Below are 72089 nucleotides of genomic sequence, written 5' to 3'. Positions count from 1 at the left end.
TCCCCCATTGAAATGAATGACGGGCGCCTAGGGGTCGAAATCCCCCATTGAAATGAATGGCGGGCTCACAGGGGTCGAATTCCCCCATTGAAATGAATGACGGGCGCCTAGGGGTCGAAATCCCCCATTGAAATGAATGGCGGGCTACCAGGGGTCGAATTCACCCATTGAAATGAATGTCGGGCGCCTAGGGGTTAAAATCCCCCAATGAAATGAATGGCGGACTACCAGGGGTCGAAATCCCCCATTGAAATGAATGGCGGGAAACCATGGGTCGAAATCCTCCATTGAAATGAATGGTTGGCGCCTAGGGGTCGAAATCCTCCATTGAAATGAATGGCGGGCTCCCAGGTGTCGAATTCCCCCATTGAAATGAATGGCAAGCGCCCAGGGGTCAAAATCCCCCATTGAATTTAATGGTAGGCTACCAGGGGTCGAAGTCCCCCATTAAAATGAATTGCGGGCTCCCAGGGGTCGAATTCCCCCATTGAAATTAATGGCGGGGGCCCAGGGGTCGAAATCCCACATTGAAATTAATGGTAGGCTACCAGGGGTCGAATTCACCCATTGAAATGAATGGCGGGCGCCTAGGGGTTAAAATCCCCCAATGAAATGAATGGCGGACTACCAGGGGTCGAAATCCCCCATTGAAATGAATTGCGGGTGCCCAGGAGTCAAAATCCCCCAATGAAATGAATGGCGGGTTACCAGGGGTCGAAATCCACCATTGAAATGAATGGCTGGCGCCTAGGGGTCGAAATCCTCCATTGAAATGAATGGCGGGCTCCCAGGTGTCGAATTCCCCCATTGAAATGAATGGCGGGCGCCCAGGGGTCGAAATCCCCCATTGAATTTAATGGTAGGCTACCAGGGGTCGAAGTCCCCCATTGAAATGAATTGCGGGCTCCCAGGGGTCGAATTCCCCCAATGAAATGAATGGCGGGCGCCCAGGGGTCGAAATCCCCCATTGAAAATAATGGTAGGCTACCAGGGGTCGAAATCCCCCATTGAAATGAATTGCGGGCTCCCAGGGGTCAAAATCCCCCATTGAAATGAATGACAGGCTGCAAGTGGTCGAAATCCCCCATTTAAATGAATGGCGAGCGCCCAGGGGTCAAAATCCCCCAATGAAATGAATGGCGGGCTACCAGGTGTCGAAATCCCCCATTGAAATGAATGGCGGGCGCCCAGGGGTCGAAATCCCCCAATGAAATGAATGGAGGGCTCACAGGGGTCGAATTCCCCCATTGAAATGAATGGCGGGCGCCCAGGGGTCGAAATCCCCCATTGAATTTAATGGTAGGCTACCAGGGGTCGAAGTCCCCCATTGAATTGAATTGCGGGCTCCCAGGGGTCGAATTCCCCCATTGAAATGAATGGCGGGCGCCCAGGGGTCGAAATCCCCCATTGAAAATAATGGTAGGCTACCAGGGGTCGAATGGCGGGCTCCCAGGGTTCGAATTCCCCCATTGAAATGAATGGCGGGCTCCCAGGGGTCGAATTCCCACATTGAAATGAATGGCCGGGCTACCAGGGATCGAATTCCCCCATTGAAATGAATGGCGGGCTCCCAGGAGTCGAAATTTCCCATTGAAATGAATGGCGGGCGCCCAGGACTCAAAATCCCCCAATGAAATGAATGGCGGGCTCACAGGGGTCGAAATTTCCCATTGAAATTAATGGCAGGCTACCAGGAGTCAAAATCCCCCAATGAAATGAATGGCGGGCTCCCAGGGGTCGAAATTTCCCATTGAAATTAATGGCAGGCTACCAGGGGTCGAAATCCCCCATTGAAATGAATGGTGGGCGCCCAGGGGTCGAAATCCCCCATTGAAATGAATGGCGGGCTCACAGGGGTCGAATTCCCCCATTGAAATGAATGACGGGCGCCTAGGGGTCGAAATCCCCCATTGAAATGAATGGCGGGCTCACAGGGGTCGAATTCCCCCATTGAAATGAATGACGGGCGCCTAGGGGTCGAAATCCCCCATTGAAATGAATGGCGGGCTCACAGGGGTCGAATTCCCCCATTGAAATGAATGACGGGCGCCTAGGGGTCGAAATCCCCCATTGAAATGAATGGCGGGCTACCAGGGGTCGAATTCACCCATTGAAATGAATGTCGGGCGCCTAGGGGTTAAAATCCCCCAATGAAATGAATGGCGGACTACCAGGGGTCGAAATCCCCCATTGAAATGAATGGCGGGAAACCATGGGTCGAAATCCTCCATTGAAATGAATGGTTGGCGCCTAGGGGTCGAAATCCTCCATTGAAATGAATGGCGGGCTCCCAGGTGTCGAATTCCCCCATTGAAATGAATGGCAAGCGCCCAGGGGTCAAAATCCCCCATTGAATTTAATGGTAGGCTACCAGGGGTCGAAGTCCCCCATTAAAATGAATTGCGGGCTCCCAGGGGTCGAATTCCCCCATTGAAATTAATGGCGGGGGCCCAGGGGTCGAAATCCCACATTGAAATTAATGGTAGGCTACCAGGGGTCGAATTCACCCATTGAAATGAATGGCGGGCGCCTAGGGGTTAAAATCCCCCAATGAAATGAATGGCGGACTACCAGGGGTCGAAATCCCCCATTGAAATGAATGGCGGGTGCCCAGGAGTCAAAATCCCCCAATGAAATGAATGGCGGGTTACCAGGGGTCGAAATCCACCATTGAAATGAATGGCTGGCGCCTAGGGGTCGAAATCCTCCATTGAAATGAATGGCGGGCTCCCAGGTGTCGAATTCCCCCATTGAAATGAATGGCGGGCGCCCAGGGGTCGAAATCCCCCATTGAATTTAATGGTAGGCTACCAGGGGTCGAAGTCCCCCATTGAAATGAATTGCGGGCTCCCAGGGGTCGAATTCCCCCAATGAAATGAATGGCGGGCGCCCAGGGGTCGAAATCCCCCATTGAAAATAATGGTAGGCTACCAGGGGTCGAAATCCCCCATTGAAATGAATTGCGGGCTCCCAGGGGTCAAAATCCCCCATTGAAATGAATGACAGGCTGCAAGTGGTCGAAATCCCCCATTTAAATGAATGGCGAGCGCCCAGGGGTCAAAATCCCCCAATGAAATGAATGGCGGGCTACCAGGTGTCGAAATCCCCCATTGAAATGAATGGCGGGCGCCCAGGGGTCGAAATCCCCCAATGAAATGAATGGAGGGCTCACAGGGGTCGAATTCCCCCATTGAAATGAATGGCGGGCGCCCAGGGGTCGAAATCCCCCATTGAATTTAATGGTAGGCTACCAGGGGTCGAAGTCCCCCATTGAATTGAATTGCGGGCTCCCAGGGGTCGAATTCCCCCATTGAAATGAATGGCGGGCGCCCAGGGGTCGAAATCCCCCATTGAAAATAATGGTAGGCTACCAGGGGTCGAAGTCCCCCATTGAAATGAATTGCGGGCTCCTAGGGGTCGAAATTTCCCACTGAATTGAATGGCGGGCGCCCAGGGCTCGAAATCCCCCATTGAAATGAATGGCTGGCTACCAGGGGTCGAATGGCGGGCTCCCAGGGTTCGAATTCCCCCATTGAAAAGAATGGCGGGCTCCCAGGGGTCGAATTCCCACATTGAAATGAATGGCCGGGCTACCAGGGATCGAATTCCCCCATTGAAATGAATGGCGGGCTCCCAGGAGTCGAAATTTCCCATTGAAATGAATGGCGGGCGCCCAGGACTCAAAATCCCCTAATGAAATGAATGGCGGGCTCACAGGGGTCGAAATTTCCCATTGAAATTAATGGCAGGCTACCAGGAGTCAAAATCCCCCAATGAAATGAATGGCGGGCTCCCAGGGGTCGAAATTTCCCATTGAAATTAATGGCAGGCTACCAGGGGTCGAAATCCCCCATTGAAATGAATGGTGGGCGCCCAGGGGTCGAAATCCCCCATTGAAATGAATGGCGGGCTCACAGGAGTCGAATTCCCCCATTGAAATGAATGACGGGCGCCTAGGGGTCGAAATCCCCCATTGAAATGAATGGCGGGCTACCAGGTGTCGAATTCCCCCATTGAAATGAATGGCGGGCGCCCAGGGGTCGAAATCCCCCATTGAAATGAATGGCGGGGGCCCAGGAGTCAAAATCCCCCAATGAAATGAATAACGGGCTACCAGGGGTCGAAATCCCCCATTGAAATTAATGGTAGGCTACCAGGGGTCGAAATCCCCCATTGAAATGAATAACGGGCTCCCAGGGGTCGAAATCCCCCATTGAAATGAATGACAGGCTGCAAAGGGTCGAAATCCCCCATTGAAATGAATGGCGGGCGCCCAGGGGTCAAAATCCCCCAATGAAATCAATGGCGGGCTACCAGGGGTCGAAATCCCCCATTGAAATGAATAACGGGCTCCCAGGGGTCGAAATTTCCCATTGAAATGAATGGCGGGCGCCCAGGAGTCAAAATCCCCCAATGAAATGAATGGCGGGCTCCCAGGGGTCGAAATTTCCCATTGAAATTAATGGCAGGCTACCAGGAGTCAAAATCCCCCAATGAAATGAATGGTGGGCGCCCAGGGGTCGAAATCCCCCATTGAAATGAATGGCGGGCTCACAGGGGTCGAATTCCCCCATTGAAATGAATGACGGGCGCCTAGGGGTCGAAATCCCCCATTGAAATGAATGGCGGGCTCACAGGGGTCGAATTCCCCCATTGAAATGAATGACGGGCGCCTAGGGGTCGAAATCCCCCATTGAAATGAATGGCGGGCTACCAGGGGTCGAATTCACCCATTGAAATGAATGGCGGGCGCCTAGGGGTTAAAATCCCCCAATGAAATGAATGGCGGACTACCAGGGGTCGAAATCCCCCATTGAAATGAATGGCGGGAAACCATGGGTCGAAATCCTCCATTGAAATGAATGGTTGGCGCCTAGGGGTCGAAATCCTCCATTGAAATGAATGGCGGGCTCCCAGATGTCAAATTCCCCCATTGAAATGAATGGCGGGCGCCCAGGGGTCAAAATCCCCCATTGAATTTAATGGTATACTACCAGGGGTCGAAGTCCCCCATTGAAATGAATTGCGGGCTCCCAGGGGTCGAATTCCCCCATTGAAATGAATGGCGGGGGCCCAGGGGTCGAAATCCCACATTGAAATTAATGGTAGGCTACCAGGGGTCGAAATCCCCCATTGAAATGAATGGCGGGCTACCAGGGGTCGAATTCACCCATTGAAATGAATGGCGGGCGCCTAGGGGTTAAAATCCCCCAATGAAATGAATGGCGGACTACCAGGGGTCGAAATCCCCCATTGAAATGAATGGCGGGCGCCCAGGGGTCGAAATCCCCCATTGAATTTAATGGTCGGCTACCAGGGGTCGAAGTCCCCCATTGAAATGAATTGCGGGCTCCCAGGGGTCGAATTCCCCCAATGAAATGAATGGCGGGCGCCCAGGGGTCGAAATCCCCCATTGAAAATAATCGTAGGCTACCAGGGGTCGAAATCCCCCATTGAAATGAATTGCGGGCTCCCAGGGGTCAAAATCCCCCATTGAAATGAATGACAGGCTGCAAGTGGTCGAAATCCCCCATTGAAATGAATGGCGAGCGCCCAGGGGTCAAAATCCCCCAATGAAATGAATGGCGGGAAACCATGGGTCGAAATCCTCCATTGAAATGAATGGCGGGCGCCCAGGGGTTGAAATCCCCCATTGAAATGAATGGCGGGGGCCCAGGAGTCAAAATTCCCCAATGAAATGAATAACTGGCTACCAGGGGTCAAAATCCCCCATTGAAATTAATGGTAGGCTACCAGGGGTCGAAATCCCCCATTGAAATGAATAACGGGCTCCCAGGGGTCGAAATCCCCTATTGAAATGAATGACAGGCTGCAAAGGGTCGAAATCCCCCATTGAAATGAATGGCGGGCTACCAGGGGTCGAAATCCCCCATTGAAATGAATGGCGGGCGCCCAGGAGTCGAAATCCCCCATTGAAATGAATGGAGGGCTCACAGGGGTCGAATTCCCCCATTGAAATGAATGGCGGGCGCCCAGGGGTCAAAATCCCCCAATGAAATCAATGGCGGGCTACCAGGGGTAGAAATCCCCCATTGAAATGAATAACGGGCTCCCAGGGGTCGAAATTTCCCATTGAAATGAATGGCGGGCGCCCAGGAGTCAAAATCCCCCAATGAAATGAATGGTGGGCGCCCAGGGGTCGAAATCCCCCATTGAAATGAATGGCGGGCTCACAGGGGTCGAATTCCCCCATTGAAATGAATGACGGGCGCCTAGGGGTCGAAATCCCCCATTGAAATGAATGGCGGACTCACAGGGGTCGAATTCCACCATTGAAATGAATAACGGGCGCCTAGGGGTCGAAATCCCCCATTGAAATGAATGGCGGGCTACCAGGGGTCGAATTCACCCATTGAAATGAATGGCGGGCGCCTAGGGGTTAAAATCCCCCAATGAAATGAATGGCGGACTACCAGGGGTCGAAATCCCCCATTGAAATGAATGGCGGGTGCCCAGGAGTCAAAATCCCCCAATGAAATGAATGGCGGGTTACCAGGGGTCGAAATCCACCATTGAAATGAATGGCTGGCGCCTAGGGGTCGAAATCCTCCATTGAAATGAATGGCGGGCTCTTAGGTGTCGAATTCCCCCATTGAAATGAATGGCGGGCGCCCAGGGGTCGAAATCCCCCATTGAATTTAATGGTAGGCTACCAGGGGTCGAAGTCCCCCATTGAAATGAATTGCGGGCTCCCAGGGGTCGAATTCCCCCAATGAAATGAATGGCGGGCGCCCAGGGGTCGAAATCCCCCATTGAAAATAATGGTAGGCTACCAGGGGTCGAAATCCCCCATTGAAATGAATTGCGGGCTCCCAGGGGTCAAAATCCCCCATTGAAATGAATGACAGGCTGCAAGTGGTCGAAATCCCCCATTGAAATGAATGGCGAGCGCCCAGGGGTCAAAATCCCCCAATGAAATGAATGGCGGGCTACCAGGTGTCGAAATCCCCCATTGAAATGAATGGCGGGCGCCCAGGGGTCGAAATCCCCCAATGAAATGAATGGAGGGCTCACAGGGGTCGAATTCCCCCATTGAAATGAATGGCGGGCGCCCAGGGGTCGAAATCCCCCATTGAATTTAATGGTAGGCTACCAGGGGTCGAAGTCCCCCATTGAATTGAATTGCGGGCTCCCAGGGGTCGAATTCCCCCATTGAAATGAATGGCGGGCGCCCAGGGGTCGAAATCCCCCATTGAAAATAATGGTAGGCTACCAGGGGTCGAAGTCCCCCATTGAAATGAATTGCGGGCTCCCAGGGGTCGAAATTTCCCACTGAATTGAATTGCGGGCGCCCAGGGCTCAAAATCCCCCATTGAAATGAATGGCTGGCTACCAGGGGTCGAATGGCGGGCTCCCAGGGTTCGAATTCCCCCATTGAAATGAATGGCGGGCTCCCAGGGGTCGAATTCCCACATTGAAATGAATGGCCGGGCTACCAGGGATCGAATTCCCCCATTGAAATGAATGGCGGGCTCGCAGGAGTCGAAATTTCCCATTGAAATGAATGGCGGGCGCCCAGGACTCAAAATCCCCCAATGAAATGAATGGCGGGCTCACAGGGGTCGAAATTTCCCATTGAAATTAATGGCAGGCTACCAGGAGTCAAAATCCCCCAATGAAATGAATGGCGGGCTCCCAGGGGTCGAAATTTCCCATTGAAATTAATGGCAGGCTACCAGGGGTCGAAATCCCCCATTGAAATGAATGGTGGGCGCCCAGGGGTCGAAATCCCCCATTGAAATGAATGGCGGGCTCACAGGAGTCGAATTCCCCCATTGAAATGAATGACGGGCGCCTAGGGGTCGAAATCCCCCATTGAAATGAATGGCGGGCTACCAGGTGTCGAATTCCCCCATTGAAATGAATGGCGGGCGCCCAGGGGTCGAAATCCCCCATTGAAATGAATGGCGGGGGCCCAGGAGTCAAAATCCCCCAATGAAATGAATAACGGGCTACCAGGGGTCGAAATCCCCCATTGAAATTAATGGTAGGCTACCAGGGGTCGAAATCCCCCATTGAAATGAATAACGGGCTCCCAGGGGTCGAAATCCCCCATTGAAATGAATGACAGGCTGCAAAGGGTCGAAATCCCCCATTGAAATGAATGGCGGGCGCCCAGGGGTCAAAATCCCCCAATGAAATCAATGGCGGGCTACCAGGGGTCGAAATCCCCCATTGAAATGAATAACGGGCTCCCAGGGGTCGAAATTTCCCATTGAAATGAATGGCGGGCGCCCAGGAGTCAAAATCCCCCAATGAAATGAATGGCGGGCTCCCAGGGGTCGAAATTTCCCATTGAAATTAATGGCAGGCTACCAGGAGTCAAAATCCCCCAATGAAATGAACGGTGGGCGCCCAGGGGTCGAAATCCCCCATTGAAATGAATGGCGGGCTCACAGGGGTCGAATTCCCCCATTGAAATGAATGACGGGCGCCTAGGGGTCCAAATCCCCCATTGAAATGAATGGCGGGCTCACAGGGGTCGAATTCCCCCATTGAAATGAATGACGGGCGCCTAGGGGTCGAAATCCCCCATTGAAATGAATGGCGGGCTACCAGGGGTCGAATTCACCCATTGAAATGAATGGCGGGCGCCTAGGGGTTAAAATCCCCCAATGAAATGAATGGCGGACTACCAGGGGTCGAAATCCCCCATTGAAATGAATGGCGGGAAACCATGGGTCGAAATCCTCCATTGAAATGAATGGTTGGCGCCTAGGGGTCGAAATCCTCCATTGAAATGAATGGCGGGCTCCCAGGTGTCGAATTCCCCCATTGAAATGAATGGCGGGCGCCCAGGGGTCAAAATCCCCCATTGAAATTAATGGTAGGCTACCAGGGGTCGAAGTCCCCCATTGAAATGAATTGCGGGCTCCCAGGGGTCGAATTCCCCCATTGAAATGAATGGCGGGGGCCCAGGGGTCGAAATCCCACATTGAAATTTATGGTAGGCTACCAGGGGTCGAAATCCCCCATTGAAATGAATGGCGGGCTACCAGGGGTCGAATTCACCCATTGAAATGAATGGCGGGCGCCTAGGGGTTAAAATCCCCCAATGAAATGAATGGCGGACTACCAGGGGTCGAAATCCCCCATTGAAATGAATGGCGGGCGCCCAGGGGTCGAAATCCCCCATTGAATTTAATGGTCGGCTACCAGGGGTCGAAGTCCCCCATTGAAATGAATTGCGGGCTCCCAGGGGTCGAATTCCCCCAATGAAATGAATGGCGGGCGCCCAGGGGTCGAAATCCCCCATTGAAAATAATGGTAGGCTACCAGGGGTCGAAATCCCCCATTGAAATGAATTGCGGGCTCCCAGGGGTCAAAATCCCCCATTGAAATGAATGACAGGCTGCAAGTGGTCGAAATCCCCCATTGAAATGAATGGCGAGCGCCCAGGGGTCAAAATCCCCCAATGAAATGAATGGCGGGAAACCATGGGTCGAAATCCTCCATTGAAATGAATGGCGGGCGCCCAGGGGTCGAAATCCCTCATTGAAATGAATGGCGGGCGCCCAGGTGTCAAAATCCCCCAATGAAATGAATGGCGAGCGCCTAGGGGTCGAAATCCCCCATTGAAATGAATGGCTGGTCCCCAGTGGTCGAATTCCGCCATTGAAATGAATGGCGGGCTCCCAGGGGTCGAATTTCCAATTGAAATGAATGGCCGGGCACCCAGGGGTCGGATTCCCTCATTGCAATGAATCGCCGGGCTACCAGGGGTCAAAATCCCCCAATGAAATGAATGGCGGTTTACCAGGGGTCGAAATCCCCAATTGAAATGAATGGCGGGCGCCCAGGGCTCGAAATCCCCATTGAAATGAATGGCTGGCTACCAGGGGTCGAATGGCGGGCTCCCAGGGTTCGAATTCCCCCATTGAAATGAATGGCGGGCTCCCAGGGGTCGAATTCCCACATTGAAATGAATGGCCGGCCTACCAGGGATCGAATTCCCCCATTGAAATGAATGGCGGGCTCCCAGGAGTCGAAATTTCCCATTGAAATGAATGGCGGGCGCCCAGGACTCAAAATCCCCCAATGAAATGAATGGCGGGCTCACAGGGGTCGAAATTTCCCATTGAAATTAATGGCAGGCTACCAGGAGTCAAAATCCCCCAATGAAATGAATGGCGGGCTCCCAGGGGTCGAAATTTCCCATTGAAATTAATGGCAGGCTACCAGGGGTCGAAATCCCCCATTGAAATGAATGGTGGGCGCCCAGGGGTTGAAATCCCCCATTGAAATGAATGGCGGGCTCACAGGGGTTGAATTCCCCCATTGAAATGAATGACGTGCGCCTAGGGGTCGAAATCCCCCATTGAAATGAATGGCGGGCTACCAGGGCTCGAAATCCCCCATTGAAATGAATGGCGGGCGCCCAGGGGTCGAAATCCCCCATTGAAATGAATGGCGGGGGCCCAGGAGTCAAAATCCCCCAATGAAATGAATAACGGGCTACCAGGGGTCGAAATCCCCCATTGAAATTAATGGTAGGCTACCAGGGGTCGAAATCCCCCATTGAAATGAATGGCGGGCGCCCAGGGGTTGAAATCCCCCATTGAAATGAATGGCGGGGGCCCAGGAGTCAAAATCCCCCAATGAAATGAATAACGGGCTACCAGGGGTCAAAATCCCCCATTGAAATTAATGGTAGGCTACCAGGGGTCGAAATCCCCCATTGAAATGAATAACGGGCTCCCAGGGGTCGAAATCCCCTATTGAAATGAATGACAGGCTGCAAAGGGTCGAAATCCCCCATTGAAATGAATGGCGGGCTACCAGGGGTCGAAATCCCCCATTGAAATGAATGGCGGGCGCCCAGGGGTCGAAATCCCCCATTGAAATGAATGGAGGGCTCACAGGGGTCGAATTCCCCCTTGAAATGAATGGCGGGCGCCCAGGGGTCAAAATCCCCCAATGAAATCAATGGCGGGCTACCAGGGGTAGAAATCCCCCATTGAAATGAATAACGGGCTCCCAGGGGTCGAAATTTCCCATTGAAATGAATGGCGGGCGCCCAGGAGTCAAAATCCCCCAATGAAATGAATGGTGGGCGCCCAGGGGTCGAAATCCCCCATTGAAATGAATGGCGGGCTCACAGGGGTCGAATTCCCCCATTGAAATGAATGACGGGCGCCTAGGGGTCGAAATCCCCCATTGAAATGAATGGCGGACTCACAGGGGTCGAATTCCACCATTGAAATGAATGACGGGCGCCTAGGGGTCGAAATCCCCCATTGAAATGAATGGCGGGCTACCAGGGGTCGAATTCACCCATTGAAATGAATGGCGGGCGCCTAGGGGTTAAAATCCCCCAATGAAATGAATGGCGGACTACCAGGGGTCGAAATCCCCCAATGAAATGAATGGCGGGAAACCATGGGTCGAAATCCTCCATTGAAATGAATGGTTGGCGCCTAGGGGTCGAAATCCTCCATTGAAATGAATGGCGGGCTCCCAGGTGTCGAATTCCCCCATTGAAATGAATGGCGGGCGCCCAGGGGTCGAAATCCCCCATTGAATTTAATGGTAGGCTACCAGGGGTCGAAGTCCCCCATTGAATTGAATTGCGGGCTCCCAGGGGTCGAATTCCCCCATTGAAATGAATGGCGGGCGCCCAGGGGTCGAAATCCCCCATTGAAAATAATGGTAGGCTACCAGGGGTCAAAGTCCCCCATTGAAATGAATTGCGGGCTCCCAGGGGTCGAAATTTCCCACTGAAATGAATGGCGGGCGCCCAGGAGTCAAAATCCCCCAATGAAATGAATGGCGGGCTCCCAGGGGTCGAAATTTCCTATTGAAATTAATGGCGGGCGCCCAGGAGTCAAAATCCCCCAATGAAATGAATGGCGGGCTCCCAGGGGTCGAAATTTCCCATTGAAATTAATGGCAGGCTACCAGGAGTCAAAATCCCCCAATGAAATGAATGGTGGGCGCCCAGGGGTCGAAATCCCCCATTGAAATGAATGGCGGGCTCACAGGGGTCGAATTCCCCCATTGAAATGAATGACGGGCGCCTAGGGGTCGAAATCCCCCATTGAAATGAATGGCGGGCTCCCAGGGGTCGAATTCCCACATTGAAATGAATGGCCGGGCTACCAGGGATCGAATTCCCCCATTGAAATGAATGGCGAGCTCCCAGGAGTCGAAAATTCCCATTGAAATGAATGGCGGGCGCCCAGGACTCAAAATCCCCCAATGAAATGAATGGCGGTCTCACAGGGGTCGAAATTTCCCATTGAAATTAATGGCAGGCAACCAGGAGTCAAAATCCCCCAATGAAATGAATGGCGGGCTCCCAGGGGTCGAAATTTCCCATTGAAATTAATGGCAGGCTACCAGGGGTCGAAATCCCCCATTGAAATGAATGGTGGGCGCCCAGGGGTCGAAATCCCCCATTGAAATGAATGGCGGGCTCACAGGAGTCGAATTCCCCCATTGAAATGAATGACGGGCGCCTAGGGGTCGAAATCCCCCATTGAAATGAATGGCGGGCTACCAGGTGTCGAAATCCCCCATTGAAATGAATGGCGGGCGCCCAGGGGTCGAAATCCCCCATTGAAATGAATGGCGGGGGCCCAGGAGTCAAAATCCCCCAATGAAATGAATAACGGGCTACCAGGGGTCGAAATCCCCCATTGAAATTAATGGTAGGCTACCAGGGGTCGAAATCCCCCATTGAAATGAATAACGGGGTCCCAGGGGTCGAAATCCCCCATTGAAATGAATGACTGGCTGCAAAGGGTCGAAATCCCTCATTGAAATGAATGGCGGGCTACCAGGGGTCGAAATCCCCCATTGAAATGAATGGCGGGCGCCCAGGAGTCGAAATCCCCCAATGAAATGAATGGCGGGCTCCCAGGGGTCGAAATTTCCCATTGAAATTAATGGCAGGCTACCAGGAGTCAAAATCCCCCAATGAAATGAATGGTGGGCGCCCAGGGGACGAAATCCCCCATTGAAATGAATGGCGGGCTCACAGGGGTCGAATTCCCCCATTGAAATGAATGACGGGCGCCTAGGGGTCGAAATCCCCCATTGAAATGAATGGCGGGCTCACAGGGGTCGAATTCCCCCATTGAAATGAATGACGGGCGCCTAGGGGTCGAAATCCCCCATTGAAATGAATGGCGGACTCACAGGGGTCGAATTCCACCATTGAAATGAATGACGGGCGCCTAGGGGTCGAAATCCCCCATTGAAATGAATGGCGGGCTACCAGGGGTCGAAATCCCCAATTGAAATGAATGGCGGGCGCCCAGGGCTCGAAATCCCCATTGAAATGAATGGCTGGCTACCAGGGGTCGAATGGCGGGCTCCCAGGGTTCGAATTCCCCCATTGAAATGAATGGCGGGCTCCCAGGGGTCGAATTCCCACATTGAAATGAATGGCCGGCCTACCAGGGATCGAATTCCCCCATTGAAATGAATGGCGGGCTCCCAGGAGTCGAAATTTCCCATTGAAATGAATGGCGGGCGCCCAGGACTCAAAATCCCCCAATGAAATGAATGGCGGGCTCACAGGGGTCGAAATTTCCCATTGAAATTAATGGCAGGCTACCAGGAGTCAAAATCCCCCAATGAAATGAATGGCGGGCTCCCAGGGGTCGAAATTTCCCATTGAAATTAATGGCAGGCTACCAGGGGTCGAAATCCCCCATTGAAATGAATGGTGGGCGCCCAGGGGTTGAAATCCCCCATTGAAATGAATGGCGGGCTCACAGGGGTTGAATTCCCCCATTGAAATGAATGACGGGCGCCTAGGGGTCGAAATCCCCCATTGAAATGAATGGCGGGCTACCAGGGCTCGAAATCCCCCATTGAAATGAATGGCGGGCGCCCAGGGGTCGAAATCCCCCATTGAAATGAATGGCGGGGGCCCAGGAGTCAAAATCCCCCAATGAAATGAATAACGGGCTACCAGGGGTCGAAATCCCCCATTGAAATTAATGGTAGGCTACCAGGGGTCGAAATCCCCCATTGAAATAAATGGCGGGCGCCCAGGGGTTGAAATCCCCCATTGAAATGAATGGCGGGGGCCCAGGAGTCAAAATCCCCCAATGAAATGAATAACGGGCTACCAGGGGTCAAAATCCCCCATTGAAATTAATGGTAGGCTACCAGGGGTCGAAATCCCCCATTGAAATGAATAACGGGCTCCCAGGGGTCGAAATCCCCTATTGAAATGAATGACAGGCTGCAAAGGGTCGAAATCCCCCATTGAAATGAATGGCGGGCTACCAGGGGTCGAAATCCCCCATTGAAATGAATGGCGGGCGCCCAGGGGTCGAAATCCCCCATTGAAATGAATGGAGGGCTCACAGGGGTCGAATTCCCCCTTGAAATGAATGGCGGGCGCCCAGGGGTCAAAATCCCCCAATGAAATCAATGGCGGGCTACCAGGGGTAGAAATCCCCCATTGAAATGAATAACGGGCTCCCAGGGGTCGAAATTTCCCATTGAAATGAATGGCGGGCGCCCAGGAGTCAAAATCCCCCAATGAAATGAATGGTGGGCGCCCAGGGGTCGAAATCCCCCATTGAAATGAATGGCGGGCTCACAGGGGTCGAATTCCCCCATTGAAATGAATGACGGGCGCCTAGGGGTCGAAATCCCCCATTGAAATGAATGGCGGACTCACAGGGGTCGAATTCCACCATTGAAATGAATGACGGGCGCCTAGGGGTCGAAATCCCCCATTGAAATGAATGGCGGGCTACCAGGGGTCGAATTCACCCATTGAAATGAATGGCGGGCGCCTAGGGGTTAAAATCCCCCAATGAAATGAATGGCGGACTACCAGGGGTCGAAATCCCCCAATGAAATGAATGGCGGGAAACCATGGGTCGAAATCCTCCATTGAAATGAATGGTTGGCGCCTAGGGGTCGAAATCCTCCATTGAAATGAATGGCGGGCTCCCAGGTGTCGAATTCCCCCATTGAAATGAATGGCGGGCGCCCAGGGGTCGAAATCCCCCATTGAATTTAATGGTAGGCTACCAGGGGTCGAAGTCCCCCATTGAATTGAATTGCGGGCTCCCAGGGGTCGAATTCCCCCATTGAAATGAATGGCGGGCGCCCAGGGGTCGAAATCCCCCATTGAAAATAATGGTAGGCTACCAGGGGTCAAAGTCCCCCATTGAAATGAATTGCGGGCTCCCAGGGGTCGAAATTTCCCACTGAAATGAATGGCGGGCGCCCAGGAGTCAAAATCCCCCAATGAAATGAATGGCGGGCTCCCAGGGGTCGAAATTTCCTATTGAAATTAATGGCGGGCGCCCAGGAGTCAAAATCCCCCAATGAAATGAATGGCGGGCTCCCAGGGGTCGAAATTTCCCATTGAAATTAATGGCAGGCTACCAGGAGTCAAAATCCCCCAATGAAATGAATGGTGGGCGCCCAGGGGTCGAAATCCCCCATTGAAATGAATGGCGGGCTCACAGGGGTCGAATTCCCCCATTGAAATGAATGACGGGCGCCTAGGGGTCGAAATCCCCCATTGAAATGAATGGCGGGCTCCCAGGGGTCGAATTCCCACATTGAAATGAATGGCCGGGCTACCAGGGATCGAATTCCCCCATTGAAATGAATGGCGAGCTCCCAGGAGTCGAAAATTCCCATTGAAATGAATGGCGGGCGCCCAGGACTCAAAATCCCCCAATGAAATGAATGGCGGTCTCACAGGGGTCGAAATTTCCCATTGAAATTAATGGCAGGCAACCAGGAGTCAAAATCCCCCAATGAAATGAATGGCGGGCTCCCAGGGGTCGAAATTTCCCATTGAAATTAATGGCAGGCTACCAGGGGTCGAAATCCCCCATTGAAATGAATGGTGGGCGCCCAGGGGTCGAAATCCCCCATTGAAATGAATGGCGGGCTCACAGGAGTCGAATTCCCCCATTGAAATGAATGACGGGCGCCTAGGGGTCGAAATCCCCCATTGAAATGAATGGCGGGCTACCAGGTGTCGAAATCCCCCATTGAAATGAATGGCGGGCGCCCAGGGGTCGAAATCCCCCATTGAAATGAATGGCGGGGGCCCAGGAGTCAAAATCCCACAATGAAATGAATAACGGGCTACCAGGGGTCGAAATCCCCCATTGAAATTAATGGTAGGCTACCAGGGGTCGAAATCCCCCATTGAAATGAATAACGGGGTCCCAGGGGTCGAAATCCCCCATTGAAATGAATGACTGGCTGCAAAGGGTCGAAATCCCTCATTGAAATGAATGGCGGGCTACCAGGGGTCGAAATCCCCCATTGAAATGAATGGCGGGCGCCCAGGAGTCGAAATCCCCCATTGAAATGAATGGAGGGCTCACAGGGGTCGAATTCCCCCATTGAAATGAATGGCGGGCGCCCAGGGGTCAAAATCCCCCAATGAAATCAATGGCGGGCTACCAGGGGTCGAAATCCCCCATTGAAATGAATAACAGGCTCCCAGGGGTCGAAATTTCCCATTGAAATGAATGGCTGGCGCCCAGGAGTCAAAATCCCCCAATGAAATGAATGGCGGGCTCCCAGGGGTCGAAATTTCCCATTGAAATTAATGGCAGGCTACCAGGAGTCAAAATCCCCCAATGAAATGAATGGTGGGCGCCCAGGGGTCGAAATCCCCCATTGAAATGAATGGCGGGCTCACAGGGGTCGAATTCCCCCATTGAAATGAATGACGGGCGCCTAGGGGTCGAAATCCCCCATTGAAATGAATGGCGGGCTCACAGGGGTCGAATTCCCCCATTGAAATGAATGACGGGCGCCTAGGGGTCGAAATCCCCCATTGAAATGAATGGCGGACTCACAGGGGTCGAATTCCACCATTGAAATGAATGACGGGCGCCTAGGGGTCGAAATCCCCCATTGAAATGAATGGCGGGCTACCAGGGGTCGAAATCCCCAATTGAAATGAATGGCGGGCGCCCAGGGCTCGAAATCCCCATTGAAATGAATGGCTGGCTACCAGGGGTCGAATGGCGGGCTCCCAGGGTTCGAATTCCCTCATTGAAATGAATGGCGGGCTCCCAGGGGTCGAATTCCCACATTGAAATGAATGGCCGGCCTACCAGGGATCGAATTCCCCCATTGAAATGAATGGCGGGCTCCCAGGAGTCGAAATTTCCCATTGAAATGAATGGCGGGCGCCCAGGACTCAAAATCCCCCAATGAAATGAATGGCGGGCTCACAGGGGTCGAAATTTCCCATTGAAATTAATGGCAGGCTACCAGGAGTCAAAATCCCCCAATGAAATGAATGGCGGGCTCCCAGGGGTCGAAATTTCCCATTGAAATTAATGGCAGGCTACCAGGGGTCGAAATCCCCCATTGAAATGAATGGTGGGCGCCCAGGGGTCGAAATCCCCCATTGAAATGAATGGCGGGCTCACAGGGGTTGAATTCCCCCATTGAAATGAATGACGGGCGCCTAGGGGTCGAAATCCCCCATTGAAATGAATGGCGGGCTACCAGGGGTCGAAATCCCCCATTGAAATGAATGGCGGGCGCCCAGGGGTCGAAATCCCCCATTGAAATGAATGGCGGGGGCCCAGGAGTCAAAATCCCCCAATGAAATGAATAACGGGCTACCAGGGGTCGAAATCCCCCATTGAAATTAATGGTAGGCTACCAGGGGTCGAAATCCCCCATTGAAATGAATGGCGGGCGCCCAGGGGTTGAAATCCCCCAATGAAATGAATGGCGGGGGCCCAGGAGTCAAAATCCCCCAATGAAATGAATAACGGGCTACCAGGGGTCAAAATCCCCCATTGAAATTAATGGTAGGCTACCAGGGGTCGAAATCCCCCATTGAAATGAATAACGGGCTCCCAGGGGTCGAAATCCCCTATTGAAATGAATGACAGGCTGCAAAGGGTCGAAATCCCCCATTGAAATGAATGGCGGGCTACCAGGGGTCGAAATCCCCCATTGAAATGAATGGCGGGCGCCCAGGGGTCGAAATCCCCCATTGAAATGAATGGAGGGCTCACAGGGGTCGAATTCCCCCATTGAAATGAATGGCGGGCGCCCAGGGGTCAAAATCCCCCAATGAAATCAATGGCGGGCTACCAGGGGTAGAAATCCCCCATTGAAATGAATAACGGGCTCCCATGGGTCGAAATTTCCCATTGAAATGAATGGCGGGCGCCCAGGAGTCAAAATCCCCCAATGAAATGAATGGTGGGCGCCCAGGGGTCGAAATCCCCCATTGAAATGAATGGCGGGCTCACAGGGGTCGAATTCCCCCATTGAAATGAATGACGGGCGCCTAGGGGTCGAAATCCCCCATTGAAATGAATGGCGGACTCACAGGGGTCGAATTCCACCATTGAAATGAATGACGGGCGCCTAGGGGTCGAAATCCCCCATTGAAATGAATGGCGGGCTACCAGGGGTCGAATTCACCCATTGAAATGAATGGCGGGCGCCTAGGGGTTAAAATCCCCCAATGAAATGAATGGCGGACTACCAGGGGTCGAAATCCCCCAATGAAATGAATGGCGGGAAACCATGGGTCGAAATCCTCCATTGAAATGAATGGTTGGCGCCTAGGGGTCGAAATCCTCCATTGAAATGAATGGCGGGCTCCCAGGTGTCGAATTCCCCCATTGAAATGAATGGCGGGCGCCCAGGGGTCGAAATCCCCCATTGAATTTAATGGTAGGCTACTAGGGGTCGAAGTCCCCCATTGAATTGAATTGCGGGCTCCCAGGGGTCGAATTCCCCCATTGAAATGAATGGCGGGCGCCCAGGGGTCGAAATCCCCCATTGAAAATAATGGTAGGCTACCAGGGGTCAAAGTCCCCCATTGAAATGAATGGCGGGCTCCCAGGGGTCGAAATTTCCCACTGAAATGAATGGCGGGCGCCCAGGAGTCAAAATCCCCCAATGAAATGAATGGCGGGCTCCCAGGGGTCGAAATTTCCCATTGAAATTAATGGCAGGCTACCAGGAGTCAAAATCCCCCAATGAAATGAATGGTGGGCGCCCAGGGGTCGAAATCCCCCATTGAAATGAATGGCGGGCTCACAGGGGTCGAATTCCCCCATTGAAATGAATGACGGGCGCCTAGGGGTCGAAATCCCCCATTGAAATGAATGGCGGGCTCCCAGGGGTCGAATTCCCACATTGAAATGAATGGCCGGGCTACCAGGGATCGAATTCCCCCATTGAAATGAATGGCGGGCTCCCAGGAGTCGAAAATTCCCATTGAAATGAATGGCGGGCGCCCAGGACTCAAAATCCCCCAATGAAATGAATGGCGGGCTCACAGGGGTCGAAATTTCCCATTGAAATTAATGGCAGGCAACCAGGAGTCAAAATCCCCCAATGAAATGAATGGCGGGCTCCCAGGGGTCGAAATTTCCCATTGAAATTAATGGCAGGCTACCAGGGGTCGAAATCCCCCATTGAAATGAATGGTGGGCGCCCAGGGGTCGAAATCCCCCATTGAAATGAATGGCGGGCTCACAGGAGTCGAATTCCCCCATTGAAATGAATGACGGGCGCCTAGGGGTCGAAATCCCCCATTGAAATGAATGGCGGGCTACCAGGTGTCGAAATCCCCCATTGAAATGAATGGCGGGCGCCCAGGGGTCGAAATCCCCCATTGAAATGAATGGCGGGGGCCCAGGAGTCAAAATCCCCCAATGAAATGAATAACGGGCTACCAGGGGTCGAAATCCCCCATTGAAATTAATGGTAGGCTACCAGGGGTCGAAATCCCCCATTGAAATGAATAACGGGGTCCCAGGGGTCGAAATCCCCCATTGAAATGAATGACAGGCTGCAAAGGGTCGAAATCCCCCATTGAAATGAATGGCGGGCTACCAGGGGTCGAAATCCCCCATTGAAATGAATGGCGGGCGCCCAGGGGTCGAAATCCCCCATTGAAATGAATGGAGGGCTCACAGGGGTCGAATTCCCCCATTGAAATGAATGGCGGGCGCCCAGGGGTCAAAATCCCCAAATGAAATCAATGGCGGGCTACCAGGGGTCGAAATCCCCCATTGAAATGAATAACGGGCTCCCAGGGGTCGAAATTTCCCATTGAAATGAATGGCGGGCGCCCAGGAGTCAAAATCCCCCAATGAAATGAATGGCGGGCTCCCAGGGGTCGAAATTTCCCATTGAAATTAATGGCAGGCTACCAGGGGTCGAAATCCCCCATTGAAATGAATGACGGGCGCCTAGGGGTCGAAATCCCCCATTGAAATGAATGGCGGGCTCACAGGGGTCGAATTCTCCCATTGAAATGAATGACGGGCGCCTAGGGGTCGAAATCCCCCATTGAAATGAATGGCGGGCTACCAGGGGTCGAATTCACCCATTGAAATTAATGGCGGGCGCCTAGGGGTTAAAATCCCCCAATGAAATGAATGGCGGACTACCAGGGGTCGAAATCCCCCATTGAAATGAATGGCGGGAAACCATGGGTCGAAATCCTCCATTGAAATGAATGGTTGGCGCCTAGGGGTCGAAATCCTCCATTGAAATGAATGGCGGGCTCCCAGGGGTCAAAATCCCTAATTGAATTTAATGGTAGGCTACCAGGGGTCGAAGTCCCCCATTAAAATGAATTGCGGGCTCCCAGGGGTCGAATTCCCCCATTGAAATGAATGGCGGGGGCCCAGGGGTCGAAATCCCACATTGAAATTAATGGTAGGCTACCAGGGGTCGAAATCCCCCATTGAAATGAATGGCGGGCTACCAGGGGTCGAATTCACCCATTGAAATGAATGGCGGGCGCCTAGGGGTTAAAATCCCCCAATGAAATGAATGGCGGACTACCAGGGGTCGAAATCCCCCATTGAAATGAATGGCGGGTGCCCAGGAGTCAAAATCCCCCAATGAAATGAATGGCGGGTTACCAGGGGTCGAAATCCACCATTGAAATGAATGGCTGGCGCCTAGGGGTCGAAATCCTCCATTGAAATGAATGGCGGACTACCAGGGGTCGAAATCCCCCATTGAAATGAATGGCGGGTGCCCAGGAGTCAAAATCCCCCAATGAAATGAATGGCGGGTTACCAGGGGTCGAAATCCACCATTGAAATGAATGGCTGGCGCCTAGGGGTCGAAATCCTCCATTGAAATGAATGGCGGGCTCCCAGGTGTCGAATTCCCCCATTGAAATGAATGGCGGGCGCCCAGGGGTCGAAATCCCCCATTGAATTTAATGGTAGGCTACCAGGGGTCGAAGTCCCCCATTGAAATTAATTGCGGGCTCCCAGGGGTCGAATTCCCCCAATGAAATGAATGGCGGGCGCCCAGGGGTCGAAATCCCCCATTGAAAATAATGGTAGGCTACCAGGGGTCGAAATCCCCCATTGAAATGAATTGCGGTCTCCCAGGGGTCAAAATCCCCCATTGAAATGAATGACAGGCTGCAAGTGGTCGAAATCCCCCATTGAAATGAATGGCGAGCGCCCAGGGGTCAAAATCCCCCAATGAAATGAATGGCGGGCTACCAGGTGTCGAAATCCCCCATTGAAATGAATGGCGGGCGCCCAGGGGTCGAAATCCCCCAATGAAATGAATGGAGGGCTCACAGGGGTCGAATTCCCCCATTGAAATGAATGGCGGGCGCCCAGGGGTCGAAATCCCCCATTGAATTTAATGGTAGGCTACCAGGGGTCGAAGTCCCCCATTGAATTGAATTGCGGGCTCCCAGGGGTCGAATTCCCCTATTGAAATGAATGGCGGGCGCCCAGGGGTCGAAATCCCCCATTGAAAATAATGGTAGGCTACCAGGGGTCGAAGTCCCCCATTGAAATGAATTGCGGGCTCCCAGGGGTCGAAATTTCCCACTGAATTGAATGGCGGGCGCCCAGGGCTCGAAATCCCCCATTGAAATGAATGGCTGGCTACCAGGGGTCGAATGGCGGGCTCCCAGGGTTCGAATTCCCCCATTGAAATGAATGGCGGGCTCCCAGGGGTCGAATTCCCACATTGAAATGAATGGCCGGGCTACCAGGGATCGAATTGCCCCATTGAAATGAATGGCGGGCTCCCAGGAGTCGAAATTTCCCATTGAAATGAATGGCGGGCGCCCAGGACTCAAAATCCCCCAATGAAATGAATGGCGGGCTCACAGGGGTCGAAATTTCCCATTGAAATTAATGGCAGGCTACCAGGAGTCAAAATCCCCCAATGAAATGAATGGCGGGCTCCCAGGGGTCGAAATTTCCCATTGAAATTAATGGCAGGCTACCAGGGGTCGAAATCCCCCATTGAAATGAATGGTGGGCGCCCAGGGGTCGAAATCCCCCATTGAAATGAATGGCGGGCTCACAGGAGTCGAATTCCCCCATTGAAATGAATGACGGGCGCCTAGGGGTCGAAATCCCCCATTGAAATGAATGGCGGGCTACCAGGTGTCGAATTCCCCCATTGAAATGAATGGCGGGCGCCCAGGGGTCGAAATCCCCCATTGAAATGAATGGCGGGGGCCCAGGAGTCAAAATCCCCCAATGAAATGAATAACGGGCTACCAGGGGTCGAAATCCCCCATTGAAATTAATGGTAGGCTACCAGGGGTCGAAATCCCCCATTGAAATGAATAACGGGCTCCCAGGGGTCGAAATCCCCCATTGAAATGAATGACAGGCTGCAAAGGGTCGAAATCCCCCATTGAAATGAATGGCGGGCGCCCAGGGGTCAAAATCCCCCAATGAAATCAATGGCGGGCTACCAGGGGTCGAAATCCCTCATTGAAATGAATAACGGGCTCCCATGGGTCGAAATTTCCCATTGAAATGAATGGCGGGCGCCCAGGAGTCAAAATCCCCCAATGAAATGAATGGCGGGCTCCCAGGGGTCGAAATTTCCCATTGAAATTAATGGCAGGCTACCAGGAGTCAAAATCCCCCAATGAAATGAATGGTGGGCGCCCAGGGGTCGAAATCCCCCATTGAAATGAATGGCGGGCTCACAGGGGTCGAATTCCCCCATTGAAATGAATGACGGGCGCCTAGGGGTCGAAATCCCCCATTGAAATGAATGGCGGGCTCACAGGGGTCGAATTCCCCCATTGAAATGAATGACGGGCGCCTAGGGGTCGAAATCCCCCAATGAAATGAATGGCGGGCTACCAGGGGTCGAATTCACCCATTGAAATGAATGGCGGGGGCCCAGGGGTCGAAATCCCACATTGAAATTAATGGTAGGCTACCAGGGGTCGAAATCCCCCATTGAAATGAATGGCGGGCTACCAGGGGTCGAATTCACCCATTGAAATGAATGGCGGGCGCCTAGGGGTTAAAATCCCCCAATGAAATGAATGGCGGACTACCAGGGGTCGAAATCCCCCATTGAAATGAATGGCGGGCGCCCAGGGGTCGAAATCCCCCATTGAATTTAATGGTCGGCTACCAGGGGTCGAAGTCCCCCATTGAAATGAATTGCGGGCTCCCAGGGGTCGAATTCCCCCAATGAAATGAATGGCGGGCGCCCAGGGGTCGAAATCCCCCATTGAAAATAATGGTAGGCTACCAGGGGTCGAAATCCCCCATTGAAATGAATTGCGGGCTCCCAGGGGTCAAAATCCCCCATTGAAATGAATGACAGGCTGCAAGTGGTCGAAATCCCCCATTGAAATGAATGGCGAGCGCCCAGGGTTCAAAATCCCCCAATGAAATGAATGGCGGGAAACCATGGGTCGAAATCCTCCATTGAAATGAATGGCGGGCGCCCAGGGGTCGAAATCCCTCATGGAAATGAATGGCGGGCGCCCAGGTGTCAAAATCCCCCAATGAAATGAATGGCGAGCGCCTAGGGGTCGAAATCCCCCATTGAAATGAATGGCTGGTCCCCAGTGGTCGAATTCCGCCATTGAAATGAATGGCGGGCTCCCAGGGGTCGAATTTCCAATTGAAATGAATGGCCGGGCACCCAGGGGTCGGATTCCCTCATTGAAATGAATCGCCGGGCTACCAGGGGTCAAAATCCCCCAATGAATTGAATGGCGGGCTACCAGGGGTCGAAATCCCCAATTGAAATGAATGGCGGGCGCCCAGGGCTCGAAATCCCCATTGAAATGAATGGCTGGCTACCAGGGGTCGAATGGCGGGCTCCCAGGGTTCGAATTCCCCCATTGAAATGAATGGCGGGCTCCCAGGGGTCGAATTCCCACATTGAAATGAATGGCCGGCCTACCAGGGATCGAATTCCCCCATTGAAATGAATGGCGGGCTCCCAGGAGTCGAAATTTCCCATTGAAATGAATGGCGGGCGCCCAGGACTCAAAATCCCCCAATGAAATGAATGGCGGGCTCACAGGGGTCGAAATTTCCCATTGAAATTAATGGCAGGCTACCAGGAGTCAAAATCCCCCAATGAAATGAATGGCGGGCTCCCAGGGGTCGAAATTTCCCATTGAAATTAATGGCAGGCTACCAGGGGTCGAAATCCCCCATTGAAATGAATGGTGGGCGCCCAGGGGTCGAAATCCCCCATTGAAATGAATGGCGGGCTCACAGGGGTTGAATTCCCCCATTGAAATGAATGACGGGCGCCTAGGGGTCGAAATCCCCCATTGAAATGAATGGCGGGCTACCAGGGGTCGAAATCCCCCATTGAAATGAATGGCGGGCGCCCAGGGGTCGAAATCCCCCATTGAAATGAATGGCGGGGGCCCAGGAGTCAAAATCCCCCAATGAAATGAATAACGGGCTACCAGGGGTCGAAATCCCCCATTGAAATTAATGGTAGGCTACCAGGGGTCGAAATCCCCCATTGAAATGAATGGCGGGCGCCCAGGGGTTGAAATCCCCCATTGAAATGAATGGCGGGGGCCCAGGAGTCAAAATCCCCCAATGAAATGAATAACGGGCTACCAGGGGTCAAAATCCCCCATTGAAATTTATTGTAAGCTACCAGGGGTCGAAATCCCCCATTGAAATGAATAACGGGCTCCCAGGGGTCGAAATCCCCTATTGAAATGAATGACAGGCTGCAAAGGGTCGAAATCCCCCATTGAAATGAATGGCGGGCTACCAGGGGTCGAAATCCCCCATTGAAATGAATGGCGGGCGCCCAGGGGTCGAAATCCCCCATTGAAATGAATGGAGGGCTCACAGGGGTCGAATTCCCCCATTGAAATGAATGGCGGGCGCCCAGGGGTCAAAATCCCCCAATGAAATCAATGGCGGGCTACCAGGGGTAGAAATCCCCCATTGAAATGAATAACGGGCTCCCAGGGGTCGAAATTTCCCATTGAAATGAATGGCGGGCGCCCAGGAGTCAAAATCCCCCAATGAAATGAATGGTGGGCGCCCAGGGGTCGAAATCCCCCATTGAAATGAATGGCGGGCTCACAGGGGTCGAATTCCCCCATTGAAATGAATGACGGGCGCCTAGGGGTCGAAATCCCCTATTGAAATGAATGGCGGACTCACAGGGGTCGAATTCCACCATTGAAATGAATGACGGGCGCCTAGGGGTCGAAATCCCCCATTGAAATGAATGGCGGGCTACCAGGGGTCGAATTCACCCATTGAAATGAATGGCGGGCGCCTAGGGGTTAAAATCCCCCAATGAAATGAATGGCGGACTACCAGGGGTCGAAATCCCCCAATGAAATGAATGGCGGGAAACCATGGGTCGAAATCCTCCATTGAAATGAATGGTTGGCGCCTAGGGGTCGAAATCCTCCATTGAAATGAATGGCGGGCTCCCAGGTGTCGAATTCCCCCATTGAAATGAATGGCGGGCGCCCAGGGGTCGAAATCCCCCATTGAATTTAATGGTAGGCTACCAGGGGTCGAAGTCCCCCATTGAATTGAATTGCGGGCTCCCAGGGGTCGAATTCCCCCATTGAAATGAATGGCGGGCGCCCAGGGGTCGAAATCCCCCATTGAAAATAATGGTAGGCTACCAGGGGTCAAAGTCCCCCATTGAAATGAATTGCGGGCTCCCAGGGGTCGAAATTTCCCACTGAAATGAATGGCGGGCGCCCAGGAGTCAAAATCCCCCAATGAAATGAATGGCGGGCTCCCAGGGGTCGAAATTTCCCATTGAAATTAATGGCGGGCGCCCAGGAGTCAAAATCCCCCAATGAAATGAATGGCGGGCTCCCAGGGGTCGAAATTTCCCATTGAAATTAATGGCAGGCTACCAGGAGTCAAAATCCCCCAATGAAATGAATGGTGGGCGCCCAGGGGTCGAAATCCCCCATTGAAATGAATGGCGGGCTCACAGGGGTCGAATTCCCCCATTGAAATGAATGACGGGCGCCTAGGGGTCGAAATCCCCCATTGAAATGAATGGCGGGCTCCCAGGGGTCGAATTCCCACATTGAAATGAATGGCCGGGCTACCAGGGATCGAATTCCCCCATTGAAATGAATGGCGGGCTCCCAGGAGTCGAAAATTCCCATTGAAATGAATGGCGGGCGCCCAGGACTCAAAATCCCCCAATGAAATGAATGGCGGGCTCACAGGGGTCAAAATTTCCCATTGAAATTAATGGCAGGCAACCAGGAGTCAAAATCCCCCAATGAAATGAATGGCGGGCTCCCAGGGGTCGAAATTTCCCATTGAAATTAATGGCAGGCTACCAGGGGTCGAAATCCCCCATTGAAATGAATGGTGGGCGCCCAGGGGTCGAAATCCCCCATTGAAATCAATGGCGGGCTCACAGGAGTCGAATTCCCCCATTGAAATGAATGACGGGCGCCTAGGGGTCGAAATCCCCCATTGAAATGAATGGCGGGCTACCAGGTGTCGAAATCCCCCATTGAAATGAATGGCGGGCGCCCAGGGGTCGAAATCCCCCATTGAAATGAATGGCGGGGGCCCAGGAGTCAAAATCCCCCAATGAAATGAATAACGGGCTACCAGGGGTCGAAATCCCCCATTGAAATTAATGGCAGGCTACCAGGGGTCGAAATCCCCCATTGAAATGAATAACGGGGTCCCAGGGTTCGAAATCCCCCATTGAAATGAATGACAGGCTGCAAAGGGTCGAAATCCCCCATTGAAATGAATGGCGGGCTACCAGGGGTCGAAATCCCCCATTGAAATGAATGGCGGGCGCCCAGGGGTCGAAATCCCCCATTGAAATGAATGGAGGGCTCACAGGGGTCGAATTCCCCCATTGAAATGAATGGCGGGCGCCCAGGGGTCAAAATCCCCCAATGAAATCAATGGCGGGCTACCAGGGGTCGAAATCCCCCATTGAAATGAATAACGGGCTCCCAGGGGTCGAAATTTCCCATTGAAATGAATGGCGGGCGCCCAGGAGTCAAAATCCCCCAATGAAATGAATGGCGGGCTCCCAGGGGTCGAAATTTCCCATTGAAATTAATGGCAGGCTACCAGGAGTCAAAATCCCCCAATGAAATGAATGGTGGGCGCCCAGGGGTCGAAATCCCCCATTGAAATGAATGGCGGGCTCACAGGGGTCGAATTCCCCCATTGAAATGAATGACGGGCGCCTAGGGGTCGAAATCCCCCATTGAAATGAATGGCGGGCTCACAGGGGTCGAATTCCCCCATTGAAATGAATGACGGGCGCCTAGGGGTCGAAATCCCCCATTGAAATGAATGGCGGGCTACCAGGGGTCGAATTCACCCATTGAAATGAATGGCGGGCGCCTAGGGGTTAAAATCCCCCAATGAAATGAATGGCGGACTACCAGGGGTCGAAATCCCCCATTGAAATGAATGGCGGGAAACCATGGGTCGAAATCCTCCATTGAAATGAATGGTTGGCGCCTAGGGGTCGAAATCCTCCATTGAAATGAATGGCGGGCTCCCAGGTGTCGAATTCCCCCATTGAAATGAATGGCGGGCGCCCAGGGGTCAAAATCCCCCATTGAATTTAATGGTAGGCTACCAGGGGTCGAAGTCCCCCATTGAAATGAATTGCGGGCTCCCAGGGGTCGAATTCCCCCATTGAAATGAATGGCGGGGGCCCAGGGGTCGAAATCCCACATTGAAATTAATGGTAGGCTACCAGGGGTCGAAATCCCCCATTGAAATGAATGGCGGGCTACCAGGGGTCGAATTCACCCATTGAAATGAATGGCGGGCGCCTAGGGGTTAAAATCTCCCAATGAAATGAATGGCGGACTACCAGGGGTCGAAATCCCCCATTGAAATGAATGGCGGGTGCCCAGGAGTCAAAATCCCCCAATGAAATGAATGGCGGGTTACCAGGGGTCGAAATCCACCATTGAAATGAATGGCTGTCGCCTAGGGGTCGAAATCCTCCATTGAAATGAATGGCGGGCTCCCAGGTGTCGAATTCCCCCATTGAAATGAATGGCGGGCGCCAAGGGGTCGAAATCCCCCATTGAATTTAATGGTAGGCTACCAGGGTTCGAAGTCCCCCATTGAAATGAATTGCGGGCTCCCAGGGGTCGAATTCCCCCAATGAAATGAATGGCGGGCGCCCAGGGGTCGAAATCCCCCATTGAAAATAATGGTAGGCTACCAGGGGTCGAAATCCCCCATTGAAATGAATTGCGGGCTCCCAGGGGTCAAAATCCCCCATTGAAATGAATGACAGGCTGCAAGTGGTCGAAATCCCCCATTGAAATGAATGGCGAGCGCCCAGGGGTCAAAATCCCCCAATGAAATGAATGGCGGGAAACCATGGGTCGAAATCCTCCATTGAAATGAATGGCGGGCGCCCAGGGGTCGAAATCCCCCATTGAAATGAATGGCGGGCGCCCAGGTGTCAAAATCCCCCAATGAAATGAATGGCGAGCGCCTAGGGGTCGAAATCCCCCATTGAAATGAATGGCTGGTCCCCAGTGGTCGAATTCCGCCATTGAAATGAATGGCGGGCTCCCAGGGGTCGAATTTCCAATTGAAATGAATGGCCGGGCACCCAGGGGTCGGATTCCCTCATTGAAATGAATCGCCGGGCTACCAGGGGTCAAAATCCCCCAATGAAATGAATGGCGGGCTACCAGGGGTCGAAATCCCCAATTGAAATGAATGGCGGGCTCCCAGGGTTCGAATTCCCCCATTGAAATGAATGGCGGGCTCCCAGGGGTCGAATTCCCACATTGAAATGAATGGCCGGCCTACCAGGGATCGAATTCCCCAATTGAAATGAATGGCGGGCTCCCAGGAGTTGAAATTTCCCATTGAAATGAATGGCGGGCGCCCAGGACTCAAAATCCCCCAATGAAATGAATGGCGGGCTGTCAGGTTCAGATGTAGACATTTATCAAATAAAGAGAGAAGAAGCATCTGGTTCCAAATTTATTACTCATGATTGGTCATGAGGAAGAGAAAACTGCAGCCTTAGTTTGATCGGTACAGAGTCTCTCTTGGTTCATCATTCAAATAGTCCCCTTATATGTATTAATCGGGGCATCTGATTACATGACAGAAAGAGAAAAACAACTCCTATCTCACTTCACACTCTCTAATGCGGCATGCAAGTCCAGGGACCCTGGCGTTGACGTGCGTCACGTCTTCTTATCAGTTGTCCCCACTCGGCAGCTGAGTCGTCCACTTGCAACTTCACCAAATACAATAACACTCCTTTGCAATACATAGCAATCATAAACAGAAATTACTACACTATTACGTTGACTTGTGTTTCCCAAGAGGCAATTTACTTCAACACGGCAAATGTATAATAATCCTCCAAAATAATTCCTACATTTCCCTCCTGTTTATTCTACATTTGCCTCCAAAAATTTTGTCATCAAAAGAACTTTGATTTAAAGGTTTTATTTAGTTGAATCATTTACTGGATGACAAACTTAAACATTCCATCATGTCCCCTTTCTATGTTTTAAGTTTTAAGGTGTGTAAAATAGGACGGCAGGAGAAATTATCTCATCATTGGTTTGGTCATTAGTGTCCCCTCCATCACCACAATTTGCAGAAATAAGCAAAGGGTACATCTCTTGTAATTTAGAATTTGTGGGAGCGACGACGGTTGAGACAAGTCGGACGAGTAATGCGCGAATGCAGGGAATACAACAACATCCACACACCACAAGAATTGAGGTGAACAGAGTCATAGAAATCATGACAGAAAATACCAAACTTATATTTGCCAAACGTTTTTTCCCACCACTCGTCCCATGCTGAGGTGGACACACCTGAGTGTTCTTTCATCTTTCGATTCAGGGTGCGCAGGCCTTCAACGGCTCTCGTGAGGGACCCATCCGGAGATGTGTTGTTTGGTATAAATGTACAACACTGGTCCCCAAACATAGCGCAAACGCCACCTCTCTCTGCCAGTAGCATGTCGACCGCAATGCGGTTCTGGAACGCCATGAGTGATGTTGCAGCCAATTGTTCTCTGACAGCTATAAATCTTTCTTCAGTATAATTCCCCAATTTTTGTACATTGTAATGGATGTAGTTGATTCGGTCTACATTTTTATTGGGTGTGACCCATATGAAAATCCTCTATTCTTGTTTATCAGTGCGTGATTTGGTGAATGAATAGCCTTCACGGTCACAAAGACCACACAACATAGTACCGCAAATCTTATCCACTCAATAGCCATGTCGACCGAGAACCCCTAATTAGGTTAGGCGTCTTGGAAAACTTCACTGACCGCAGGTATTTTCAGATTCTATATATCTGCTCCCACCTTTGAATCAGACTTTCGCTCACCCTCCCTGTTGGGTTTGTCGGTTGAGATGACCTTTTTACAATGCGTAAGATGTATCCAAGTGCTCCTTGCTTCAATCTCTATGGCCGTCGGCGTGGTCAGCAGCACTTGATGATGGCCTTCCCACTTTGGAGAATTCCAGTGCTTCTTTTTGAGGCTTCGGATCAGTACCCAGTCTCCTGGAGCTACTAGTTCTTCCTGTTGGAGAGAAGCACAATCGCCTTCTGGTAATTTCAATTCATCTCTTTTCTCTAATGTTTTTCGCATGTAATCGGCCAAACTGGCTTCGTTGCCACTGTTAATGATAATAAATAATAATAATAATAAAATTTTTTGAGAATAAATTAAAGCCATATGTCGTATACATTCTGTGTATCCGTCCTACCATTCCCCCTGTTGACACATGGGTCACACCATGTGTCAATATAGCGGCCCACTTATAAAGATTTTTATTTAATTTAATGTCACATTTTCTTCGATGGCTTTTTGTTTGTCATCCTGTTGGGAAGCTGATTTTTCTAGTCGTGTATTTTTTCTATTGTGGGGACAGTGCCTCAAAAAATGCCCTGTCTCCCCACAACACCAACAGGTGACTTCTTTTGGGCCTGTGGCGTAGCCGCGCCCCTTGCCGGTGAGTCCTATTTTAAATTGAGGTCTACCCCTTCCTCGGCCCCTGTTTTGGTAAAAACCTTTTCCTCGTCTTTGAAAGTAGAATTCGTTCCCCTCGTTCTCAATAATAAATGTGTCTGTCTTTATTTTATCTTGCAAGTTAAATATTTTTTGTATATTAAGCTGGCCAGCAAATTCATATTTCAATATCCACAAATTTAAATGTTTTGTTTTAGAAGGACATTGGTTTTCTACAAACTTGCAGTCCTTACATGTTAACTGTTGTTTCGGGTCTTTCTTGTTGGCTTTTTTGCTATTTGTTTTCTCCATGTTGGAGTCAGCGATTCTCTTAAGGAGATTAAACTGACTTTAAATCCCCGAACAAACAATAATGAGGTAGCGAACCTCCACTCACACCGAGGTAGCGAACCTCCACTCACACCCCCTCTTTATTTACGCGCGTAGGACACCGTTGCCCTCTTTTATAGACTCTCTCTGTCTCTCTTTTATAGACTCTCTGTCTCTTTACGCAACATTGACTAGTATTCTTACGGTTTTTTATTCTATCCCACTTTTCCTCAATTTTATAGACTCCCTCTGTCTATTTCTCAGTCCCCTTTTCCTCAGTTTTATAGACTCCCTCTGTCTATTTCTCAGTCCCCTTTTCCTCAGTTTTATAGACTCCCTCTGTCTATTTTTCAGTCCCCTTTTCCTCAGTTTTATAGACTCCCTCTGTCTATTTCTTTTATCCACGGAGTTTAAATACGTACAGGACACCGTCGCCCTCTTCTCCACGGAGTTTAAACGCGCGTAGGACACCGTCGCCCTTAACTTTAAACGGACACTTATTTACCAAAAATCCGCCAATGAAAATATAAGTGTCCTACCAGTGTTGCCTTCTCTCTTCCTGGCTTGCTTCAACTTTCAGTCCCCAGAAACAGGGCCGAGGTCCAGTCCCCTAAAATGGGACAGCTGCCGTGGCCACGGTCTTTCTTGGTCGTCGGCTCTGCCTCTGGGCACCTCCGGTATGTTGCAATCCGGCTAAGAAGGACCAATTTAAATGTCAGGTTCAGATGTAGACATTTATCAAATAAAGAGAGAAGAAGCATCTGGTTCCAAATTTATTACTCATGATTGGTCATGAGGAAGAGAAAACTGCAGCCTTAGTTTGATCGGTACAGAGTCTCTCTTGGTTCATCATTCAAATAGTCCCCTTATATGTATTAATCGGGGCATCTGATTACATGACAGAAAGAGAAAAACAACTCCTATCTCACTTCACACTCTCTAATGCGGCATGCAAGTCCAGGGACCCTGGCGTTGACGTGCGTCACGTCTTCTTATCAGTTGTCCCCACTCGGCAGCTGAGTCGTCCACTTGCAACTTCACCAAATACAATAACACTCCTTTGCAATACATAGCAATCATAAACAGAAATTACTACACTATTACGTTGACTTGTGTTTCCCAAGAGGCAATTTACTTCAACACGGCAAATGTATAATAATCCTCCAAAATAATTCCTACACGGGCTCACAGGGGTCGAAATTTCCCATTGAAATTAATGGCAGGCTTCCAGGAGTCAAAATCCCCCAATGAAATGAATGGCGGGCTCCCAGGGGTCGAAATTTCCCATTGAAATTAATGGCAGGCTACCAGGGTTCGAAATCCACCATTGAAATGAATGGTGGGCGCCCAGGGGTCGAAATCCCCCATTGAAATGAATGGCGGGCTCACAGGGGTTGAATTCCCCCATTGAAATGAATGACGGGCGCCTAGGGGTCGAAATCCCCCATTGAAATGAATGGCGGGGGCCCAGGAGTCAAAATCCCCCAATGAAATGAATAACGGGCTACCAGGGGTCGAAATCCCCCATTGAAATTAATGGTAGGCTACCAGGGGTCAAAATCCCCCAATGAAATGAATGGCGGGCTCCCAGGGGTCGAAATTTCCCATTGAAATTAATGGCAGGCTACCAGGGTTCGAAATCCACCATTGAAATGAATGGCGGGCTACCAGGGGTCGAAATCCCCCATTGAAATGAATGGCGGGGGCCCAGGAGTCAAAATCCCCCAATGAAATGAATAACGGGCTACCAGGGGTCGAAATCCCCCATTGAAATTAATGGTAGGCTACCAGGGGTCGAAATCCCCCATTGAAATGAATGGCGGGCGCCCAGGGGTTGAAATCCCCCATTGAAATGAATGGCGGGGGCCCAGGAGTCAAAATCCCCCAATGAAATGAATAACGGGCTACCAGGGGTCGAAATCCCCCATTGAAATTAATGGTAGGCTACCAGGGGTCGAAATCCCCCATTGAAATGAAAAACGGGCTCCCAGGGGTCGAAATCCCCTATTGAAATGAATGACAGGCGGCAAAGGGTCGAAATCCCCCATTGAAATGAATGGCGGGCTACCAGGGGTCGAAATCCCCCATTGAAATGAATGGCGGGCGCCCAGGGGTCGAAATCCCCCATTGAAATGAATGGAGGGCTCACAGGGGTCGAATTCCCCCATTGAAATGAATGGCGGGCGCCCAGGGGTCAAAATCCCCCAATGAAATCAATGGCGGGCTACCAGGGGTAGAAATCCCCCATTGAAATGAATAACGGGCTCCCAGGGGTCGAAATTTCCCATTGAAATGAATGGCGGGCGCCCAGGAGTCAAAATCCCCCAATGAAATGAATGGTGGGCGCCCAGGGGTCGAAATCCCCCATTGAAATGAATGGCGGGCTCACAGGGGTCGAATTCCCCCATTGAAATGAATGACGGGCGCCTAGGGGTCAAAATCCCCCATTGAAATGAATGGCGGACTCACAGGGGTCGAATTCCACCATTGAAATGAATGACGGGCGCCTAGGGGTCGAAATCCCCCATTGAAATGAATGGCGGGCTACCAGGGGTCGAATTCACCCATTGAAATGAATGGCGGGCGCCTAGGGGTTAAAATCCCCCAATGAAATGAATGGCGGACTACCAGGGGTCAAAATCCCCCATTGAAATGAATGGCAGGAAACCATGGGTCGAAATCCTCCATTGAAATGAATGGTTGGCGCCTAGGGGTCGAAATCCTCCATTGAAATGAATGGCGGGCTCCCAGGTGTCGAATTCCCCCATTGAAATGAATGGCGGGCGCCCAGGGGTCGAAATCCCCCATTGAATTTAATGGTTGGCTACCAGGGGTCGAAGTCCCCCATTGAAATGAATTGCGGGCTCCCAGGGGTCGAATTCCCCCATTGAAATGAATGGCGGGCGCCCAGGGGTCGAAATCCCCCATTGAAATTAATGGTAGGCTACCAGGGGTCGAATTCACCCATTGAAATGAATGGCGGGTGCCTAGGGGTTAAAATCCCCCAATGAAATGAATGGCGGACTACCAGGGGTCGAAATCCCCCATTGAAATGAATGGCGGGTGCCCAGGAGTCAAAATCCCCCAATGAAATGAAGGCGGGCTACCAGGGGTCGAAATCCACCATTGAAATTAATGGCTGGCGCCTAGGGGTCGAAATCCTCCATTGAAATGTATGGCGGGGTCCCAGGTGTCGAATTCCCCCATTGAAATGAATGGCGGGCGCCCAGGGGTCAAAATCCCCCAATGAAATGAATAACGGGCTACCAGGGGTCGAAATCCCCCATTGAATTTAATGGTAGGCTACCAGGGGTCGAAGTCCCCCATTGAATTGAATTGCGGGCTCCCAGGGGTCGAATTCCCCCATTGAAATGAATGGCGGGCGCCCAGGGGTCGAAATCCCCCATTGAAAATAATGGTAGGCTACCAGGGGTCGAAGTCCCCCATTGAAATGAATTGCGGGCTCCCAGGGGTCGAAATTTCCCACTGAAATGAATGGCGGGCGCCCAGGAGTCAAAATCCCCCAATGAAATGAATGGCGGGCTCCCAGGGGTCGAAATTTCCCATTGAAATTAATGGCGGGCGCCCAGGAGTCAAAATCCCCCAATGAAATGAATGGCGGGCTCCCAGGGGTAGAAATTTCCCATTGAAATTAATGGCAGGCTACCAGGAGTCAAAATCCCCCAATGAAATGAATGGTGGGCGCCCAGGGGTCGAAATCCCCCATTGAAATGAATGGCGGGCTCACAGGGGTCGAATTCCCCCATTGAAATGAATGACGGGCGCCTAGGGGTCGAAATCCCCCATTGAAATGAATGGGGGCTTACAGGGGTCGAAATCCCCCATTGAAATGAATGGCGGGCGCCCAGGGGTCGAAATCCCCCATTGAAATGAATGGCGGGGGCCCAGGAGTCAAAATCCCCCAATGAAATGAATAACGGGCTACCAGGGGTCGAAATCCCCCATTGAAATTAATGGTAGGCTACCAGGGGTCGAAATCCCCCATTGAAATGAATAACGGGCTCCCAGGGGTCAAAATCCCCCATTGAAATGAATGACAGGCTGCAAAGGGTCGAAATCCCCCATTGAAATGAATGGCGGGCTACCAGGGGTCTAAATCCCCCTTTGAAATGAATGGCGGGCGCCCAGGGGTCGAAATCCCCCAATGAAATGAATGGCGGACTACCAGGGGTCGAAATCCCCCATTGAAATGAATGGCGGGTGCCCAGGAGTCAAAATCCCCCAATGAAATGAAGGCGGGCTACCAGGGGTCGAAATCCACCATTGAAATGAATGGCTGGCGCCTAGGGGTCAAAATCCTCCATTGAAATGAATGGCGGGCTCCCAGGTGTCGAATTCCCCCATTGAAATGAATGGCGGGCGCCCAGGGGTCGAAATCCCCCATTGAATTTAATGGTAGGCTACCAGGGGTCGAAGTCCCCCATTGAAATGAATTGCGGGCTCCCAGGGGTCGAATTCCCCCTTTGAAATGAATGGCGGGCGCCCAGGGGTCGAAATCCCCCATTGAAATGAATAACGGGCTCCCAGGGGTCGAAATCCCCCATTGAAATGAATGACAGGCTGCAAAGGGTCGAAATCCCCCATTGAAATGAATGGCGGGCGCCCAGGGGTCGAAATCCCCCATTGAAATGAATAGAGGGCTCACAGGGGTCGAATTCCCCCATTGAAATGAATGGCGGGCGCCCAGGGGTCAAAATCCCCCAATGAAATCAATGGCGGGCTACCAGGGGTCGAAATCCCCCATTGAAATGAATAACGGGCTCCCAGGGGTCGAAATTTCCCATTGAAATGAATGGCGGGCGCCCAGGAGTCAAAATCCCCCAATGAAATGAATGGCGGGCTCCCAGGGGTCGAAATTTCCCATTGAAATTAATGGCAGGCTACCAGGAGTCAAAATCCCCCAATGAAATGAATGGTGGGCGCCCAGGGGTCGAAATCCCCCATTGAAATGAATGGCGGGCTCACAGGGGTCGAATTCCCCCATTGAAATGAATGACGGGCGCCTAGGGGTCGAAATCCACCATTGAAATGAATGGCGGGCTCACAGGGGTCGAATTCCCCCATTGAAATGAATGACGGGCGCCTAGGGGTCGAAATCCCCCATTGAAATGAATGGCGGGCTACCAGGGGTCGAATTCACCCATTGAAATGAATGGCGGGCGCCTAGGGGTTAAAATCCCCCAATGAAATGAATGGCGGACTACCAGGGGTCGAAATCCCCCATTGAAATGAATGGCGGGAAACCATGGGTCGAATTCCCCCATTGAAATGAATGGCGGGCGCCCAGGGGTCGAAATTTCCCATTGAAATTAATGGCGGGCGCCCAGGAGTCAAAATCCCCCAATGAAATGAATGGCGGGCTCCCAGGGGTCGAAATTTCCCATTGAAATTAATGGCAGGCTACCAGGAGTCAAAATCCCCCAATGAAATGAATGGTGGGCGCCCAGGGGTCGAAATCCCCCATTGAAATGAATGGCGGGCTCACAGGGGTCGAATTCCCCCATTGAAATGAATGACGGGCGCCTAGGGGTCGAAATCCCCCATTGAAATGAATGGGAGCTTACAGGGGTCGAAATCCCCCATTGAAATGAATGGCGGGCGCCCAGGGGTCGAAATCCCCCATTGAAATGAATAGCGGGGGCCCAGGAGTCAAAATCCCCCAATGAAATGAATAACGGGCTACCAGGGGTCGAAATCCCCCATTGAAATTAATGGTAGGCTACCAGGGGTCAAAATCCCCCATTGAAATGAATAACGGGCTCCCAGGGGTCAAAATCCCCCATTGAAATGAATGACAGGCTGCAAAGGGTCGAAATCCCCCATTGAAATGAATGGCGGGCTACCAGGGGTCTAAATCCCCCATTGAAATGAATGGCGGGCGCCCAGGGGTCGAAATCCCCCAATGAAATGAATGGCGGACTACCAGGGGTCGAAATCCCCCATTGAAATGAATGGCGGGTGCCCAGGAGTCAAAATCCCCCAATGAAATGAAGGCGGGCTACCAGGGGTCGAAATCCACCATTGAAATGAATGGCTGGCGCCTAGGGGTCAAAATCCTCCATTGAAATGAATGGCGGGCTCCCAGGTGTCGAATTCCCCCATTGAAATGAATGGCGGGCGCCCAGGGGTCGAATTCCCCCATTGAATTTAATGGTAGGCTACCAGGGGTCGAAGTCCCCCATTGAAATGAATTGCGGGCTCCCAGGGGTCGAATTCCCCCATTGAAATGAATGGCGGGCGCCCAGGGGTCGAAATCCCCCATTGAAATGAATAACGGGCTCCCAGGGGTCGAAATCCCCCATTGAAATGAATGACAGGCTGCAAAGGGTCGAAATCCCCCATTGAAATGAATAACGGGCTCCCAGGGGTCGAAATTTCCCATTGAAATGAATGGCGGCCGCCCAGGAGTCAAAATCCCCCAATGAAATGAATGGCGGGCTCCCAGGGGTCGAAATTTCCCATTGAAATTAATGGCAGGCTACCAGGAGTCAAAATCCCCCAATGAAATGAATGGTGGGCGCCCAGGGGTCGAAATCCCCCATTGAAATGAATGGCGGGCTCACAGGGGTCGAATTCCCCCATTGAAATGAATGACGGGCGCCTAGGGGTCGAAATCCCCCATTGAAATGAATGGCGGGCTCACAGGGGTCGAATTCCCCCATTGAAATGAATGACGGGCGCCTAGGGGTCGCAATCCCCCATTGAAATGAATGGCGGGCTACCAGGGGTCGAATTCACCCATTGAAATGAATGGCGGGCGCCTAGGGGTTAAAATCCCCCAATGAAATGAATGGCGGACTACCAGGGGTCGAAATCCCCCATTGAAATGAATGGCGGGAAACCATGGGTCGAAATCCTCCATTGAAATGAATGGTTGGCGCCTAGGGGTCGAAATCCTCCATTGAAATGAATGGCGGGCTCCCAGGTGTCGAATTCCCCCATTGAAATGAATGGCGGGCGCCCAGGGTTCAAAATCCCCCATTGAATTTAATGGTAGGCTACCAGGGGTCGAAGTCCCCCATTGAAATGAATTGCGGGCTCCCAGGGGTCGAATTCCCCCATTGAAATGAATGGCGGGGGCCCAGGGGTCGAAATCCCACATTGAAATTAATGGTAGGCTACCAGGGGTCGAAATCCCCCATTGAAATGAATGGCGGGCTACCAGGGGTCGAATTCACCCATTGAAATATATGGCGGGCGCCTAGGGGTTAAAATCCCCCAATGAAATGAATGGCGGACTACCAGTGGTCGAAATCCCCCATTGAAATGAATGGCGGGTGCCCAGGAGTCAAAATCCCCCAATGAAATGAATGGCGGGTTACCAGGTGTCGAAATCCACCATTGAAATGAATGGCTGGCGCCTAGGGGTCGAAATCCTCCATTGAAATGAATGGCGGGCTCCCAGGTGTCGAATTCCCCCATTGAAATGAATGGCGGGCGCCCAGGGGTCGAAATCCCCCATTGAATTTAATGGTAGGCTACCAGGGGTCGAAGTCCCCCATTGAAATGAATTGCGGGCTCCCAGGGGTCGAATTCCCCCAATGAAATGAATGGCGGGCGCCCAGGGGTCGAAATCCCCCATTGAAAATAATGGTAGGCTACCAGGGGTCGAAATCCCCCATTGAAATGAATTGCGGGCTCCCAGGGGTCAAAATCCCCCATTGAAATGAATGACAGGCAGCAAGTGGTCGAAATCCCCCATTGAAATGAATGGCGAGCGCCCAGGGGTCAAAATCCCCCAATGAAATGAATGGCGGGCTACCAGGGGTCGAAATCCCCCATTGAAATGAATGGCGGGCGCCCAGGGGTCGAAATCCCCCAATGAAATGAATGGAGGGCTCACAGGGTCGAATTCCCCCATTGAAATGAATGGCGGGCGCCCAGGGGTCGAAATCCCCCATTGAATTTAATGGTAGGCTACCAGGGGTCGAAGTCCCCCATTGAATTGAATTGCGGGCTCCCAGGGGTCGAATTCCCCCATTGAAATGAATGGCGGGCGCCCAGGGGTCGAAATCCCCCATTGAAAATAATGGTAGGCTACCAGGGGTCGAAGTCCCCCATTGAAATGAATTGCGGGCTCCCAGGGGTCGAAATTTCCCACTGAATTGAATGGCGGGCGCCCAGGGCTCGAAATCCCCCATTGAAATGAATGGCTGGCTACCAGGGGTCGAATGGCGGGCTCCCAGGGTTCGAATTCCCCCATTGAAATGAATGGCGGGCTCCCAGGGGTCGAATTCCCACATTGAAATGAATGGCCGGGCTACCAGGGATCGAATTCCCCCATTGAAATGAATGGCGGGCTCCCAGGAGTCGAAATTTCCCATTGAAATGAATGGCGGGCGCCCAGGACTCAAAATCCCCCAATGAAATGAATGGCGGGCTCACAGGGGTCGAAATTTCCCATTGAAATTAATGGCAGGCTACCAGGAGTCAAAATCCCCCAATGAAATGAATGGCGGGCTCCCAGGGGTCGAAATTTCCCATTGAAATTAATGGCAGGCTACCAGAGGTCGAAATCCCCCATTGAAATGAATTGTGGGCGCCCAGGGGTCGAAATCCCCCATTGAAATGAATGGCGGGCTCACAGGAGTCGAATTCCCCCATTGAAATGAATGACGGGCGCCTAGGGGTCGAAATCCCCCATTGAAATGAATGGCGGGCTACCAGGTGTCGAATTCCCCCATTGAAATGAATGGCGGGCGCCCAGGGGTCGAAATCCCCCATTGAAATGAATGGCGGGGGCCCAGGAGTCAAAATCCCCCAATGAAATGAATAACGGGCTACCAGGGGTCGAAATCCCCCATTGAAATTAATGGTAGGCTACCAGGGGTCGAAATCCCCCATTGAAATGAATAACGGGCTCCCAGGGGTCAAAATCCCCCATTGAAATGAATGACAGGCTGCAAAGGGTCGAAATCCCCCATTGAAATGAATGGCGGGCGCCCAGGGGTCAAAATCCCCCAATGAAATCAATGGCGGGCTACCAGGGGTCGAATTCCCCATTGAAATGAATAACGGGCTCCCAGGGGTCGAAATTTCCCATTGAAATGAATGGCGGGCGCCCAGGAGTCAAAATCCCCCAATGAAATGAATGGCGGGCTCCCAGGGGTCGAAATTTCCCATTGAAATTAATGGCAGGCTACCAGGAGTCAAAATCCCCCAATGAAATGAATGGTGGGCGCCCAGGGGTCGAAATCCCCCATTGAAATGAATGGCGGGCTCACAGGGGTCGAATTCCCCCATTGAAATGAATGACGGGCGCCTAGGGGTCGAAATCCCCCATTGAAATGAATGGCGGACTACCAGGGGTCGAAATCCCCCATTGAAATGAATGGCGGGAAACCATGGGTCGAAATCCTCCATTGAAATGAATGGTTGGCGCCTAGGGGTCGAAATCCTCCATTGAAATGAATGGCGGGCTCCCAGGTGTCGAATTCCCCCATTGAAATGAATGGCGGGCGCCCAGGGGTCAAAATCCCCCATTGAATTTAATGGTAGGCTACCAGGGGTCGAAGTCCCCCATTGAAATGAATTGCGGGCTCCCAGGGGTCGAATTCCCCCATTGAAATGAATGGCGGGGGCCCAGGGGTCGAAATCCCACATTGAAATTAATGGTAGGCTACCAGGGGTCGAAATCCCCCATAGAAATGAATGGCGGGCTACCAGGGGTCGAATTCACCCATTGAAATGAATGGCGGGCGCCTAGGGGTTAAAATCCCCCAATGAAATGAATGGCGGACTACCAGGGGTCGAAATCCCCCATTGAAATGAATGGCGGGTGCCCAGGAGTCAAAATCCCCCAATGAAATGAATGGCGGGTTACCAGGGGTCGAAATCCACCATTGAAATGAATGGCTGGCGCCTAGGGGTCGAAATCCTCCATTGAAATGAATGGCGGGCTCCCAGGTGTCGAATTCCCCCATTGAAATGAATGGCGGGCGCCCAGGGGTCGAAATCCCCCATTGAATTTAATGGTAGACTACCAGGGGTCGAAGTCCCCCATTGAAATGAATTGCGGGCTCCCAGGGGTCGAATTCCCCCAATGAAATGAATGGCGGGCGCCCAGGGGTCGAAATCCCCCATTGAAAATAATGGTAGGCTACTAGGGGTCGAAGTCCCCCATTGAAATGAATTGCGGGCTCCCAGGGGTCGAATTCCCCCATTGAAATGAATGGCGGGGGCCCAGGGGTCGAAATCCCACATTGAAATTAATGGTAGGCTACCAGGGGTCGAAATCCCCCATTGAAATGAATGGCGGGCTACCAGGGGTCGAATTCACCCATTGAAATGAATGGCGGGCGCCTAGGGGTTAAAATCCCCCAATGAAATGAATGGCGGACTACCAGGGGTCGAAATCCCCCATTGAAATGAATGGCGGGTGCCCAGGAGTCAAAATCCCCCAATGAAATGAATGGCGGGTTACCAGGGGTCGAAATCCACCATTGAAATGAATGGCTGGCGCCTAGGGGTCGAAATCCTCCATTGAAATGAATGGCGGGCTCCCAGGTGTCGAATTCCCCCATTGAAATGAATGGCGGGCGCCCAGGGGTCGAAATCCCCCATTGAATTTAATGGTAAGCTACCAGGGGTCGAAGTCCCCCATTGAAATGAATTGCGGGCTCCCAGGGGTCGAAATCCCCCATTGAAATGAATTGCGGGCTCCCAGGGGTCAAAATCCCCCATTGAAATGAATGACAGGCTGCAAGTGGTCGAAATCCCCCATTGAAATGAATGGCGAGAGCCCAGGGGTCAAAATCCCCCAATGAAATGAATGGCGGGAAACCATGGGTCGAAATCCTCCATTGAAATGAATGGCGGGCGCCCAGGGGTCGAAATCCCTCATTGAAATGAATGGCGGGCGCCCAGGTGTCAAAATCCCCCAATGAAATGAATGGCGAGCGCCTAGGGGTCGAAATCCCCCATTGAAATGAATGGCTGGTCCCCAGTGGTCGAATTCCGCCATTGAAATGAATGGCGGGCTCCCAGGGGTCGAATTTCCAATTGAAATGAATGGCCGGGCACCCAGGGCTCGGATTCCCTCATTGAAATGAATCGCCGGGCTACCAGGGGTCAAAATCCCCCAATGAAATGAATGGCGGGCTACCAGGGGTCGAAATCCCCAATTGAAATAAATGGCGGGCGCCAAGGGCTCGAAATCCCCATTGAAATGAATGGCTGGCTACCAGGGGTCGAATGGCGGGCTCCCAGGGTTCGAATTCCCCCATTGAAATGAATGGCGGGCTCCCAGGGGTCGAATTCCCACATTGAAATGAATGGCCGGCCTACCAGGGATCGAATTCCCCCATTGAAATGAATGGCGGGCTCCCAGGAGTCGAAATTTCCCATTGAAATGAATGGCGGGCGCCCAGGACTCAAAATCCCCCAATGAAATGAATGGCGGGCTCACAGGGGTCGAAATTTTCCATTGAAATTAATGGCAGGCTACCAGGAGTCAAAATCCCCCAATGAAATGAATGGCGGGCTCCCAGGGGTCGAAATTTCCCATTGAAATTAATGGCAGGCTACCAGGGGTCGAAATCCCCCATTGAAATGAATGGTGGGCGCCCAGGGGTCGAAATCCCCCATTGAAATGAATGGCGGGCTCACAGGGGTCGAATTCCCCCATTGAAATGAATGACGGGCGCCTAGGGGTCGAAATCCCCCATTGAAATGAATGGCGGGCTACCAGGGGTCGAAATCCCCCATTGAAATGAATGGCGGGGTCCCAGGGGTCAAAATTTCCCATTGAAATTAATGGCAGGCTACCAGGGGTCGAAATCCCCCATTGAAATGAATGGTGGGCGCCCAGGGGTCGAAATCCCCCATTGAAATGAATGGCGGGCTCACAGGAGTCGAATTCCCCCATTGAAATGAATGACGGGCGCCTAGGGGTCGAAATCCCCCATTGAAATGAATGGCGGGCTACCAGGTGTCGAAATCCCCCATTGAAATGAATGGCGGGCGCCCAGGGGTCGAAATCCCCCATTGAAATGAATGGCGGGGGCCCAGGAGTCAAAATCCCCCAATGAAATGAATAACGGGCTACCAGGGGTCGAAATCCCCCATTGAAATTAATGGTAGGCTACCAGGGGTCGAAATCCCCCATTGAAATGAATAACGGGGTCCCAGGGGTCGAAATCCCCTATTGAAATTAATGACAGGCTGCAAAGGGTCGAAATCCCCCATTGAAATGAATGGCGGGCTACCAGGGGTCGAAATCCCCCATTGAAATGAATGGCGGGCGCCCAGGGGTCGAAATCCCCCATTAAAATGAATGGAGGGCTCACAGGGGTCGAATTCCCCCATTGAAATGAATGGCGGGCGCCCAGGGGTCAAAATCCCCCAATGAAATCAATGGCGGGCTACCAGGGGTCGAAATCCCCCATTGAAATGAATAACGGGCTCCCAGGGGTCGAAATTTCCCATTGAAATGAATGGCGGGCGCCCAGGAGTCAAAATCCCCCAATGAAATGAATGGCGGGCTCCCAGGGGTCGAAATTTCCCATTGAAATTAATGGCAGGCTACCAGGAGTCAAAATCCCCCAATGAAATGAATGGTGGGCGCCCAGGGGTCGAAATCCCCCATTGAAATGAATGGCGGGCTCACAGGGGTCGAATTCCCCCATTGAAATGAATGACGGGCGCCTAGGGGTCGAAATCCCCCATTGAAATGAATGGCGGGCTCACAGGGGTCGAATTCCCCCATTGAAATGAATGACGGGCGCCTAGGGGTCGAAATCCCCCATTGAAATGAATGGCGGGCTACCAGGGGTCGAATTCACCCATTGAAATGAATGGCGGGCGCCTAGGGGTTAAAATCCCCCAATGAAATGAATGGCGGACTACCAGGGGTCGAAATCCCCCATTGAAATGAATGGCGGGAAACCATGGGTCGAAATCCTCCATTGAAATGAATGGTTGGCGCCTAGGGGTCGAAATCCTCCATTGAAATGAATGGCGGGCTCCCAGGTGTCGAATTCCCCCATTGAAATGAATGGCGGGCGCCCAGGGGTCAAAATCCCCCATTGAATTTAATGGTAGGCTACCAGGGGTCGAAGTCCCCCATTGAAATGAATTGCGGGCTCCCAGGGGTCGAATTCCCCCATTGAAATGAATGGCGGGGGCCCAGGGGTCGAAATCCCACATTGAAATTAATGGTAGGCTACCAGGGGTCAAAATCCCCCATTGAAATGAATGGCGGGCTACCAGGGGTCGAATTCACCCATTGAAATGAATGGCGGGCGCCTAGGGGTTAAAATCCCCCAATGAAATGAATGGCGGACTACCAGGGGTCGAAATCCCCCATTGAAATGAATGGCGGGTGCCCAGGAGTCAAAATCCCCCAATGAAATGAATGGCGGGTTACCAGGGGTCGAAATCCACCATTGGAATGAATGGCTGGCGCCTAGGGGTCGAAAACCTCCATTGAAATGAATGGCGGGCTCCCAGGTGTCGATTTCCCCCATTGAAATGAATGGCGGGCGCCCAGGGGTCGAAATCCCCCATTGAATTTAATGGTAGGCTACCAGGGGTCGAAGTCCCCCATTGAAATGAATTGCGGGCTCCCAGGGGTCGAATTCCCCCAATGAAATGAATGGCGGGCGCCCAGGGGTCGAAATCCCCCATTGAAAATAATGGTAGGCTACCAGGGGTCGAAATCCCCCATTGAAATGAATTGCGGGCTCCCAGGGGTCAAAATCCCCCATTGAAATGAATGACAGGCTGCAAGTGGTCGAAATCCCCCATTGAAATGAATGGCGAGCGCCCAGGGGTCAAAATCCCCCAATGAAATGAATGGCGGGAAACCATGGGTCGAAATCCTCCATTGAAATGAATGGCGGGCGCCCAGGTGTCAAAATCCCCCAATGAAATGAATGGCGAGCGCCTAGGGGTCGAAATTCCCCATTGAAATGAATGGCTGGTCCCCAGTGGTCGAATTCCGCCATTGAAATGAATGGCGGGCTCCCAGGGGTCGAATTTCCAATTGAAATGAATGGCCAGGCACCCAGGGGTCGGATTCCCTCATTGAAATGAATCGCCGGGCTACCAGGGGTCAAAATCCCCCAATGAAATGAATGGCGGGCTACCAGGGGTCGAAATCCCCAATTGAAATGAATGGCGGGCGCCCAGGGCTCGAAATCCCCATTGAAATGAATGGCTGGCTATCAGGGGTCGAATGGCGGGCTCCCAGGGTTCGAATTCCCCCATTGAAATGAATGGCGGGCTCCCAGGGGTCGAATTCCCACATTGAAATGAATGGCCGGCCTACCAGGGATCGAATTCCCCCATTGAAATGAATGGCGGGCTCCCAGGAGTCGAAATTTCCCATTGAAATGAATGGCGGGCGCCAGGACTCAAAATCCCCCAATGAAATGAATGGCGGGCTCACAGGGGTCGAAATTTCCCATTGAAATTAATTGCAGGCTACCAGGAGTCAAAATCCCCCAATGAAATGAATGGCGGGCTCCCAGGGGTCGAAATTTCCCATTGAAATTAATGGCAGGCTACCAGGGGTCGAAATCCCCCATTGAAATGAATGGCGGGCTCACAGGGGTCGAATTCCCCCATTGAAATGAATGACGGGCGCCTAGGGGTCGAAATCCCCCATTGAAATGAATGGCGGGCTACCAGGGGTCGAAATCCCCCATTGAAATGAATGGCGGGCGCCCAGGGGTCGAAATCCCCCATTGAAATGAATGGCGGGGGCCCAGGAGTCAAAATCCCCCAATGAAATGAATAACGGGCTACCAGGGGTCGAAATCCCCCATTGAAATTAATGGTAGGCTACCAGGGGTCGAAATCCCCCATTGAAATGAATGGCGGGCGCCCAGGGATTGAAATCCCCCATTGAAATGAATGGCGGGGGCCCAGGAGTCAAAATCCCCCAATGAAATGAATAACGGGCTACCAGGGGTCGAAATCCCCCATTGAAATTAATGGTAGGCTACCAGGGGTCGAAATCCCCCATTGAAATGAATAACGGGCTCCCAGGGGTCGAAATCCCCTATTGAAATGAATGACAGGCTGCAAAGGGTCGAAATCCCCCATTGAAATGAATGGCGGGCTACCAGGGGTCGAAATCCCCCATTGAAATGAATGGCGGGCGCCCAGGGGTCGAAATCCCCCATTGAAATGAATGGAGGGCTCACAGGGGTCGAATTCCCCCATTGAAATGAATGGCGGGCGCCCAGGGGTCAAAATCCCCCAATGAAATCAATGGCGGGCTACCAGGGGTAGAAATCCCCCATTGAAATGAATAACGGGCTCCCAGGGGTCGAAATTTCCCATTGAAATGAATGGCGGGCGCCCAGGAGTCAAAATCCCCCAATGAAATGAATGGTGGGCGCCCAGGGGTCGAAATCCCCCATTGAAATGAATGGCGGGCTCACAGGGGTCGAATTCCCCCATTGAAATGAATGACGGGCGCCTAGGGGTCGAAATCCCCCATTGAAATGAATGGCGGACTCACAGGGGTCGAATTCCACCATTGAAATGAATGACGGGCGCCTAGGGGTCGAAATCCCCCATTGAAATGAATGGCGGGCTACCAGGGGTCGAATTCACCCATTGAAATGAATGGCGGGCGCCTAGGGGTTAAAATCCCCCAATGAAATGAATGGCGGACTACCAGGGGTCGAAATCCCCCATTGAAATGAATGGCGGGAAACCATGGGTCAAAATCCTCCATTGAAATGAATGGCGGGCTCCCAGGTGTCGAATTCCCCCATTGAAATGAATGGCGGGCGCCCAGGGTTCAAAATCCCCCATTGAATTTAATGGTAGGCTACCAGGGGTCGAAGTCCCCCATTGAAATGAATTGCGGGCTCCCAGGGGTCGAATTCCCCCATTGAAATGAATGGCGGGCGCCCAGGGGTCGAAATCCCCCATTGAAATTAATGGTAGGCTACCAGGGGTCGAATTCACCCATTGAAATGAATGGCGGGTGCCTAGGGGTTAAAATCCCCCAATGAAATGAATGGCGGACTACCAGGGGTCGAAATCCCCCATTGAAATGAATGGCGGGTGCCCAGGAGTCAAAATCCCCCAATGAAATGAAGGCGGGCTACCAGGGGTCGAAATCCACCATTGAAATTAATGGCTGGCGCCTAGGGGTCGAAATCCTCCATTGAAATGTATGGCGGGGTCCCAGGTGTCGAATTCCCCCATTGAAATGAATGGCGGGCGCCCAGGGGTCAAAATCCCCCAATGAAATGAATAACGGGCTACCAGGGGTCGAAATCCCCCATTGAATTTAATGGTAGGCTACCAGGGGTCGAAGTCCCCCATTGAATTGAATTGCGGGCTCCCAGGGGTCGAATTCCCCCATTGAAATGAATGGCGGGCGCCCAGGGGTCGAAATCCCCCATTGAAAATAATGGTAGGCTACCAGGGGTCGAAGTCCCCCATTGAAATGAATTGCGGGCTCCCAGGGGTCGAAATTTCCCACTGAAATGAATGGCGGGCGCCCAGGAGTCAAAATCCCTCAATAAAATGAATGGCGGGCTCCCAGGGGTCGAAATTTCCCATTGAAATTAATGGCGGGCGCCCAGGAGTCAAAATCCCCCAATGAAATGAATGGCGGGCTCCCAGGGGTCGAAATTTCCCATTGAAATTAATGGCAGGCTACCAGGAGTCAAAATCCCCCAATGAAATGAATGGTGGGCGCCCAGGGGTCGAAATCCCCCATTGAAATGAATGGCGGGCTCACAGGGGTCGAATTCCCCCATTGAAATGAATGACGGGCGCCTAGGGGTCGAAATCCCCCATTGAAATGAATGGGGGCTTACAGGGGTCGAAATCCCCCATTGAAATGAATGGCGGGCTCACAGGGGTCGAATTCCCCCATTGAAATGAATGACGGGCGCCTAGGGGTCGAAATCCCCCATTGAAATGAATGGCGGACTCACAGGGGTCGAATTCCACCATTGAAATGAATGACGGGCGCCTAGGGGTCGAAATCCCCCATTGAAATGAATGGCGGGCTACCAGGGGTCGAATTCACCCATTGAAATGAATGGCGGGCGCCTAGGGGTTAAAATCCCCCAATGAAATGAATGGCGGACTACCAGGGGTCGAAATCCCCCATTGAAATGAATGGCGGGAAACCATGGGTCGAAATCCTCCATTGAAATGAATGGTTGGCGCCTAGGGGTCGAAATCCTCCATTGAAATGAATGGCGGGCTCCCAGGTGTCGAATTCCCCCATTGAAATGAATGGCGGGCGCCCAGGGGTCGAAATCCCCCATTGAATTTAATGGTAGGCTACCAGGGGTCGAAGTCCCCCATTGAAATGAATTGCGGGCTCCCAGGGGTCGAATTCCCCCATTGAAATGAATGGCGGGCGCCCAGGGGTCGAAATCCCCCATTGAAATTAATGGTAGGCTACCAGGGGTCGAATTCACCCATTGAAATGAATGGCGGGTGCCTAGGGGTTAAAATCCCCCAATGAAATGAATGGCGGACTACCAGGGGTCGAAATCCCCCATTGAAATGAATGGCGGGTGCCCAGGAGTCAAAATCCCCCAATGAAATGAAGGCGGGCTACCAGGGGTCGAAATCCACCATTGAAATTAATGGCTGGCGCCTAGGGGTCGAAATCCTCCATTGAAATGTATGGCGGGGTCCCAGGTGTCGAATTCCCCCATTGAAATGAATGGCGGGCGCCCAGGGGTCAAAATCCCCCAATGAAATGAATAACGGGCTACCAGGGGTCGAAATCCCCCATTGAATTTAATGGTAGGCTACCAGGGGTCGAAGTCCCCCATTGAATTGAATTGCGGGCTCCCAGGGGTCGAATTCCCCCATTGAAATGAATGGCGGGCGCCCAGGTGTCGAAATCCCCCATTGAAAATAATGGTAGGCTACCAGGGGTCGAAGTCCCCCATTGAAATGAATTGCGGGCTCCCAGGGGTCGAAATTTCCCACTGAAATGAATGGCGGGCGCCCAGGAGTCAAAATCCCCCAATGAAATGAATGGCGGGCTCCCAGGGGTCGAAATTTCCCATTGAAATTAATGGCAGGCTACCAGGAGTCAAAATCCCCCAATGAAATGAATGGTGGGCGCCCAGGGGTCGAAATCCCCCATTGAAATGAATGGCGGGCTCACAGGGGTCGAATTCCCCCATTGAAATGAATGACGGGCGCCTAGGGGTCGAAATCCCCCATTGAAATGAATGGGGGCTTACAGGGGTCGAAATCCCACATTGAAATGAATGGCGGGCGCCCAGGGGTCGAAATCCCCCATTGAAATGAATGGCGGGGGCCCAGGAGTCAAAATCCCCCAATGAAATGAATAACGGGCTACCAGGGGTCGAAATCCCCCATTGAAATTAATGGTAGGCTACCAGGGGTCGAAATCCCCCATTGAAATGAATAACGGGCTCCCAGGGGTCAAAATCCCCCATTGAAATGAATGACAGGCTGCAAAGGGTCGAAATCCCCCATTGAAATGAATGGCGGGCTACAAGGGGTCTAAATCCCCCATTGAAATGAATGGCGGGCGCCCAGGGGTCGAAATCCCCCAATGAAATGAATGGCGGACTACCAGGGGTCGAAATCCCCCATTGAAATGAATGGCGGGTGCCCAGGAGTAAAAAACCCCCAATGAAATGAAGGCGGGCTACCAGGGGTCGAAATCCACCATTGAAATGAATGGCTGGCGCCTAGGGGTCAAAATCCTCCATTGAAATGAATGGCGGGCTCCCAGGTGTCGAATTCCCCCATTGAAATGAATGGCGGGCGCCCAGGGGTCGAAATCCCCCATTGAATTTAATGGTAGGCTACCAGGGGTCGAAGTCCCCCATTGAAATGAATTGCGGGCTCCCAGGGGTCGAATTCCCCCATTGAAATGAATGGCGGGCGCCCAGGGGTCGAAATCCCCCATTGAAATTAATGGTAGGCTACCAGGGGTCGAAATCCCCCATTGAAATGAATGGCGGGCTACCAGGGGTCGAATTCACCCATTGAAATGAATGGCGGCGCCTAGGGGTTAAAATCCCCCAATGAAATGAATGGCGGACTACCAGGGGTCGAAATCCCCCATTGAAATGAATGGCGGGTGCCCAGGAGTCAAAATTCCCCAATGAAATGAAGGCTGGCTACCAGGGTTCGAATTCCCCCATTGAAATGAATGGCGGGCTCCCAGGGGTCGAATTCCCTCATTGAAATGAATGGCGGGCTACCAGGGGTCGAAATCCCCTATTGAAATAAAGGTGGTCTCCCAGGGGTCGAATTCCCACATTGAAATGAATGGAGGGCTCCCAGGGGTCGAAATTTCCCCTTGAAATTAATGGCAGGCTACCAGGGGTCGAAATCCCCCATTGAAATGAATGGTGGGCGCCCAGGGGTCGAAATCCCCCATTGAAATGAATGGCGGGCTCACAGGGGTCGAATTCCCCCATTGAAATGAATGACGGGCGCCTAGGGGTCGAAATCCCCCATTGAAATGAATGGCGGGCTACCAGGGGTCGAATTCACCCATTGAAATGAATGGCGGGCGCCTAGGTGTCGAATTCACCCATTGAAATGAATGGCGGGCGCCTAGGGGTTAAAATCCCCCAATGAAATGAATGGCGGACTACCAGGGGTCGAAATCCCCCATTGAAATGAATGGCGGGTGCCCAGGAGTCAAAATCCCCCAATGAAATGAAGGCGGGCTACCAGGGGTCGAAATCCACCATTGAAATGAATGGCTGGCGCCTAGGGGTCGAAATCCTCCATTGAAATGAATGGCGGGCTCCCAGGTGTCGAATTCCCCCATTGAAATGAATGGCGGAAGCCCAGGGGTCGAAATCCCCCATTGAATTTAATGGTAGGCTACCAGGGGTCGAAGTCCCCCATTGAAATGAATTGCGGGCTCCCAGGGGTCGAATTCCCCCATTGAAATGAATGGCGGGTGCCCAGGAGTCAAAATCCCCCAATGAAATGAAGGCGGGCTACCAGGGGTCGAAATCCACCATTGAAATGAATGGCGGGCGCCCAGGGGTCGAATTCCCCCATTGAAATGAATGGCGGGCGCCCAGGGGTCGAAATCCCCCATTGAATTTAATGGTAGGCTACCAGGTGTCGAAGTCCCCCAATGAAATGAATTTCGGGCTCCCAGTGGTCGAATTCCCCCATTGAAATGAATGGCGGGCGCCCAGGGGTCGAAATCCTCCATTGAAATTAATGGTAGGCTACCAGGGGTCGAAATCCCCCATTGAAATGAATGGCGGGCTACCAGGGGTCGAATTCTCCCATTGAAATGAATGGCGGCGTCTAGGGGTTAAAATCCCCCAATGAAATGAATGGCGGACTACCAGGGGTCGAAATCCCCCATTGAAATGAATGGCGGGAAACCATGGGTCGAAATCCTCCATTGAAATGAATGGTTGGCGCCTAGGGGTCGAAATCCTCCATTGAAATGAATGGCGGGCTCCCAGGTGTCGAATTCCCCCATTGAAATGAATGGCGGGCGCCCAGGGGTCAAAATCCCCCATTGAATTTAATGGTAGGCTACCAGGGGTCGAAGTCCCCCATTGAAATGAATTGCGGGCTCCCAGGGGTCGAATTCCCCCATTGAAATGAATGGCGGGGGCCCAGGGGTCGAAATCCCACATTGAAATTAATGGTAGGCTACCAGGGGTCAAAATCCCCCATTGAAATGAATGGCGGGCTACCAGGGGTCGAATTCACCCATTGAAATGAATGGCGGGCGCCTAGGGGTTAAAATCCCCCAATGAAATGAATGGCGGACTACCAGGGGTCGAAATCCCCCATTGAAATGAATGGCGGGTGCCCAGGAGTCAAAATCCCCCAATGAAATGAATGGCGGGTTACCAGGGGTCGAAATCCACCATTGAAATGAATGGCTGGCGCCTAGGGGTCGAAAACCTCCATTGAAATGAATGGCGGGCTCCCAGGTGTCGATTTCCCCCATTGAAATGAATGGCGGGCGCCCAGGGGTCGAAATCCCCCATTGAATTTAATGGTAGGCTACCAGGGGTCGAAGTCCCCCATTGAAATGAATTGCGGGCTCCCAGGGGTCGAATTCCCCCAATGAAATGAATGGCGGGCGCCCAGGGGTCGAAATCCCCCATTGAAAATAATGGTAGGCTACCAGGGGTCGAAATCCCCCATTGAAATGAATTGCGGGCTCCCAGGGGTCAAAATCCCCCATTGAAATGAATGACAGGCTGCAAGTGGTCGAAATCCCCCATTGAAATGAATGGCGAGCGCCCAGGGGTCAAAATCCCCCAATGAAATGAATGGCGGGAAACCATGGGTCGAAATCCTCCATTGAAATGAATGGCGGGCGCCCAGGGGTCGAAATCCCCCATTGAAATGAATGGCGGGCGCCCAGGTGTCAAAATCCCCCAATGAAATGAATGGCGAGCGCCTAGGGGTCGAAATTCCCCATTGAAATGAATGGCTGGTCCCCAGTGGTCGAATTCCGCCATTGAAATGAATGGCGGGCTCCCAGGGGTCGAATTTCCAATTGAAATGAATGGCCAGGCACCCAGGGGTCGGATTCCCTCATTGAAATGAATCGCCGGGCTACCAGGGGTCAAAATCCCCCAATGAAATGAATGGCGGGCTACCAGGGGTCGAAATCCCCAATTGAAATGAATGGCGGGCGCCCAGGGCTCGAAATCCCCATTGAAATGAATGGCTGGCTACCAGGGGTCGAATGGCGGGCTCCCAGGGTTCGAATTCCCCCATTGAAATGAATGGCGGGCTCCCAGGGGTCGAATTCCCACATTGAAATGAATGGCCGGCCTACCAGGGATCGAATTCCCCCATTGAAATGAATGGCGGGCTCCCAGGAGTCGAAATTTCCCATTGAAATGAATGGCGGGCGCCAGGACTCAAAATCCCCCAATGAAATGAATGGCGGGCTCACAGGGGTCGAAATTTCCCATTGAAATTAATTGCAGGCTACCAGGAGTCAAAATCCCCCAATGAAATGAATGGCGGGCTCCCAGGGGTCGAAATTTCCCATTGAAATTAATGGCAGGCTACCAGGGGTCGAAATCCCCCATTGAAATGAATGGCGGGCTCACAGGGGTCGAATTCCCCCATTGAAATGAATGACGGGCGCCTAGGGGTCGAAATCCCCCATTGAAATGAATGGCGGGCTACCAGGGGTCGAAATCCCCCATTGAAATGAATGGCGGGCGCCCAGGGGTCGAAATCCCCCATTGAAATGAATGGCGGGGGCCCAGGAGTCAAAATCCCCCAATGAAATGAATAACGGGCTACCAGGGGTCGAAATCCCCCATTGAAATTAATGGTAGGCTACCAGGGGTCGAAATCCCCCATTGAAATGAATGGCGGGCGCCCAGGGGTTGAAATCCCCCATTGAAATGAATGGCGGGGGCCCAGGAGTCAAAATCCCCCAATGAAATGAATAACGGGCTACCAGGGGTCGAAATCCCCCATTGAAATTAATGGTAGGCTACCAGGGGTCGAAATCCCCCATTGAAATGAATAACGGGCTCCCAGGGGTCGAAATCCCCTATTGAAATGAATGACAGGCTGCAAAGGGTCGAAATCCCCCATTGAAATGAATGGCGGGCTACCAGGGGTCGAAATCCCCCATTGAAATGAATGGCGGGCGCCCAGGGGTCGAAATCCCCCATTGAAATGAATGGAGGGCTCACAGGGGTCGAATTCCCCCATTGAAATGAATGGCGGGCGCCCAGGGGTCAAAATCCCCCAATGAAATCAATGGCGGGCTACCAGGGGTAGAAATCCCCCATTGAAATGAATAACGGGCTCCCAGGGGTCGAAATTTCCCATTGAAATGAATGGCGGGCGCCCAGGAGTCAAAATCCCCCAATGAAATGAATGGTGGGCGCCCAGGGGTCGAAATCCCCCATTGAAATGAATGGCGGGCTCACAGGGGTCGAATTCCCCCATTGAAATGAATGACGGGCGCCTAGGGGTCGAAATCCCCCATTGAAATGAATGGCGGACTCACAGGGGTCGAATTCCACCATTGAAATGAATGACGGGCGCCTAGGGGTCGAAATCCCCCATTGAAATGAATGGCGGGCTACCAGGGGTCGAATTCACCCATTGAAATGAATGGCGGGCGCCTAGGGGTTAAAATCCCCCAATGAAATGAATGGCGGACTACCAGGGGTCGAAATCCCCCATTGAAATGAATGGCGGGAAACCATGGGTCGAAATCCTCCATTGAAATGAATGGTTGGCGCCTAGGGGTCGAAATCCTCCATTGAAATGAATGGCGGGCTCCCAGGTGTCGAATTCCCCCATTGAAATGAATGGCGGGCGCCCAGGGGTCAAAATCCCCCATTGAATTTAATGGTAGGCTACCAGGGGTCGAAGTCCCCCATTGAAATGAATTGCGGGCTCCCAGGGGTCGAATTCCCCCATTGAAATGAATGGCGGGCGCCCAGGGGTCGAAATCCCCCATTGAAATTAATGGTAGGCTACCAGGGGTCGAATTCACCCATTGAAATGAATGGCGGGTGCCTAGGGGTTAAAATCCCCCAATGAAATGAATGGCGGACTACCAGGGGTCGAAATCCCCCATTGAAATGAATGGCGGGTTTCCAGGAGTCAAAATCCCCCAATGAAATGAAGGCGGGCTACCAGGGGTCGAAATCCACCATTGAAATTAATGGCTGGCGCCTAGGGGTCGAAATCCTCCATTGAAATGTATGGCGGGGTCCCAGGTGTCGAATTCCCCCATTGAAATGAATGGCGGGCGCCCAGGGGTCAAAATCCCCCAATGAAATGAATAACGGGCTACCAGGGGTCGAAATCCCCCATTGAATTTAATGGTAGGCTACCAGGGGTCGAAGTCCCCCATTGAATTGAATTGCGGGCTCCCAGGGGTCGAATTCCCCCATTGAAATGAATGGCGGGCGCCCAGGGGTCGAAATCCCCCATTGAAAATAATGGTAGGCTACCAGGGGTCGAAGTCCCCCATTGAAATGAATTGCGGGCTCCCAGGGGTCGAAATTTCCCACTGAAATGAATGGCGGGCGCCCAGGAGTCAAAATCCCTCAATGAAATGAATGGCGGGCTCCCAGGGGTCGAAATTTCCCATTGAAATTAATGGCGGGCGCCCAGGAGTCAAAATCCCCCAATGAAATGAATGGCGGGCTCCCAGGGGTCAAAATTTCCCATTGAAATTAATGGCAGGCTACCAGGAGTCAAAATCCCCCAATGAAATGAATGGTGGGCGCCCAGGGGTCGAAATCCCCCATTGAAATGAATGGCGGGCTCACAGGGGTCGAATTCCCCCATTGAAATGAATGACGGGCGCCTAGGGGTCGAAATCCCCCATTGAAATGAATGGGGGCTTACAGGGGTCGAAATCCCCCATTGAAATGAATGGCGGGCTCACAGGGGTCGAATTCCCCCATTGAAATGAATGACGGGCGCCTAGGGGTCGAAATCCCCCATTGAAATGAATGGCGGACTCACAGGGGTCGAATTCCACCATTGAAATGAATGACGGGCGCCTAGGGGTCGAAATCCCCCATTGAAATGAATGGCGGGCTACCAGGGGTCGAATTCACCCATTGAAATGAATGGCGGGCGCCTAGGGGTTAAAATCCCCCAATGAAATGAATGGCGGACTACCAGGGGTCGAAATCCCCCATTGAAATGAATGGCGGGAAACCATGGGTCGAAATCCTCCATTGAAATGAATGGTTGGCGCCTAGGGGTCGAAATCCTCCATTGAAATGAATGGCGGGCTCCCAGGTGTCGAATTCCCCCATTGAAATGAGTGGCGGGCGCCCAGGGGTCGAAATCCCCCATTGAATTTAATGGTAGGCTACCAGGGGTCGAAGTCCCCCATTGAAATGAATTGCGGGCTCCCAGGGGTCGAATTCCCCCATTGAAATGAATGGCGGGCGCCCAGGGGTCGAAATCCCCCATTGAAATTAATGGTAGGCTACCAGGGGTCGAATTCACCCATTGAAATGAATGGCGGGTGCCTAGGGGTTAAAATCCCCCAATGAAATGAATGGCGGACTACCAGGGGTCGAAATCCCCCATTGAAATGAATGGCGGGTGCCCAGGAGTCAAAATCCCCCAATGAAATGAAGGCGGGCTACCAGGGGTCGAAATCCACCATTGAAATTAATGGCTGGCGCCTAGGGGTCGAAATCCTCCATTGAAATGTATGGCGGGGTCCCAGGTGTCGAATTCCCCCATTGAAATGAATGGCGGGCGCCCAGGGGTCAAAATCCCCCAATGAAATGAATAACGGGCTACCAGGGGTCGAAATCCCCCATTGAATTTAATGGTAGGCTACCAGGGGTCGAAGTCCCCCATTGAATTGAATTGCGGGCTCCCAGGGGTCGAATTCCCCCATTGAAATGAATGGCGGGCGCCCAGGGGTCGAAATCCCCCATTGAAAATAATGGTAGGCTACCAGGGGTCGAAGTCCCCCATTGAAATGAATTGCGGGCTCCCAGGGGTCGAAATTTCCCACTGAAATGAATGGCGGGCGCCCAGGAGTCAAAATCCCCCAATGAAATGAATGGCGGGCTCCCAGGGGTCGAAATTTCCCATTGAAATTAATGGCAGGCTACCAGGAGTCAAAATCCCCCAATGAAATGAATGGTGGGCGCCCAGGGGTCGAAATCCCCCATTGAAATGAATGGCGGGCTCACAGGGGTCGAATTCCCCCATTGAAATGAATGACGGGCGCCTAGGGGTCGAAATCCCCCATTGAAATGAATGGGGGCTTACAGGGGTCGAAATCCCCCATTGAAATGAATGGCGGGCGCCCAGGGGTCGAAATCCCCCATTGAAATGAATGGCGGGGGCCCAGGAGTCAAAATCCCCCAATGAAATGAATAACGGGCTACCAGGGGTCGAAATCCCCCATTGAAATTAATGGTAGGCTACCAGGGGTCGAAATCCCCCATTGAAATGAATAACGGGCTCCCAGGGGTCAAAATCCCCCATTGAAATGAATGACAGGCTGCAAAGGGTCGAAATCCCCCATTGAAATGAATGGCGGGCTACCAGGGGTCTAAATCCCCCATTGAAATGAATGGCGGGCGCCCAGGGGTCGAAATCCCCCAATGAAATGAATGGCGGACTACCAGGGGTCGAAATCCCCCATTGAAATGAATGGCGGGTGCCCAGGAGTAAAAAACCCCCAATGAAATGAAGGCGGGCTACCAGGGGTCGAAATCCACCATTGAAATGAATGGCTGGCGCCTAGGGGTCAAAATCCTCCATTGAAATGTATGGCGGGCTCCCAGGTGTCGAATTCCCCCATTGAAATGAATGGCGGGCGCCCAGGGGTCGAAATCCCCCATTGAATTTAATGGTAGGCTACCAGGGGTCGAATTCCCCCATTGAAATGAATGGCGGGCGCCCAGGGGTCGAAATCCCCCATTGAAATTAATGGTAGGCTACCAGGGGTCGAAATCCCCCATTGAAATGAATGGCGGGCTACCAGGGGTCGAATTCACCCATTGAAATGAATGGCGGCGCCTAGGGGTTAAAATCCCCCAATGAAATGAATGGCGGACTACCAGGGGTCGAAATCCCCCATTGAAATGAATGGCGGGTGCCCAGGAGTCAAAATTCCCCAATGAAATGAAGGCTGGCTACCAGGGTTCGAATTCCCCCATTGAAATGAATGGCGGGCTCCCAGGGGTCGAATTCCCTCATTGAAATGAATGGCGGGCTACCAGGGGTCGAAATCCCCTATTGAAATAAAGGTGGTCTCCCAGGGGTCGAATTCCCACATTGAAATGAATGGAGGGCTCCCAGGGGTCGAAATTTCCCATTGAAATTAATGGCAGGCTACCAGGGGTCGAAATCCCCCATTGAAATGAATGGTGGGCGCCCAGGGGTCGAAATCCCCCATTGAAATGAATGGCGGGCTCACAGGGGTCGAATTCCCCCATTGAAATGAATGACGGGCGCCTAGGGGTCGAAATCCCCCATTGAAATGAATGGCGGGCTACCAGGGGTCGAATTCACCCATTGAAATGAATGGCGGGCGCCTAGGGGTCGAATTCACCCATTGAAATGAATGGCGGGCGCCTAGGGGTTAAAATCCCCCAATGAAATGAATGGCGGACTACCAGGGGTCGAAATCCCCCATTGAAATGAATGGCGGGTGCCCAGGAGTCAAAATCCCCCAATGAAATGAAGGCGGGCTACCAGGGGTCGAAATCCACCATTGAAATGAATGGCTGGCGCCTAGGGGTCGAAATCCTCCATTGAAATGAATGGCGGGCTCCCAGGTGTCGAATTCCCCCATTGAAATGAATGGCGGAAGCCCAGGGGTCGAAATCCCCCATTGAATTTAATGGTAGGCTACCAGGGGTCGAAGTCCCCCATTGAAATGAATTGCGGGCTCCCAGGGGTCGAATTCCCCCATTGAAATGAATGGCGGGTGCCCAGGAGTCAAAATCCCCCAATGAAATGAAGGCGGGCTACCAGGGGTCGAAATCCACCATTGAAATGAATGGCGGGCGCCCAGGGGTCGAATTCCCCCATTGAAATGAATGGCGGGCGCCCAGGGGTCGAAATCCCCCATTGAATTTAATGGTAGGCTACCAGGTGTCGAAGTCCCCCATTGAAATGAATTTCGGGCTCCCAGTGGTCGAATTCCCCCATTGAAATGAATGGCGGGCGCCCAGGGGTCGAAATCCTCCATTGAAATTAATGGTAGGCTACCAGGGGTCGAAATCCCCCATTGAAATGAATGGCGGGCTACCAGGGGTCGAATTCTCCCATTGAAATGAATGGCGGCGTCTAGGGGTTAAAATCCCCCAATGAAATGAATGGCGGACTACCAGGGGTCGAAATCCCCCATTGAAATGAATGGCGGGTGCCCAGGAGTCAAAATTCCCCAATGAAATGAAGGCGGGCTACCAGGGTTCGAATTCCCCCATTGAAATGAATGGCGGGCTCCCAGGGGTCGAATTCCCTCATTGAAATGAATGGCGGGCTACCAGGGGTTGAAATCCCCTATTGAAATAAATGGCGGTCTCCCAGGGGTCGAATTCCCCCATTGAAATGAATGGAGGGCTCCCAGGGGTCGAAATTTCCCATTGAAATTAATGGCAGGCTACCAGGGGTCGAAATCCCCCATTGAAATGAATGGTGGGCGCCCAGGGGTCGAAATCCCCCATTGAAATGAATGGCGGGCTCACAGGGGTCGAATTCCCCCATTGAAATGAATGACGGGCGCCTAGGGGTCGAAATCCCCCATTGAAATGAATGGCGGGCTACCAGGGGTCGAATTCACCCATTGAAATGAATGGCGGGCGCCTAGGGGTCGAAATCCTCCATTGAAATGACTGGCGGGCTCCCAGGTGTCGAATTCCACCATTGAAATGAATGGTGGGCGCCCAGGGGTCGAAATCCCCCATTGATTTTAATGGTAGGCTACCAGGGGTCGAAGTCCCCCATTGAAATGAATTGCGGGCTCCCAGGTGTCGAATTCCCCCATTGAAATGAATGGCGGGCGCCCAGGGGTCGAAATCCCCCATTGAAATTAATGGTAGGCTACCAGGGGTCGAAATCCCCCATTGAAATGAATGGCGGGCTACCAGGGGTCGAATTCACCCATTGAAATGAATGGCGGGTGCCTAGGGGTTAAAATCCCCCAATGAAATGAATGGCGGACTACCAGGGGTCGAAATCCACCATTGAAATGAATGGCTGGCGCCATGGGGTCGAAATCCTCCATTGAAATGAATGGCGGGCTCCCAGGTGTCGAATTCCCCCATTGAAATGAATGGCGGGCGCCCAGGGGTCGAAATCCCCCATTGAATTTAATGGTAGGGTACCAGGGGTCGAAGTCCCCCATTGAAATGAATTGCGGGCTCCCAGGGGTCGAATTCCCCCAATGAAATGAATGGCGGGCGCCCAGGGGTCGAAATCCCCCATTGAAAGTAATGGTAGGCTACCAGGGGTGGAAATCCCCCATTGAAATGAATTGCGGGCTCCCAGGGGTCGAAATCCCGCATTGAAATGAATGGAGGGCGCCCAGGGGTCAAAATCCCCCAATGAAATGAATGGCGAGCGCCTAGGGGTCGAAATCCCCCATTGAAATGAATGGCTGGTCCCCAGTGGTCGAATTCCGCCATTGAAATGAATGGCGGGCTCCCAGGGGTCGAATTAACAATTGAAATGAATGGCGGGTTCCCAGGGGTCGAATTCCCACATTGAAATGAATGACAGGCTGCAAGGGGTCGAAATCCCCCATTGAAATGAATCGCGGGCTCACAGGGGTCGAATTCCCCCATTAAAATGAATGGAGGGCGCCCAGGGGTCAAAATCCCCCAATGAAATGAATGGCGGTAAACCATGGGTCGAAATCCTCCATTGAAATGAATGGCGGGCGCCCAGGGGTCGAAATCCCCCAATGAAATGAATGGCGAGCGCCTAGGGGTCGAAATCCCCCATTGAAATGAATGGCTGGTCCCCAGTGGTCGAATTCCGCCATTGAAATGAATGGCGGGCTCCCAGGGGTCGAATTAACAATTGAAATGAATGGCCGGGCATCCAGGGGTCGGATTCCCTCATTGAAATGAATCGCCGGGGTACCAGGGGTCAAAATACCCCAATGAAATGAATGGCGGGCTCCCAGGGGTCGAAATTTCCCATTGAAATTACTGGCAGGCTACCAGGAGTCAAAATCCCCCAATGAAATGAATGGTGGGCGCCCAGGAGTCGAAATCCCCCATTGAAATGAATAGCGGGCTCACAGGGGTCGAATTCCCCCATTGAAATAATTGACGGGCGCCTAGGGGTCGAAATCCCCCATTGAAATGAATTGCGGGCTCCCAGGGGTCGAAATTTCCCACTGAAATGAATGGCGGGCGCCCAGGAGTCAAAATCCCCCAATGAAATGAATGGCGGGCTCCCAGGGGTCGAAATTTCCCATTGAAATTAATGGCAGGCTACCAGGAGTCAAAATCCCCCAATGAAATGAATGGTGGGCGCCCAGGGGTCGAAATCCCCCATTGAAATGAATGGCGGGCTCACAGGGGTCGAATTCCCCCATTGAAATGAATGACGGGCGCCTAGGGGTCGAAATCCCCCATTGAAATGAATGGGGGCTTACAGGGGTCGAAATCCCCCATTGAAATGAATGGCGGGCGCCCAGGGGTCGAAATCCCCCATTGAAATGAATGGCGGGGGCCCAGGAGTCAAAATCCCCCAATGAAATGAACAACGGGCTACCAGGGGTCGAAATCCCCCATTGAAATTAATGGTAGGCTACCAGGGGTCGAAATCCCCCATTGAAATGAATAACGGGCTCCCAGGGGTCAAAATCCCCCATTGAAATGAATGACAGGCTGCAAAGGGTCGAAATCCCCCATTGAAATGAATGGCGGGCTACCAGGGGTCTAAATCCCCCATTGAAATGAATGGCGGGCGCCCAGGGGTCGAAATCCCCCAATGAAATGAATGGCGGACTACCAGGGGTCGAAATCCCCCATTGAAATGAATGGCGGGTGCCCAGGAGTAAAAAACCCCCAATGAAATGAAGGCGGGCTACCAGGGGTCGAAATCCACCATTGAAATGAATGGCTGGCGCCTAGGGGTCAAAATCCTCCATTGAAATGAATGGCGGGCTCCCAGGTGTCGAATTCCCCCATTGAAATGAATGGCGGGCGCCCAGGGGTCGAAATCCCCCATTGAATTTAATGGTAGGCTACCAGGGGTCGAAGTCCCCCATTGAAATGAATTGCGGGCTCCCAGGGGTCGAATTCCCCCATTGAAATGAATGGCGGGCGCCCAGGGGTCGAAATCCCCCATTGAAATTAATGGTAGGCTACCAGGGGTCGAAATCCCCCATTGAAATGAATGGCGGGCTACCAGGGGTCGAATTCACCCATTGAAATGAATGGCGGCGCCTAGGGGTTAAAATCCCCCAATGAAATGAATGGCGGACTACCAGGGGTCGAAATCCCCCATTGAAATGAATGGCGGGTGCCCAGGAGTCAAAATTCCCCAATGAAATGAAGGCTGGCTACCAGGGTTCGAATTCCCCCATTGAAATGAATGGCGGGCTCCCAGGGGTCAAATTCCCTCATTGAAATGAATGGCGGGCTACCAGGGGTCGAAATCCCCTATTGAAATAAAGGTGGTCTCCCAGGGGTCGAATTCCCACATTGAAATGAATGGCGGGCGCCTAGGGGTTAAAATCCCCCAATGAAATGAATGGCGGACTACCAGGGGTCGAAATCCCCCATTGAAATGAATGGCGGGTGCCCAGGAGTCAAAATCCCCCAATGAAATGAAGGCGGGCTACCAGGGGTCGAAATCCACCATTGAAATGAATGGCTGGCGCCTAGGGGTCGAAATCCTCCATTGAAATGAATGGCGGGCTCCCAGGTGTCGAATTCCCCCATTGAAATGAATGGCGGAAGCCCAGGGGTCGAAATCCCCCATTGAATTTAATGGTAGGCTACCAGGGGTCGAAGTCCCCCATTGAAATGAATTGCGGGCTCCCAGGGGTCGAATTCCCCCATTGAAATGAATGGCGGGTGCCCAGGAGTCAAAATCCCCCAATGAAATGAAGGCGGGCTACCAGGGGTCGAAATCCACCATTGAAATGAATGGCGGGCGCCCAGGGGTCGAATTCCCCCATTGAAATGAATGGCGGGCGCCCAGGGGTCGAAATCCCCCATTGAATTTAATGGTAGGCTACCAGGTGTCGAAGTCCCCCATTGAAATGAATTTCGGGCTCCCAGTGGTCGAATTCCCCCATTGAAATGAATGGCGGGCGCCCAGGGGTCGAAATCCTCCATTGAAATTAATGGTAGGCTACCAGGGGTCGAAATCCCCCATTGAAATGAATGGCGGGCTACCAGGGGTCGAATTCTCCCATTGAAATGAATGGCGGCGTCTAGGGGTTAAAATCCCCCAATGAAATGAATGGCGGACTACCAGGGGTCGAAATCCCCCATTGAAATGAATGGCGGGTGCCCAGGAGTCAAAATTCCCCAATGAAATGAAGGCGGGCCACCAGGGTTCGAATTCCCCCATTGAAATGAATGGCGGGCTCCCAGGGGTCGAATTCCCTCATTGAAATGAATGGCGGGCTACCAGGGGTTGAAATCCCCTATTGAAATAAATGGCGGTCTCCCAGGGGTCGAATTCCCCCATTGAAATGAATGGAGGGCTCCCAGGGGTCGAAATTTCCCATTGAAATTAATGGCAGGCTACCAGGGGTCGAAATCCCCCATTGAAATGAATGGTGGGCGCCCAGGGGTCGAAATCCCCCATTGAAATGAATGGCGGGCTCACAGGGGTCGAATTCCCCCATTGAAATGAATGACGGGCGCCTAGGGGTCGAAATCCCCCATTGAAATGAATGGCGGGCTACCAGGGGTCGAATTCACCCATTGAAATGAATGGCGGGCGCCTAGGGGTCGAATTCACCCATTGAAATGAATGGCGGGCGCATAGGGGTTAAAATCCCCCAATGAAATGAATGGCGGACTACCAGGGGTCGAAATCCCCCATTGAAATGAATGGCGGGTGCCCAGGAGTCAAAATCCCCCAATGAAATGAAGGCGGGCTACCAGGGGTCGAAATCCACCATTGAAATGAATGGCTGGCGCCTATGGGTCGAAATCCTCCATTGAAATGACTGGCGGGCTCCCAGGTGTCGAATTCCACCATTGAAATGAATGGTGGGCGCCCAGGGGTCGAAATCCCCCATTGATTTTAATGGTAGGCTACCAGGGGTCGAAGTCCCCCATTGAAATGAATTGCGGGCTCCCAGGGGTCGAATTCCCCCATTGAAATGAATGGCGGGCGCCCAGGGGTCGAAATCCCCCATTGAAATTAATGGTAGGCTACCAGGGGTCGAAATCCCCCATTGAAATGAATGGCGGGCTACCAGGGGTCGAATTCACCCATTGAAATGAATGGCGGGTGCCTAGGGGTTAAAATCCCCCAATGAAATGAATGGCGGACTACCAGGGGTCGAAATCCACCATTGAAATGAATGGCTGGCGCCATGGGGTCGAAATCCTCCATTGAAATGAATGGCGGGCTCCCAGGTGTCGAATTCCCCCATTGAAATGAATGGCGGGCGCCCAGGGGTCGAAATCCCCCATTGAATTTAATGGTAGGGTACCAGGGGTCGAAGTCCCCCATTGAAATGAATTGCGGGCTCCCAGGGGTCGAATTCCCCCAATGAAATGAATGGCGGGCGCCCAGGGGTCGAAATCCCCCATTGAAAGTAATGGTAGGCTACCAGGGGTGGAAATCCCCCATTGAAATGAATTGCGGGCTCCCAGGGGTCGAAATCCCGCATTGAAATGAATGGAGGGCGCCCAGGGGTCAAAATCCCCCAATGAAATGAATGGCGGTAAACCATAAGTCGAAATCCTCCATTGAAATGAATGGCGGGCGCCCAGGGGTCGAAATCCCCCAATGAAATGAATGGCGAGCGCCTAGGGGTCGAAATACCCCATTGAAATGAATGGCTGGTCCCCAGTGGTCGAATTCCGCCATTGAAATGAATGGCGGGCTCCCAGGGGTCGAATTAACAATTGAAATGAATGGCGGGCTCCCAGGGGTCGAATTCCCACATTGAAATGAATGACAGGCTGCAAGGGGTCGAAATCCCCCATTGAAATGAATCGCGGGCTCACAGGGGTCGAATTCCCCCATTAAAATGAATGGAGGGCGCCCAGGGGTCAAAATCCCCCAATGAAATGAATGGCGGTAAACCATGGGTCGAAATCCTCCATTGAAATGAATGGCGGGCGCCCAGGGGTCAAAATCCCCCAATGAAATGAATGGCGAGCGCCTAGGGGTCGAAATCCCCCATTGAAATGAATGGCTGGTCCCCAGTGGTCGAATTCCGCCATTGAAATGAATGGCGGGCTCCCAGGGGTCGAATTAACAATTGAAATGAATGGCCGGGCACCCATGGGTCGGATTCCCTCATTGAAATGAATCGCCGGGGTACCAGGGGTCAAAATACCCCAATGAAATGAATGGCGGGCTCCCAGGGGTCGAAATTTCCCATTGAAATTACTGGCAGGCTACCAGGAGTCAAAATCCCCCAATGAAATGAATGGTGGGCGCCCAGGAGTCGAAATCCCCCATTGAAATGAATGGCGGGCTCACAGGGGTCGAATTCCCCCATTGAAATAATTGACGGGCGCCTAGGGGTCGAAATCCCCCATTGAAATAAATGGCGGGGGCCCAGGAGTCAACATCCCCCAATGAAATGAATAACGGGCTACCAGGGGTCGAAATCCCCCATTGAAATTAATGGTAGGCTACCAGGGGTCGAAATCCGCCATTGAAATGAATGGAGGGCTCACAGGGGTAGAAATCCCCCATTGAAATGAATGGAGGGCTCACAGGGGTCGAATTCCCCCATTGAAATGAATGGCGGGCGCCCAGGGGTCGAAATCCCCCATTGAAATGGATGGCGGGCCCAGGAGTCAAAATCCCCCAATGAAATGAATGGCGGGCTCCCAGGGGTCGAAATTTCCCATTGAAATTAATGGCGGGCGCCGAGGAGTCAAAATACCCCAATGAAATGAATGACAGGCTGCAAAGGGTCGAAATCCCCCATTGAAATGAATGGCGGGCTACCAGGGGTCGAAATCCCCCATTGAAATGAATGGCGGGCGCCCAGAGGTCGAAATCCCCCATTGAAATGAATGGAGGGCTCACAGGGGTCGAATTCCCCCATTGAAATGAATGGCGGGCGCCCAGGGGTCGAAATCCCCCATTGAAATGGATGGCGGGGCCCAGGAGTCAAAATCCCCCAATGAAATGAATAACGGGCTACCAGGGGTCGAAATCCCCCATTGAAATTAATGGTAGGCTACCAGGGGTCGAAATCCCCCATTGAAATGAATAACGGGCTCCCAGGGGTCGAAATCCCCCATTGAAATGAATGGCGGGCGCCTAGGGGTTAAAATCCCCCAATGAAATGAATGGCGGACTACCAGGGGTCGAAATCCCCCATTGAAATGAATGGCGGGCGCCCAGGGGTCGAAATCCTCCATTGAAATGAATGGCGGGCGCCCAGGGGTCGAAATCCCCCATTGAAATGAATGGCGGGCGCTCAGGTGTCAAAATCCCCCATGAAATGAATGGCGGGCGCCCAGGGGTCAAAATCCCCCAATGAAATGAATGGCTGGCTACCAGGGGTCGAAATCCCCCATTGAAATGAATGCCGGGGGCCCAGGAGTCAAAATCACCCAATGAAATGATTGGCGGGCTACCAGGGGTCGAAATCCCCCATTGAAATGAATGGCGGGCTCACAGGGGTCGAATTCCCCCATTGAAATAATTGACGGGCGCCTAGGGGTCGAAATCCCCCATTGAAATGAATGGCGAGGGCCCAGGAGTCAAAATCCCCCAATGAAATGAATAACGGGCTACCAGGGGTCAAAATCCCCCATTGAAATTTATGGTAGGCTACCAGGGGTCGAATTCCCCCATTGAAATGAATAACGGGCTCCCAGGGGTCGAAATCCCCCATTGAAATGAATGACAGGCTGCAAAGGGTCGAAATCCCCCATTGAAATGCATGGCGGGCTACCAGGGGTCTAAATCCACCATTGAAATGAATGGCGGGCGCCCAGGGGTCGAAATCCCCCATTGAAATGAATGGAGGGCTCACAGGGGTCGAATTCCCCCATTGAAATGAATGGCGGGCGCCCAGGGGTCGAAATCCCCCATTGAAATGAATGGCGGGGCCCAGGAGTCAAAATCCCCCAATGAAATGAATAACGGGCTACCAGGGGTCAAAATCCCCCATTGAAATTAATGGTAGGCTACCAGGGGTCAAAATCCCCCATTGAAATGAATAACGGGCTCCCAGGGGTCGAAATCCCCCATTGAAATGAATAACGGGCTCCCAGGGGTCGAAATCCCCCATTGAAATGAATGGCGGGCTCACAGGGGTCGAATTCCCCCATTGAAATGAATGGCGGGCGCCTAGGCGTCGAAATCCCCCATTGAAATGAATGGCGGGCTACCAGGGGTTTAAATCCCCCATTGAAATGAATGGCGGGCGCCCAGGGGTCGAAATCCCCCATTGAAATGAATGACGGGCGCCTAGGGGTTAAAATCCCCCAATGAAATGAATGGCGGACTACCAGGGGTCGAAATCCCCCATTGAAATGAATGGCGGGTGCCCAGGAGTCAAAATCCCCCAATGAAATGAATGGCGGGTTACCAGGGGTCGAAATCCACCATTGAAATGAATGGCTGGCGCCTAGGGGTCGAAATCCTCCATTGAAATGAATGGCGGGCTCCCAGGTGTCGAATTCCCCCATTGAAATGAATGGCGGGCGCCCAGGGGTCAAAATCCCCCATTGAATTTAATGGTAGGCTACCAGGGGTCGAAGTCCCCCATTGAAATGAATTGCGGGCTCCCAGGGGTCGAATTCCCCCAATGAAATGAATGGCGGGCGCCCAGGTGTCGAAATCCCCCATTGAAAATAATGGTAGGCTACCAGGGGTCGAAATCCCCCATTGAAATGAATTGCGGGCTCCCAGGGGTCAAAATCCCCCATTGAAATGAATGACAGGCTGCAAGTGGTCGAAATCCCCCATTGAAATGAATGGCGAGCGCCCAGGGGTCAAAATCCCCCAATGAAATGAATGGCGGGAAACCATGGGTCGAAATCCTCCATTGAAATGAATGGCGGGCGCCCAGGGGTCGAAATCCCTCATTGAAATGAATGGCGGGCGCCCAGGTGTCAAAATCCCCCAATGAAATGAATGGCGGGCTCCCAGGGGTCGAATTTCCAATTGAAATGAATGGCCGGGCACCCAGGGGTCGGATTCCCTCATTGAAATGAATCGCCGGGCTACCAGGGGTCAAAATCCCCCAATGAAATGAATGGCGGGCTACCAGGGGTCGAAATCCCCAATTGAAATGAATGGCGGGCGCCCAGGGCTCGAAATCCCCATTGAAATGAATGGCTGGCTACCAGGGGTCGAATGGCGGGCTCCCAGGGTTCGAATTCCCCCATTGAAATGAATGGCGGGCTCCCAGGGGTCGAATTCCCACATTGAAATGAATGGCCGGCCTACCAGGGATCGAATTCCCCCATTGAAATGAATGGCGGGCTCCCAGGAGTCGAAATTTCCCATTGAAATGAATGGCGGGCGCCCAGGACTCAAAATCCCCCAATGAAATGAATGGCGGGCTCACAGGGGTCGAAATTTCCCATTGAAATTAATGGCAGGCTACCAGGAGTCAAAATCCCCCAATGAAATGAATGGCGGGCTCCCAGGGGTCGAAATTTCCCATTGAAATTAATGGCAGGCTACCAGGGGTCGAAATCCCCCATTGAAATGAATGGTGGGCGCCCAGGTGTCGAAATCCCCCATTGAAATGAATGGCGGGCTCACAGGGGTCGAATTCCCCCATTGAAATGAATGACGGGCGCCTAGGGGTCGAAATCCCCCATGAAATGAATGGCGGGCTACCAGGGGTCGAAATCCCCCATTGAAATGAATGGCGGGCGCCCAGGGGTCGAAATCCCCCATTGAAATGAATGGCGGGGGCCCAGGAGTCAAAATCCCCCAATGAAATGAATAACGGGCTACCAGGGGTCGAAATCCCCCATTGAAATTAATGGTAGGCTACCAGGGGTCGAAATCCCCCATTGAAATGAATAACGGGCTCCCAGGGGTCGAAATCCCCTATTGAAATGAATGACAGGCTGCAAAGGGTCGAAATCCCCCATTTAAATGAATGGCGGGCTACCAGGGGTCGAAATCCCCCATTGAAATGAATGGCGGGCGCCCAGGGGTCGAAATCCCCCATTGAAATGAATGGAGGGCTCACAGGGGTCGAATTCCCCCATTGAAATGAATGGCGGGCGCCCAGGGGTCAAAATCCCCCAATGAAATCAATGGCGGGCTACCAGGGGTAGAAATCCCCCATTGAAATGAATAACGGGCTCCCAGGGGTCGAAATTTCCTATTGAAATGAATGGCGGGCGCCCAGGAGTCAAAATCCCCCAATGAAATGAATGGTGGGCGCCCAGGGGTCGAAATCCCCCATTGAAATGAATGGCGGGCTCACAGGGGTCGAATTCCCCCATTGAAATGAATGACGTGCGCCTAGGGGTCGAAATCCCCCATTGAAATGAATGGCGGACTCACAGGGGTCGAATTCCACCATTGAAATGAATGACGGGCGCCTAGGGGTCGAAATCCCCCATTGAAATGAATGGCGGGCTACCAGGGGTCGAATTCACCCATTGAAATGAATGGCGGGCGCCTAGGGGTTAAAATCCCCCAATGAAATGAATGGCGGACTACCAGGGGTCGAAATCCCCCATTGAAATGAATGGCGGGAAACCATGGGTCGAAATCCTCCATTGAAATGAATGGTTGGCGCCTAGGGGTCGAAATCCTCCATTGAAATGAATGGCGGGCTCCCAGGTGTCGAATTCCCCCATTGAAATGAATGGCGGGCGCCCAGGGGTCGAAATCCCCCATTGAATTTAATGGTAGGCTACCAGGGGTCGAAGTCCCCCATTGAAATGAATTGCGGGCTCCCAGGGGTCGAATTCCCCCATTGAAATGAATGGCGGGCGCCCAGGGGTCGAAATCCCCCATTGAAATTAATGGTAGGCTACCAGGGGTCGAATTCACCCATTGAAATGAATGGCGGGTGCCTAGGGGTTAAAATCCCCCAATGAAATGAATGGCGGACTACCAGGGGTCGAAATCCCCCATTGAAATGAATGGCGGGTGCCCAGGAGTCAAAATCCCCCAATGAAATGAAGGCGGGCTACCAGGGGTCGAAATCCACCATTGAAATTAATGGCTGGCGCCTAGGGGTCGAAATCCTCCATTGAAATGTATGGCGGGGTCCCAGGTGTCGAATTCCCCCATTGAAATGAATGGCGGGCGCCCAGGGGTCAAAATCCCCCAATGAAATGAATAACGGGCTACCAGGGGTCGAAATCCCCCATTGAATTTAAGGTAGGCTACCAGGGGTCGAAGTCCCCCATTGAATTGAATTGCGGGCTCCCAGGGGTCGAATTCCCCCATTGAAATGAATGGTGGGCTCCCAGGGGTCGAAATCCCCCATTGAAAATAATGGTAGGCTACCAGGGGTCGAAGTCCCCCATTGAAATGAATTGCGGGCTCCCAGGGGTCGAAATTTCCCACTGAAATGAATGGCGGGCGCCCAGGAGTCAAAATCCCCCAATGAAATGAATGGCGGGCTCCCAGGGGTCGAAATTTCCCATTGAAATTAATGGCGGGCGCCCAGGAGTCAAAATCCCCCAATGAAATGAATGGCGGGCTCCCAGGGGTCGAAATTTCCCATTGAAATTAATGGTGGGCGCCCAGGGGTCGAAATCCCCCATTGAAATGAATGGCGGGCTCACAGGGGTCGAATTCCCCCATTGAAATGAATGACGGGCGCCTAGGTGTCGAAATCCCCCATTGAAATGAATGGCGGGCTCCCAGGGGTCGAATTCCCACATTGAAATGAATGGCCGGGCTACCAGGGATCGAATTCCCCCATTGAAATGAATGGCGGGCTCCCAGGAGTCGAAATTTCCCATTGAAATGAATGGCGGGCGCCCAGGACTCAAAATCCCCCAATGAAATGAATGGCGGGCTCACAGGGGTCGAAATTTCCCATTGAAATTAATGGCAGGCTACCAGGAGTCAAAATCCCCCAATGAAATGAATGGCGGGCTCCCAGGGGTCGAAATTTCCCATTGAAATTAATGGCAGGCTACCAGGGGTCGAAATCCCCCATTGAAATGAATGGTGGGCGCCGAGGGGTCGAAATCCCCCATTGAAATGAATGGCGGGCTCACAGGAGTCGAATTCCCCCATTGAAATGAATGACGGGCGCCTAGGTGTCGAAATCCCCCATTGAAATGAATGGCGGGCTACCAGGTGTCGAAATCCCCCATTGAAATGAATGGCGGGCGCCCAGGGGTCGAAATCCCCCATTGAAATGAATGGCGGGGGCCCAGGAGTCAAAATCCCCCAATGAAATGAATAACGGGCTACCAGGGGTCGAAATCCCCCATTGAAATTAATGGTAGGCTACCAGGGGTCGAAATCCCCCATTGCAATGAATAACGGGCTCCCAGGGGTCGAAATCCCCCATTGAAATGAATGACAGGCTGCAAAGGGTCGAAATCCCCCATTGAAATGAATGGCGGGCTACCAGGGGTCGAAATCCCCCATTGAAATGAATGGCGGGCGCCCAGGGGTCGAAATCCCCCATTGAAATGAATGGAGGGCTCACAGGGGTCGAATTCCCCCATTGAAATGAATGGCGGGCGCCCAGGGGTCAAAATCCCCCAATGAAATCAATGGCGGGCTACCAGGGGTCGAAATCCCCCATTGAAATGAATAACGGGCTCCCAGGGGTCTAATTCCCCCATTGAAATGAATGGCGGGCGCCCAGGGGTCGAAATCCCCCATTGAAAATAATGGTAGGCTACCAGGGGTCGAAGTCCCCCATTGAAATGAATTGCGGGCTCCCAGGGGTCGAAATTTCCCACTGAAATGAATG

At 52.4% G+C, this 72089-nt stretch overlaps 1 long non-coding RNA gene across 1 annotated transcript; it reads right to left on the bottom strand.

Moving 5' to 3' along the window:
• Positions 1–29218: 29218 nt before the first annotated feature.
• On the bottom strand, positions 29219–32738 carry LOC144037519 (uncharacterized). The gene is made up of 2 exons (XR_013288935.1): positions 32104–32738; positions 29219–30805 (listed from the first exon to the last, which is right to left on the bottom strand). It is a non-coding gene; the product is annotated as an uncharacterized LOC144037519 (long non-coding RNA).
• Positions 32739–72089: the final 39351 nt, after the last annotated feature.

The sequence above is a fragment of the Vanacampus margaritifer genome, chromosome 17 (assembly GCF_051991255.1).
Source record: "Vanacampus margaritifer isolate UIUO_Vmar chromosome 17, RoL_Vmar_1.0, whole genome shotgun sequence".
NCBI lineage: Eukaryota > Metazoa > Chordata > Actinopteri > Syngnathiformes > Syngnathidae > Vanacampus > Vanacampus margaritifer.
This window is presented reverse-complemented; position numbering and strand designations above follow the sequence as displayed.